We start from the raw sequence: 71,853 nt of genomic DNA, 5'->3' as shown, positions 1-71,853 counted from the left end.
CAGGTTTTGATCTGTGATTCTCAGAGCTGAGCTTCCCATGTAGCTAGGATTTCAGGTGTGAACCACCAGCAATGTGTATGTATTTTAATGGAATACTTTGAGCATAAAATGTACAGCTATGTGTATGGGAGAGGGGAGAGAATTAAGAATGCTAAGTAACCACATCTCTTCCCTGTGTGACCTGAAACAAGAAATATAGAATACAGGGGGCTGGGAAGGTGGCTCAGTGGTAGAGTGCTTGCCTAGCATGCATGAAGCCCTGGGTTCCATTTCTCAGTACCACATAAACAGAATAAGCCAGAAGTGGAGCTGTGGCTCAAGTGATAGAGTGCTAGCCTTGAGCAAAAGAAGCTCAGGGACAGTGTCCAGGCCCTGAGTTCAATCCTCAGGACTGGCAAAAAAAAAAGGAAATACAGAATACATAGTCCCCTTTCTGGAGGCACTCCTCTTAAATCCATTCCTCTTAAATTAGTCATGTCAAAGGAATGTTTTACAACACTTTAGTTGAGGGATTTTTTTTTTTGGGGGTCCGGTCGTGGGGCCTGAACTCTGGGCCTGGGCGCTGTCCCTCAGCTCTTCAGCTCAAGGCTAGCACTCTACCACTTGAGCCACAGCGCTACTTCTGGCTTTTTTCTCATGTGGTGCTGAGGAATGGAACCCAGGTCTCAAGCATGCAAGGCAAGTGCTCTACCACTGAGCCACCTTCCCAGCCCCAGTTCAGGGATTTTTAATTGACTTTGTTTTAATTCTAGAATCAATTAATACTTCATTCCATAAAATAGAGTAAGTATTCTCACAGTCATTTGACCAAAGAAGGTTGGTTTTATAGACAAAGATTTGAAGACGTCTGGTATGATGACAAACCCCTGTAATTCCTGGACCAAGGAGGTAGAGATAGAAAGATCAAGAGTTCAAGGTCAACCAGCTATATAGTAAGACCCAGGACAGTTTGAGCTATATGGAAAGACCCCCCCCCCCCCGCCATGTGTACATACGCATGCACACGCGCGTGCACTCACACACACACACACACACACACACACACAGCCAAAATTAAAATTAATGCAAACTCAAACTCAAAAGGCTTGAGAAAACAGAAACAAAACCAAAATGAGGATCCATCATTTTCAAGTTACTTTCCTTGTGGAGTATGGAGGATAACAGTAGGGAAGTAATTGTCTGTTTAATGTCAGGTCTTCATGTTACTTCTTTGGTGCAAAGATTGCTTTAATCCTCCTGCTTTAGGAGGGAACTATGTTATCACACCTCTTGAAACTGGTACGCTTGGAAAACGCCAGACAATTATCTCTCTACTTCTGAATTTCACAAACATCACATAAATAGCTGCATTTCATCTTGGTGACAGTGGAACTGGAGCATAACTCCATTTTGGATTTTAACCTAGTTTGTTAGGGAGCTTAGTTCAAAATAATGGACACACATAACATTTATATACCAGGCAGAAGTAGTCATCTTGCCAGGTGCCAGTGGCTCACATCTGTAATCTTAGCTACTCAAGCGGCTGAGATCTGAGGATCATGGTTCAAAGCCAGCCTGGGCAGGAAAGTCGATGAGAGTTTTATCTCCAATAAACCCCCAGAAAACCGGAAGTGGCGCTGTGGCTCAAGTGGTAGAGCGCTAGCCTTGAGCTGAAGAGCTGAGGGACAGTGCCAAGGCCCAGAGTTCAAGGCCCATGACTGACAAAAAAAAAAAAAAAGAAGTAGTCATCTTCTCACGTGTAGCAGAAACTTTCAGCTCATCACAGAAGCAGGAAACGGTAGTTGCTACTTGTACAGAAAAACTGAGCAAGAAGATTGGATCAGTAACCTTGACTACATTAATCTGACTGAGAACTGGAATCAATAGAAAGCAGGCCCCAGACATTTTAGTTATTTCTCCTGTGGGGTGAAGCAGGTGAGGGGGAGAGCTGGAGTAGAAATGTTCCTCCTGGGGTACTAAAGTCTCACCCCTCAATGGAAACTTGATATCTCGGGGACTAAGAGTTCCAACAGAAGCAATGAATCTGCTTTAAAGAAAAGTGACAAATCTTAAATAAAATTTAAATTCAGGAAGCGAATGGATTTTCTAGAACAGAGATATTTGATGGGAACCATGATAAGTCATCATTTAAGCATGCTTTGTTTCTTAGCAGGGGGAGTGAAACAGAGGATGAACTTGGCACTGGTGTGTGAGACCCACTGAGGAGGAAATAGACAAAAAGAAGGGTAGTTCCATGACTAAATTGGGTATAGACAAGGGCTAAAGCATTCACCTAGCAGGCACAAGACCTTGCATCCAATCCTAGCAACACACAGACACACCTACACACAGACATACATACACACACAAATAATTATGATTGGAAGATAAATTTACTTCTATATCTCATCTCTCAATGGTTCAGTTCAGATGAGCTCCAACCTTATCATTAATCTAGGAAGAGTTTAGTTTGTACAGTTCTCAGGATGTTCCTTCTCCACAAATAACTATCTTTGGGCACATCTGTAAGTTCATAGAGTGGTCAACACAGCACAAGATGGAGTCCTGTCACAAAATGGAGTCACTGCTGTCAACTTGCGCATGTATTCAAGTATTACAGGAGACGTCACTTGTTTAAGGCAAGATACTCCTTCTCAGTGAGTGGTTGGGGATTTCTTTTGTTTAGTTGATTTTGTCTGTTTTGTTTCTTTGAGACAGGATCTATGTAGCTCAGACTGGCCTTGTACTCAACATCTTCCTCCTTCTGCCTCCTGAGTGCGAGGATTCCAGGTGTATGCCACTAGGCCAGGCTCAGTGAGTGTTTGGTGAATGAATGAGTAACTTGTCAGTAGTTGGAAAAGGCCTTTTAGAAATGGTGATAGTCAAGCACCAAGATGTAACTATGAATGAATGTTTATTATACTGGCACTGGTACCAAGCAATGAGGATTCAGCCTCACTGAACTCTGTGAAGGGTCCACCCCATCACTGGGCCCAGTCTTCTAGTTATTGAGTCTTCTCCTATCTTTAAGGCTTTGCGTATCCTCCTTTTTGTCTGTATTGGGACTTGAACTCAGATACTCATCATGCCTGCCAGGCAGTTACTCATCACTTGAGCCATGCCCCCAGCCTTCATTTATTTATTGCTTGGTCATAGGGTTTGAACTCAGGGCCTGGGTGCTGTCCCTGAGCTTTTCTGCTCAAGCTCTACCAGTTGGAGCCACAGCACCACTTCTGGGGTTCTGGTGGTTTATTGGAGATAAGAGTGTCATGGCGGCTGGGAAGGTGGCTCAGTGGTAGAGTGCTTGCCTTGCGTGCATGAGGCCCTGGGTTTGATTCCTCAGCACCACATAAGCAAAAAGAAAAAAAGCCAGGACAGTGCCCAGGCCCAGAGTTCAGGCCCCACGACCGGACCCCCCCCCCAAAAAAAAAAGAGTGTCATGGACTTTCTACCTGGGCTGGCTTTGAACTTCATCCTCAGATCTCAGCTTCCTAAGTAGCTAGGATGACAGGCATGGGCCCCAGTGCTGGCTCATGGCCTTTATTTTGCTTTGGTTATTTTTTAGATAGGATTTTAAGGTTTTGTTTGGAGCTGAGCTCAGACTGTATTCTTCCAATTTATGCTTTCTTCCTAGTTGGGATTGCATGTTAGTGCTGCATACCTCTCTTATGTTGCATTTTCCATTTTGCTAGGGCCTGGAAAATATGAGAAATGAAGGATGAAAAACAAGTCTTTACCCTTAAGGGTATACAAAGTATAAAGTGCTCAGTGAAAGATAGCACATGACTGGCTCTAAGATGTGCAATCTTTAATCTGACTGATTATGGGAGAAGTTAATAAAAAGGAAGGGAGTTCTTCTTGAGAGGCTGAGGTAGGCTATATAATGAGACTTTGTTTCAACAGAAAAAAAGATCTCTTATTCCCAAGGGTATATAAAAGATCCTTTGGATACCAACCAAACTGATTCATATATATTTCATTAGTCAGATTGTTCTCAAATACTGATTGTTTTTACTCTCTCTCTCTCTCTCTCTCTCTCTCTCTCTCTCTCTCTCTCTCTCTCTCTCTCTCTCTCTCTCTCTCTCTGTGTAGGTATGTTGCATGCTGGTAGTATTGGCCTTGAAGTAAAGACCTGGGCACTGCCCCTGGGCTATTTGGCTCCAGGATAGTGTTTTACCACTTGACCACAACTTGACTTCTGGAGTTTTTGGTACTTAATTTGAGATAAGAGTCATACAAAATTTCCTGCTTTGGCTGATTTGGAACTATGATCCTTCTATCTTACCTTCCCAAGTAGCTAGGATTACAGGTGTAAGCCACAGGCACTTAGCATTTAATTTATGACAGAGGGGTTTACTCTGCAGCCAGAGGTAGACTGGAACTTTTCTTTACACTATCTTCGGGCAGTTAGAAGTCTGCCTGAGCTGCGTAGTAAGACTGAAAACAAAACAAGAACAACAACCTTAAGAGACACATCACTGGGGGCTGGGAAGGTGGCTTAGTGGTAGAGTGCTTGCCTAGCATGCATGAAGCCCTGGGTTCGATTCATTAGTACCACATACACAGAAAAAGCCACAAGTGGCACTGTGGTTCAAGTGGTAGAGTGCTAGTCTTGAGTAAAAGAAGCTCAAGGACATTGTCCAGACACTGAGTTCAAGCCACAGGACTGGCCAAAACAAAAACAAAAGACCCATCATTGATGGGCAATGTTTTTCATGGTTAAAAGTAATAATTAAGGTGTGGTGGTACATTCAAAGGCTAAGGCAAGAAGATCTCAAGTTCAAGGCCAATCTAGGCTATGTATGAGACTCTTATCTCAAAAGAAATGTAGTAATTTTTATCTTATTTAAATAAAAAGTCAGAGGGGGATCTATACAGATGATGATACAAAAGAAGATCAAACTAAGCTGAGCACTAGTGGCTCATGATTATAATCCTAGCTATTTAGGAGGCTGAGATCGGAGGATTGTGGTTTAAAGCCAGTCTGAGCAGGAAAGTCTGTGAGATTCTTTTTTTTAAAATAAGTTTTTTTTATTGTGAAAATACAGTACAGAGGGGATACAATTACATGAGCAAGGTAATAAGTACATTTCCTATCAAGCGTTGTTGCCTCCTCCTTTGTTTTCCCCCTACCATCCCTGCTCTCCCATCTCCACAACTACATTCCCCGTCCACCCCCCACCCCTGACAAAGTTATAAAGTTCGTTTTTCAACATAGCATTTTGTACATCTCATTGTTGCAATGGTTCCACCTGTATCCCTATTTAAACAATTTGTTTTTCTCCCTTCCCCTCCACAAATTATACCAACATCAAATACAGTGAAAACAGGGGTTATACCGTGGGGAAGGGACATACAAAGCAACAAAACAATCACCTTATAACTATGTTAGAAACAATAGCAAGAAAGAAAAAACCACTTGTGTCCTTATCTTGGGGTTCATTTTGCCTAACATCATCTTATCTGACTTTTCCACTTGTCTCAGACATACACTAGTTATTGCAAATAAGGGAAACCATGGGACCTATCTGTGAGACTCTTATCTTCAATTAACCACCAGAAAAAAAAACTGGAAGTGGTGCTTTAGCTCTACTGGTAGAAAGCTAGCCTTGAGCAAAAGGACCTTAGGGACAACACCTAGGCCCAGAGTTCAAGGTCCAGGACCAGCAAAAAAAAAGAAAAAAAAGAAAGAAAGAAAAATGAAAAAGATCTCTTTCTCTCTCTCTCTCTCTCTGTATACATACATATAGATGTATATCAGTTTTAGACACTAGTGATTAAGAGTATAAGCACTGAGATCTGGGAATGTGGCTTAGTGGTAGAGTGCTTGCCTAGCATGCATGAAGCCCTGGGTTCAATTTCTCAGTACCATATAAACAGAAAAAGCCAGAAGTGGCACTGTGGCTAAGTGGTAGAGTGCTAGCCCTGAGCAAAAGAAGTTCAGGGACTGTGTCCCAGCCCTGAGTTCAAGCCCCAGAACTGGCAGGGAAAAAAAAGAGTCAAGACGAATCGTTTTAGAAAAACATAGAACAATTCGGCCCAATGGTTATCAGAGTGGCAAGGAAGCCCTTTTGGTTCTGATCAGGACAGATGTGCTTATTCACAAATGAATATGCTCATTTACCCTTTGCAAATGGCATTCTAGGGCTTTCAGACATAAGTTTCCACAGAGATACTATAACCAGTAAAAGAATCAGTTCTTACCTGGTATTGGTGGCTCAAGACTAGCCCTACCTCCTGTAAGCTCAAGACTAGCCCTACCTCCTGTAAGGTCCGCTCCTGGATGGCGAGCAGACTCCACCCTCCTTCACCCTCCTCGCAGCAAAGTCTCCACCCAGTACCTGTGTTACCTAGGTAAGTGGCACACCTGGAAGAGGTCACATCTGCATCCGCTGAGGTCACATCTGAATTTGATGTGGCCACACCTTTCTCCGCCCATACCCTAGATAAGGCCTAGCCCAGGCCCAGACGCCCTCTTTCCCAGCTCTCTCCCAGGTCTTTTCTCACCCCCGTGGAGGGCTAAGATGGCCTGGTACCAGCCCAACAATGAATAAACCTACCCCTTACCTGAATACCACGTGTGTGGTGGTTCTTACTCGACTACCTCTTTTTAAAAACCTAACACCTTGACTCATCTTTTGTCCTTTGAAACAAAATGGATAAAAGTTTTTTCTAAAAAAAACCAGGCCACTAGACTCCTTTAAATAGTACACCACAGAATTTTAGAGTTGGAAAGGATCCTGAAGATGTTAACCAATGCAATGGAGTTCTAGAAGGAACTACTAGTATAGGCGATTTACCCCTTCTGCATTTCAATATGCTTACAGATAAAATGGGGTTGAGGCCTAGGCTTCCTGCCTCCCTCCCAAGGCTTCTGAGAGGGTTCCATGAGATAGTGATCATTACAATACGAATAATGATGGCTAAGTTATTCAATTAATTCTTATAACAGCCTTAAAGGACATAGTGTCCATAGTTTGCACATCAGTGACAAAGCACTTTGAAAGTTCAAGGAATTGGTATTAAGGACATAGAGGGGCATAAATAGAAATATGACCCTGAGTAAGTCACAGGGACTAACTGGGCCTAGTTATCTGTAAAATGAGAAGATTGAACATTTCCAAAGTACATCCAAAACTTCCAGAGTTGTGCCTGGAATGGTGGTACATGTCTATAATCCTACCATTGAGGAGGCTGGGGCTGGAGGATCAAGAGTATGAGGCCAGCATAGGCTATACCGGAGGACAATCAAACAAATACAACTTTAAGAGACTAAATACAAAAGTTTATAATATGTTCCATTGTTTATACACTAAAAATAAATTCAAGAACAAACCCTAATAAATTTATCAAGCTCTCCATAACAGTCTATGAGGTTCACATGTTGAAGCATGCATGACATTTCACCCATTGCCAATTTGTCTCTTTATTTATGTTTATTTGACAAGCAGAAATTCTTCAAAGTGTTCTGAATATTTTCTCCTTAGAGTGTAATAAAAAGACCAAGGAACATTCCCCACAAAGCCTGCTTAATGCGGATTATAATTTAATAATACATTTATGGCCCCTTTGGTCTGCCTCATGGGAGTATTTAACGTGTACTTTTCTGTAAGGCCAACAGAATGCACTTATTGCTCCATGTTTTAATTGTAAATGCAACATTAACATCTTTCAAGAAGGGAGAACGAGGGGGGGGGGGGAAGGTCATCTATTACCCTCTGCTCTAACCTAATCTAATAGTTTTCATTCCTGGATTTTTCCTTCAGTCCTTGGTCAATTGTGTCTAGATTTTCCCACAGTTCATTAATTCTACAGAACTTTTTTTTTAAATGCTGGTATATCGGGGGTTGAACCCAAGGCCTATCTTTGCTAGACAGACAGACACTCTACTCTTTGAGCCAGGCTCTGGATTTGTGCAGGTATTTTTAAGTCCTACTATGTGCCAGAGGCCACTCATTGTTCTAGAAACTGGATGTGCAGCAGTGAGTTACCAAAGATCCAATCCTTGTTGCAATCCCCTGCTACATCCTATTAATATTTTTTGGGGGGTGGGGAGGTTAGCTAAACACCATTACTTAAGTATTTTCTATATATTTGTTCTGGAAGAACAAAGACAAAAACACTGAAACTCCTCTGTTGTCAGAGGGCATTAGCAAGTCAATAAAACGTTTGTGCAGTAAAGAGATAAAAGATGATGACTAAGCCTGGGGTGGCTCGTGTCTGTAATCTTAGCTACCTAAGAGGCTGAGATCTCATGTTCACAGTTCTAAGCCAGCCTGGGCGGGAAAGTCTTCAAGACTTTTTTTTTTTTTTGCCAGTCCTAGGGCTTGAACTCAGGGCCTGAGCTCTGTCCCTGAGCTTCTTTTGCCCAAGGTTAGCACTCTACCACTTGAGTCACAGCACTACTTCTGGCTTATTCTGTGTATGTGGTACTGAGGAATGGAACCCAGGGTTTTATGCATGCATGGCATGCATGGCAAGCACTCTACCACTGAGCCACCTTCCCAGCCCCTTAAGACTCTTATCTCCAATTAACCACCAAAAGAATGCTGTGGTGGGGCTGGGTTTGCTTCCTCAGCACCACATAAGCAAAAAGAAAAAAGCCGGAAGTGGCACTGTGGCTCAAGTGGTAGAGCGCTAGCCTTGAGCTGAAGAGCTAAGGGACAGCGCCCAGGCCCAGAGTTCAGGCCCCATGACTGGACCCCCCCCCCCGCCAAAAAAAAAAAAGAATGCTGTGGTGAATCTGTGGCTCAAGTCATAGAGTACTAGCTAGCCTTGAGCCAAGAAGCTCAGGGGCAGTGCACAGGTCCTGAGTTCAAGCCCCTGGACTGATACATACACACAAAATGATGATAATGACAACTGGTTTGGGACATCTCTTTTGTGATAGGCGGTGTCTAGAGGATATACTTGAAACTAGGCACTAGTTGTATATCTGAAATCCTAACTACTTGGGACGCTGAGAATTGGAAGTATTAATGTTTGAGGCCAACTCAGGTAGGAAAACTCACAAAGTCTCTCTTTTTTGCATTGGTACTAGGGCTTGAACTTAGGGCCTTGTGCTTTCACTCAACCTTTTCACTTATAGCTGGCACTCTACCATCTGAGCCTTCAGTTCCTGCACATTAAATTCAAAGAAAACAAAAAGAGCCAATTCAATTCAAATTATCAACACAATGCGAAAATTACTATGTGCATTATTAAAAAACTCTGAATGAATTGTATTATATTTGTCTTCTTTTGAAGCAAATATTTCTCTTATGCTTTAGGTTAACCTCCATTCTTTTCTACTTATTATATATATTTATTTATTTATTGTAAAGAGACTGTACAGAGGGGTGACAGTTACATGAGTAAGATAATGAGTCCATTTCCTATCGAGCATTATTACCTCCTCCTTTGTTTTCCCCCTACCTCCCCTTTCCTCCCCAACTCCCCAAGTCCTCCCCCACAAAGTTGTAAAGTTCATTTTCAACATAGTGTCTTGTACATCTTGTTGTTACAATGGGTCAACCTGTATCATTATTTCAGCATTTTGTTATTTCCCTCCCCCTCCCCAACTTAGAAAAATGTATATACTAGATGCAGGACAACCTGTTGTCACCGTATTTGATTCCGGTGTCCTGCATCTTTTCTATTTTTTGAGTGGAAAGCATAGAATTTATTCAAGTAAGCAAAAAAAGAACCCTATCAACCACAGAATTCTCACTGGGCAAGAAGGGTCCCAATAGATTATTGAACTGTTTTATTTTTCCAAAACAATTAAAACAGTTTTTTTGTATTACATAAACCATTTTTTTGTATTACATAAACCTTCTGATGTTGAAATTGCAGGACAGTATTTGGTCTCCCACTTAATATAGTTCTGGGAGACAACTTGAATACAGTTTTAGACAGTATTGATTAAGAGCACAAGCATTGAGGACTGGGAATGTGGCATGTCTAGCATGCATGAAGCCCTGGGTTTGATTCCTCAGTACCACATACACAGAAAAAAAACCAGACGTGGTGTTGTGACTCAAGTGGTAGAGTGTTAGCTTTGAGCAAAAGAAGCTCAAGGACAGTGCCCAAGCCTTGAGTACAAGCCCCAGGACTGGCTCACAAAAAAAGCATAAGCATTGATCAGGGTGCTGGTGGCTCATATCTGTTATCCTAGATACTCAGGAGGCTGAGATGTGGGAATTGCAGTTTGAAGCCAGCCTAGGCAGGAAAGTCTGTGAGACTCTTCAATTAACCAGCAAAAAGCTAGATGTGGAGCTATGGTTCAAGTGGTAGAGCATCCACCTTCAGTGGAAAAAGCTAAAGGACAATGCTCAGTACCAGCACCCCCATGCCCCCCAAAAGAGTATAACTATTGCAATAGCAGGTCTGAATTTGGGTCCTAGCTCTGGCTTTTCTACTTTCTTTGTGTGAGTTTGGCTAAGTTACTTAACATCTCTGTTCCTCAGATTACCTCCTCTATAAAATGGGGATAATAATAGTACTTTGATTTGGCCAGCAGAAATGGGCACTGTGACCCACTTTCTACACACATGTGATGTTTAAACCTGAAACTGTGGAGAAACTGGAAGTCACTCTGTCACTTCACAGCTCCTCTGTAACTTGAGTAACACACAGGACTGAGATGAAAAAAAAAAGTTCCTCCGTTTCCCACATGCTAACCCTTCTCATACCTTCATATGCTGTCCCGGCTTCATGGTTTAGCATAGAACTGCAAAATGTGATTCAGCCAAAAGAGGGAAACAGAAGAAAGGCAATGCCAGTAAATAGACACCTGAGAGGCTGCTGAGCCCAGGCCACAAGACAGTTGTTCGAATCTGAAGCCCACCAATGAGGATTTTTGTTTTGGTTTCCTGGCCTGCTATGACTCCCTTGATTCCTGAGGCCCCCAAGGTTGAAAATAGCCCAACCACCAGCTAATGGTTGGTATATTTTTAGGTCCAGCAGGATTGGAAACAGGGCTCTGTATGCCTGGAACTTGAGCCAGGCTGTTCTGTGGATGTCTCACCTCGATTGGGTACTTAGATCCTGAGCAGCTGGATCAGCTCCAGCAGCCAGTCACAGAGGAGCAAAGAGCTGTGAGAAGAGCAACTAGAAAGGTAGAAGGAGGAGGAGGGAAGGGGAAGAGATGTAAGAAGAATGGGGTGAGTAGAAGGTCATAGCCAGCAGATATTTGCTTAACGGAAAAGAGAAATTGCATAAATGGTAAATAGGGCCTGAGAAGAAGTGGAAATCATAGCAGTAGGTTTTTTGTTTTTGTTTTATTCAGGTAAGGGGTAGGTTTATTCATCGTTTCGGCTGGCACCAGGCCATCTTGGTCCTCCATGCGGTGGGGAAAGGCCTGGGAAAGAGAGCTGGGAGAGCTGGGAAAGAGAAAAGAGCTAGAAAAGAGAGCGTCTGGGAAAGGTGGGAAAGAGAGAGCTAGGAAAGAGAAGGGAAGCTGGGAAAGAGAAGAGAAGGAAAGAGCCGAGAAAGAGCTAGAAAAGAGCAGAGAGAGCAGCAGTAGGTTTTTATTTAAACTACTACATTGCCTGGTGCTGGTGGCTCAGGCCTGTAATCCTAGTTAATCAGGAAGTTGCGATCTGAGGGTCACAGTTCGAAGTGAGCCTAGACAGGAAAGTCCACGAGACTGTTATCTGCAGATAACCACCAAAAAGTCAGAAGCGGAGTTGCAGCTCAAGTGGTAGAGTGCTAGTCTTGAGCACAAAAGCTCAGAAACAGTGTCCAGGCCTTGAGTCCTGCGTGTGTGTGTGTGTGTGTGTGTGTGTGTGTGTGTGTGTGTGTGTGTGTGTGTGTGTGTGTGCATGCACACGTGCGCGCGCGCACACACACACACACACAACATACCCATTCACTACCACTCCCTCCCACAAAACTGCTGTGGACTGGGAGTATAGCTCAGTGGTAGAGTGTTTGCTTCCCTAAAGAAAGTCCCAGGTTTGATACCCAAAGCACAGCAAAAACAATGAATAAAAACTGATCTTGTTATCAGATTCATAAGAGCAAGTCTCTCAAATAAAAAGCACAATCCACTTGAGCCAATAAGTTTTCGTTGTTGTGACTTTGTTGGCTTATTAGTAGTAGGGATTGCACTCATGGCCCTGCAGATGTTAACTTAGTTAATACAAGCCCAACCTAGCACATTTGAAATGGTTTACATATCAGATATTTAGCTGGGTGCTAGTGGTTCATACCTGTAATCCTAGCTACTCAGGAGGCTGAGATCTGAGGATTGCCATTTGAAGCCAGCCTGACGAGGAAAGTCCGTGAGACTTTTATCTACAATTAACTACCATAAAAAGCAAGAAGTGGAGCTGTGGCTCAAGTGGTAGAAAGCTAGCCTTGAGCAAAATAACTCAGGGACAGTGTCCAAGCCCTGAGTTCAAGTCCCAGCACAAAAAATAACAACAGGCATTTGTCAAGCAATAATAGACAAATCCAAATATCATGGTCTCTCTGACCTGTAAGCCCCATCCTACCCCAGAGAAACGGAATTATTCTCCTTGTCTCACTGTGGGTCTTCCTGTCCTAAGTGATTTATCCAAGTCTTTCTTCCAAATCAATACAACATTCCTTCTAAGTGGAACACACACACATCCAACTACAGAAGAGATGAATAGATGAGAGACCAGAACAGGAGGACCTAACCTAATATGGAAGCCAGAAGAGATTTTCTTGAAAAAAAAATAAGACTAAGCCTAATTGTACAAAAATGGTCATAGGCGGGCTGGGAAGTTGGCTCAGTGGTAGAGCACTTGCCTTGCATGCATGAGGCCCTGGGTTCGATTCCTCAGCACCACATAAGCAGAAAAAGCCAGAAGTGGTGCTGTGGCTCAAGTGGTAGAGTGCTAGCCTTGAGCTGAAGAGCTGAGGGACAGTGCGAAGGCCCAGAGTTCAGGCCACACGAAGACCACCACCACCACCAACAACAACAAAATGGTCATGGAAATTTTATTCTTTTTTAAAAATATTTTTTGGGGGTCCGGTCGTGGGGCCTGAACACTGGGCCTGGGCGCTGTCCCTCAGCTCTTCAGCTCAAGGCTAGCGCTCTACCACTTGAGCCACAGAGCCACTTCGGGCTTTTTTTTCTGCTTATGTGGTGCTGAGGAATCGAACCCAGGGCCTCAGGCATGCAAGGCAAGCGCTCTACCACTGAGCCACCTTCCCAGCCCAAAAATATTTTTTTTTTTGGTCGTGGGGCCTGAACTCTGGGCCTGGGCACTGTCCCTCAGCTCTTCAACTCAAGGCTAGTGCTCTACCTCTTGAGCCACAGCGCCACTTCTGGCTTTTTCTGTCTATGTGGTGCTGAGGAATCGAACCCAGGGCCTCATACTTGCAAGGCAAGCACTCTACCACTGAGCCACCTTCCCAGCCCCTCCCAAAATATTTTTAATGTTTCTTTTTTCCTCTTTTTAATTTTATTTCTTTGCTTTTTTTTTTTTTTTTTGTTTATGTGCTCTACCACTAAGCCACATTCCCAGCCAGAGCAATTTTATTCTAATAGCTACAAACTATGAACAGCACAAGTGGCCGTCAACTGCTGAATGGATAAACACATTGTGTGATATAGCTACATAACAGAATACTGCTGAGTAGTTAAAGAGGGTCATTTAGCTAGGCATTCTCTCAGTACTCAAGAGGCTGAAGTAAGAGGATCATGAGTTTGAAGCCAGTGTGAGATGCATAGCCGGATGCCGTCTCCACTAAAGGCTGGATGTATAGCTTCAATGGTAGAGCACTTTCCTAACAGGTGTGTTCAATCCCAACACCAAAGGGGTTGGGGGTAGGGGCGGGAAATAAACTACTACTATACACAACAGAATAGATAAGCCTCAGAGTAACTGTTACACCAATGGCTGACACCTGTAATCCTAGCTACTCCAGAAGCTGAGATCTGAGGATCAAAGTTCCAAAGGCAGCCTGGGAGTAAAGTCTGTGAGACTCTTATCTCCAATTAACCACTCAGAAATGCTGGAAGTGTTGCTGTGGCTCAAGTGGTAGAGCACTAACCTTGTGTAAAAAGAGCTCAGAGACAGTATCTCGGCCCAGAGTTCAAGCCCCAAGACTGGCATCAAACAAAGAAGCCACACCCAAGTTGAAAATATAGATTGTTGGGGCTGGGAAAGTGGCTCAGTGGTAGAGCACTTGCCTTGCATGCATGAGGCCCTGGGTTCGATTCCTCAGCACCACATAAGCAGAAAAAAAAGCTGGAAGTGGTGCTGTGGTTCAAGTGGCAGAGTGCTAGCCTTGAGCTGAAGAGCTGAGGGACAGTGCCCAGGCCCAGAGTTCAGGCCCCACAACTGGACCCCTCCCCAAAAAAAGAAAATATAGATTGTAGCTAGTCACTGGCTCATGCCTGTAATCCTAGCTATTCAGGAGGGTGAGATCTGAGAATTGTGGTTTGAAGCCAGCCTAAGGAGGAAAGTCTATGATACTCTTATTTCCAATTAACCAGTAAAACTCTAGAAGTGGTGCTCTCAAGTAGTTGACCAATAGCCTTGAACAAAAAATATTGAGGGACAGAGCCCTAAGCCTTGAGTTCATCCCCCTCCCATTAACCTCTCAGGTCTCTTCTTTCCCTCCCACTTGTGTCCTTTGACAAAATACTTTAAAAAAATTTAATCTCTCTGCCCCAGGCAGAAAGAACAGAATGCAAAGGTCCTGTCTAGAGAAAGACTGGGACACATTTCAGTTGAGAAATGGTTCAGCTTGAATAGAGTTGAGAGATCAAAAAGGAAAAGGAAGATCAAAAAGGAAGTCAGAGAGGGCAGCAGGATGAAGAACAAGCAGAACTTCACATTCTAACATTTGACATTGCATTCATTTCGAGGTCTGTGGCATACTAAGATCTTATACACTGGGGCCATTTAAACAACAGAACTTTATTTTCTCACCGTTCTGGAACTTGGGATGTCCAAGATAAAGGTGGCTTTCGGGTTGCTTTCTCCTGAGGCTTCTCTCTCTGGTTTGTAGATGGGCACCTTCTTCCCTGTGGCCTCATATGGTCTTGTGTCCTAATCTCGTCTCATAAGCAAAACCCATATGATCTCATATTACCAGAACCATCTCTTTGAAAACACAGTTAGAGCTTCAACATATACATTTGGGGAGGAGCACAACCCACCCCACAACAGGGATATAATTATGAAAAAAAATCTGGAAGGGGGATACAGGCCAAACAATAATCAAAGTAAGTGACATAGACTTTTAGAAGGTGATAAGTGCTTTGGAAAAAAGAAAAAGAATAGGGAAGGATGGGGAAGATTAAGAATGTGAGCTGTATGGGAGAATGTGGGAATGGGATAGACGGAAAGAGGAAAATCTGCATAGTTTCTTCCTCCATTTTGTGTGTGAATATACTAGAGATAGAACGCAGGGCTTCAGGCTTGCTACCACTTGAGCCATAACTCTTATCTATATTTTTCCCTGGGTTAATTTCAAGGGAGGGTCTCACTTTCTGGCCAGACAGGGCTGTGATCTTCTTTGTGCTGCCCCACATTGCTATTGGTAACAGGTATGCATCACTACAGGCAGCCATTTTGCTTTTTTTGTAGCTGGGAGTCAGGAATGTGTGTGTGTGTCTGTGTGTCTGTGTGTGTGAGTGTGTGTGTGTTTATAAGTCAGAGGAAAGGCATAGAGCACAGGGACATATGTGGAACCAGTAACTTACAGATGGCAGGAGCAATGGGAAGGAGTGAGGTCAATACTGCCTAGTAAGCCTTCTTCGTTTCTCTCTCTCTCTCTTTTTTTTTTTTTTCCTGTCTGGTCATGGGCCTGAACTCTGGGCCTGGGCGCTGTCCCTCAGCTCTTCAGCTCAAGGCTAGTGCTCTACCACTTGAGCTAAAGCACCACTTCCGGCATTTTTCTTTTTGCTTATGTGGTGCTGAGGAATCGAACCCAGGGCCTCAGGCATGCAAGGCAAGCGCTCTACCACTGAGCCACCTTCCCAGCCCCTTCTTCGTTTCTCTAGTCTATGTCATCTCCCATTTTCTACATGGCCAGTTTCACACTTTTTCCTCCCTATTCACAATTTCTACCACCCTTAAGAAACATGAACACATACTACTATCACCTATACCACCATCACCATCATCAATTGAGCACCAGATCTCAACTTATTTTGAATCTTGCCCCCACCCCTGGTCAGCTTAGCAGCTTCAAACATTTCTTTTCTTTCTTCTTTCCATCATCATTTATATATGCTCAGACTCTCATATGTTCATAACAATTATCCTTGACCCCACTCTTTTCTCCAGCTATCATTCCTTTTGTCTTCATTAGTAAACATCTCCAACAAGGTGTTGATTTCTACTGCCTCAGTTTCCCCATTCATTTCTCAATCCACTTTTAATCTATGTTGTGGGCTGGGAAGGTGGCTCAGTGTAAAGTGCTTGCTTTGCATGCCTGAGGTCTTGGATTCGATTCCTCAGAACCACATTAGCAGAAAAACCCAGAAGTGGCCCTGTGGCTCAAGTGGTAGAGTGCTAGCCTTGAGCTGAAGAGCTCAGGGACAGCGCTCAGGCCCAGAGTTCAGGCCCCATGATCAACAACAAAAAAAGAAAAGAAAAAAAAATCTATATTGAATACCACTAGTCTCGCTAGTAGGACAATTGCTTAAGCCTGGAAGTTTGAGACCTGGGCAACATAGCAAGACTGACTTTTTTGTTTTGAGACTGCATCTTGCTATGTATCTTGGGCTGGCTAAAAGTCACTATGAAGCCCAGATTGTCTCAAACTCTCAATCTTCCTGCCTGTGCCTCTGGTACTAGGACAACAGGCTTGTGCCAGACACTGGTGACTCATGCCCATCACCCTAGCTATTTAGAGGCTGAAATCTGAGGATCATAGTTCAAAGCCAGCCTAGTCAGGAAAGTCCATGGGACTATCTCCAATTAACCACCAAAAAACCTGAAAATGGAGCTGTGGCTCAAGTGGTAGAGCACTAGCCTTGAAGAAAAAAGCTCAGGGACAGTATCTAGGCCATGAGTTCAAGACCTGGTATTCACACACACACACACACACACACACAGAATAGCAAATTAATAAAAATTTCAAAGGGAAAACAATGACTACTTAATACAAATAGTTTTGATTTTGGAAAGGGACTCCACAGATTACTATTTGACAATCACTGTAGATGAATCTGACTACACTCATAAACTTGTGAAATAGAGCCACATTCTCTGAAGGATGAATAGTAAGCAAAAAAAGTGGGGTTCTGTTAACAGAGAAAAGGAACAGAATCAGTGATGATAGCCAAGCAAATGTAGTCATTGAGGAAGAAAAAAAACCCGAATCATTGGGTGTAATTAAGAAGAAAATAGCAGTGGCTGGGAAGGTGGCTCAGTTGTAGAGCGCTTGTCTTGTATGCATGAGGCCCTGGGTTCGATTCCTCAGCACCACATAAGCAAAAACAAAAAAGCCGGAAGTGGCACTGTGGCTCAAGTGGTAGAGCGCTAGCCTTGAGCTGAAGAGCTGAGGGACAGTGCCCAGGCCCAGAGTTCAGGCCCCACAACTGGACCCAAAAAAAATAAAAACAAAAAGAAGAAGAAAATAGCATAATGGGATATTCAACCATGATGTAAATTTTTTTGTGTCAGCCCTGGGACTTGAACTCAGGGCCTAGGCACTGTCCCTGAGCTTTGTAACTCAAGGCTAGTGTTCTACCACAGGAGCCACAACTCCACTTCTGGTTTCTTTTAGTAATTAATTGGAGATAAGAGTCTGGGGAACTTTCCTGCCAGGCGAGTTTCATACTCCAATCCTCAGATCTCAGACTCCTGAGTAGCTAGGATTACAGGTATTAGCTACCAGCACCCGTCTAGAATTTTGAATTCTACATTCAAAATGATTACAAGGCATAAGATGTAACTCAGTGGGTGGCTGTGTGGAGATAAAGGTCTCTGGAAGTAAGAGATTTAGGGATAGAATGTCTAGGGTGATGGGTGAATTAACCATATGGATACCATAGTCCTCCAGAATGGTGGCAGCAGGGCTTTCCAAAGAGAACGAGACTATGTAAGGGCCAGTTGTTAGCCAAATAAGTTCAACTGGTGTTAGATTAAATTAGACTTTGCCAGAAAACCACGCAGACATGCAGGTACAGAGAACAAAGAAAGGTTTATTGCCAGGAAAGGGGCCGGCAAGACCCCTTCTCTCAAGGGAGAAGTGAGAAGAAGCACTGGCTATTGTCTGAGGTGACCTATATAACATAGGAAGTTTAGGAGGGGCTAGAAGGGGCTAGGAGGCAGAGACCCTGGTCTGGATGTACGGGCCAAGGGCTTCATCATGGTGGACTAGGTTTTATGGTTGCTGTCCAAATAGTAGATAAAGGTCCTGCAACTGCCCAGACCTGAAGGTCACTCTAAGGGGCTCTTGCTGCCTTATATGGTGGTAGCTGCCCAGAGAAGTGCCATCCTAAGGTAAAGGGGGTTGGAAGTTGATTATTTCCTGCCTTTACTACATGGGTCTAGTGTTGCCTAGGAGGGCAGCATGCTAAGCTGTGGAGAAGGGAAGGAGTGGACTAAGCTATGAGGCGGATCAAGCTAATTTGGTGGCACACATCTCTACTCTCATCAGTTAGTATGTGGAGGCAGGAGGATTGTTTGAGACCAGCTTGAGTTGCATTACATAGAAAGACCTGTCTCAAAGAAAAAGGAAAAATTAGATTTCCAATAAAATAAAGAGGTAGTAAAAATACTTCAAAAGGGTATTGGGATGCAATGATGGTTGATAGCTATGGAAGGGCCATTCCACAAAAGTCCGAATGAAAACATTTTGGTTGCTGAGAGAAGAGTGGAACTTTGAGTAACAAGAGAAGCAGAACGTTAGAAAAAACATACAAGTCAGGCACCAGTGATTCATGTCTTATAATTTTTGCTCCTCAGGCAGCTGAGATCTGAGGATTGACGTTCAAAGATAACCCTGGCAGAAAAGTCCATGAGACTATCTCCAAGAAACCAGCACGAAGACAAGACAAACAAACAAAACACACTGGAAGTAGAAATGTGGCTCCTGTCAAGAGTATCAGCCTTGAGCAGAAAAGTCAAGAGAGAACACAAAGTGTTTTGAGTTCAAGCCTCAGTACCAGAATAAAAATAAAATAGATACTTGGGAGGTGGGAGAGCAGGTAATATACAACTAAAGGTTTGTACTCCCCTGCAATGAGTCCTGACAACCTTTGAGAGGAACAGATTTGGGCTCAAGAATTCACAGAAGGTCTGTAAAAAACAAAAGGCCAAGGAATTATGTCCTGTGAATAGTGGGGATAGAATGGGATGAAGGTGAGTTGCCGGTCTTGTTCTTTGTAGGACAATAGGACACTTCACACAGCTATTTCAGTGGGAACTGAACCATGGTTCATGTGCAAATCCAGACCTTAATAAAACTGGTACTCAGAAATGGAGCTATGACTCAAGTGGTTGAGCACCAGCATTAAGTGGAAAAATCAAGTGAAGGTGCTAGGCCCTGAGTTTAAGGCCCAGTACTGGCACACCAAAATAATGAGTTACAAAAAACCTGGACTCAAGACTCACTTTCTCTCCCTCTCCCTCTTCCTCTCCCCATACTCCCCCTCCCCCACTCCATTTGAGACAGTCTAGAGCCATAGCTCAGGCTATGAAATGAGACAGCTCTAGTTTGTAGCAGGCTCATCTAATTATTTAAAAAAATAGAGGCTCTTTTTGAACCCCAGTACTGCAAATAACAGAAATTCTGTAGTGGCTTCTTCCAGAGTATTCAGTTAGTACAAATTACATTTTTTCTTTTTAGCCACTGACACCCGGCTAACAAATTACTCTTAAGGGTTATAGACACACACAAAAAATTTAGTTTATAAGCTGGAAATCTGGCTTAGTGGTAGAGTGCTTGCCTACCTTGCATAAAGCCCTGGGTTTGATTCCTCATGGCTCAAGTGGTACAGTGCTAGTCTTGAGCAAAAGAAGCCAAGAGACAGTGCCCAGAGCCTAAATTCAAGTCCCAGGACTGGCAAAAAAATTAAGTAATTTTTTTTATAAACTTAAAAGACAGCCAACAAGGATTTGCTACTTATACCTAAATAATCTTTAAAGGTGAAATCTGAAGAAAGTCTCTTTTTTTTGGGGGGGGGGCAGTTGTGGGGCCTGAACTCTGGGCCTGGGCGCTGTCCCTCAGCTCTTCAGCTCAAGGCTAGCACTCTACCACTTGAGCCACAGCGCCACTTCCGACTTTTTCCTTTTTGCTTATGTGGTACTGAGGAATTGAACCCAGGGCCTCAGGCATGCAGGGCAAGCGCTCTACCACTGAGCCACCTTCCCAGCCCCAGGTCTCATTTTTTTAAGGCAATATGGCTGTTGGGGCCAGCCTTGTCTAAAATTATACAGGCTGGCAGACTAGAGGTAATAGCATGGTTTGGGTGGCTAGTGGTTACATTGTTAAAGAAGTCTTGTCTTCCTATTTGCAAAGCCTTGCTAATATTGTAGCCACAAAAGAGTGAAACTCAAGCCGGGTGCAGGAGGCTCATGCCTGTAAGCCTAGCTACCCAGGAGGCTGAGATCTGAGGATCACAGTTCAAAGCCAACCTGGGCAGGAAAGTCTGTGAGTTTCTTATCTCCAATAAAAGCCACTAGAAAACCAGAAGTGGTGCTCTGGCTCAAGCGGTAGAGTGCTCACCTTGAGCTGAAGAGACAGCACTCAAGCCCAAAGTTCAAGCCCCACGACTGACCAAAAAAAAGGAGTGAAACTCATTGGTTCTTTTTGTGTGCATGTGTTCTGCTACTGACACTTGAACTTTGGGCCTCATGCATTTGCTCAGGTTTTGTGCTCATAGTTTGCATCTACCATTTGAGCCAGGGCCTCCAGTCTGGCATTTCACTGGTTAACTAGAGATGAGACTTCCTTGGACTTTTCTGCTTGGCTGGCTTCAAACTGCCATCCTCAGATCTCAGGTACTTGAGTGGCTGGGATTACAGGTGTGAGCCACCAGCATTATAATCACAAGGGGATAGGCAATCATGAGTGCTACATCCCTGCTGAAAATATACCATTCAGCCAGCTCGAGCACTCAACTTACATGTACCACCACTTGCCATATGTATTTTGGTGACATAATCACTTATAACTTAGTTTTACAAGTTAATTATGTTTTATTTGTGAATTAAATACAAAGTCTTGTTTGGGTACATATAACCAGATTAAGTTAGAATTAGCATCTTAAAACATAGTAGCTTCTGTATTTTGTTGTTTGTTTTGCTGCTAAGGAATGAACCTAGAGCCCTGCTCGTGCTAAGCACATACTCTACCACTGAACTATACTATCAACCTGTAGTTTAAGTGGTTTTCTTTTTTTTTGGGGGGGGGGGAGGTCTGGTCATGGGGCCTGAACTCTGGGCCTGGGCGCTGTCCTTCAGCTCTTCAGCTCAAGGCTAGCGCTCTACCACTTGAGCTACAGCGCCACTTCTGGCTTTTTTTTTCTTCGTATGTGGTGCTGAGGAATCAAACCCAGAGCCTCATGCATGCAAGGCAAGCACTCTACCACTGAGCCACCTTCCCAGCCCAGTTTAAGTGGTTTAAGGGTTGGATTCCATTTCTTTTATAAAGCTATTGAATATACATATTATAATATATATATATATACATATTTTATATTGCCTAAATGCCAATATTTAAAATGTGTTTTAGCTAGGTGCCTGTGGCTCAAATCTATAACCCTAGCTACTGAGGATCTAAGATCTGGAAGTACAGTTCAAAGCCAGCCTGGGCAGGAAAGGCTGTAAGACTCTTACCTCTAATTAACCAGCAAAAAAGCTAGAAGTGGAGCAGTGGCTCAAGTGGTAAAGTGCTAGCCTAGAGAAAAAGTTCACGGGCTGGGAAGGTGGCTCAGTGGTAGAGCGCTTACCTTGCATGCCTGAGGCCCTGGGTTCGATTCCTCAGCACCACATAAGCGAAAAGAAAAAAGCTGGAAGTGGCGCTGTGGCTCAAGTGGTAGAGCGCTAGCCTTGAGCTGAAGAGCTGAGGGACAGTGCCCAGGCCCAGAGTTCAAGCCCCACGACCGGACCCAAAAAAAATAAAAAAAGAGAGAGAGAGAAAAAGTTCAGGGACAGTGCTCAGGCCCTGAGTTCAAACCTCAGGACCAGCACCAAAAAATGTGTTTTAGCTGGTTACTGGTGGCTCAAACTGCCATGTTATGATGATGGTAGTTTGTAGCCAGCCTGGGCAGACTCTTATCTCTAACAGCAAAATGCTAGACTGGAAGCACCAGCCATGATCAAAAAAGCCAAGTGAGAATATGAGGCACTGAGTTCAAGCCACAGTACCAGCACACACACACACACACACACACACACACACACACACACACACACACACACACACACACGAGTTGGGTGTGGTGGAGCACACCTTTAATCTCAATACTTGGAAGTCTGAGGCAGAAGGATTTCAACTTCAAGCCAAGCATGAACTATACAATGAGACTCTGTCCTTGAAAATGTGTGTTTCAGGGCTGGGAAGGTGGCTTAGTGGTAGAGCGCTTGCCTTGCATGCCTGAGGCCCTGGGTTTGATTCCTCAGCACCACATTAGCAAAAAGAAAAGAAGCCAGAAGTGGCACTGTGGCTCAAGTGGTAGAGCGCTAGCCTTGAGCTGAAGAGCTGAGGGACAGCGCCCAGGCCCAGAGTTCAGGCCCCACGACTGGACCCTCCCCCCACCCCAAAAAAAGTGTGTTTCATGGAGTTATACATAAAACTTCAATGTTTACATAATCACCTGTATATAAACAATACGGAGGCTACAAAAGATAATATTGCCCAGTGTCACACACAGCTAAGAAGTGTCAACTCACATCTAAATGCCTCTCATCCACGGTCTTATCCACCACACTGCGTCCTGCCATGCACATTTACAAAACAATACTTACAACTGGATTATAGGGCCTGTCACTTTTGAAGTATAAAATCACATAGGCTGAAGTGGAGTATAATTATATGCAAGCTACCTCTTAAGTATGTGTTACTGCAGGATCTCCCTGCCAGGGCTTACTCATCCCTGTCAGTGAACTTGTCTGTGCTTTTCTGAAACATTTCCAGGTGTGCTGTGGTACCCATGCTGACTTTGAAAACATGGTCTTTTCAAGTATATTAGTTCAGTCTGATTGCTATGTTGGCCCATGAGGAAAATACATAAGTAGGTAAGTGTCATTTGTCCTATATCTCCCATGCTTACTGAAATTTTAGTGTTCTTCTGCATGCTTCATTCATGGGATGTCCCCAAAGTCTTAGTGCTGTTTGTTTTTTGGTGACAGTCCTGAAGTTTGAACTCAGAGCCTAGGCACTGTCCACGAGTTTTCTGCTCAAGACTGGTGTTCTACTACTTGAGCCACAGCTTTTTTGGTGGTCAAATTGCGATAAAAGTCTCATGCAGGGCTGGGAAGGTAGTTTAGTGGTAGAGTGCTTGCCTTGCATGCATGAAGCCCTGGGTTCAATTCCTCAATACCACATAAGCAGAAAAAGCCAGAAGTGGCATTGTGGCTCAAGTGGTAGAGTGCTAGCCTTGAGCAAAAGAAGCTCAGGAACAGTGCCCAGGCCCTGAATTCAAGCCTCAGGACTGGCAAAAGAAATATGTATTGTATCAAGCACCTATCAGATTACTAGATCAAAAATTCCCGATTAGCCTGTGGGCCTAGCATTTATGAGAGGAGTCAAGGAGCATAACATGAAGGGCAGGACCATAGGGAGTAAAGACTCTGGAAAGAACAAAGTGAAAAAGGAAGATAGTACATGACTACTCAGGCCATAAGGTGGGACCTCCTTAAATAACCACTTAGAGATTGCCTTGTTACATTTAGTAAATGCTGAGAATGTAGATAATGGCAAAAGTCATTGGGATTTGACGTATGACAAAATGAGAGTGATGTGCACAAATGCATGTGACAATAGAGCGAGGTCCCAGAACATGAATTCAGATGTACAGCCTAGAAACCCTCTACAGAGGGCTGAGTAAGATATAAGTTGAAATTGAGAGGTTGCCTCAGCCACCATTTGGTTACAGAGTCATTAGATAATATAGGCTACCCTTGATTTGTTCCCTTTGGTATGTTGAGACAAGTTTTGCTATACAGTCTAGGCTGGCCTGGAACCCATGATCTTACTGCTTCAGTTCCCTCTATCCAAAGTGCTGGGATTACAGGCTTGTGCCACTATATCTAGCTGGCTTTCTCCCCCCCCCCTCCCCGGCTTCTCTGGTACTGGGGATTGAACCTAGGATGTTGCACTTGCTAGGCAAGCACTTGCTCTGGAACTACATTCCAGCCCTGGCTTTATTTTCTTACAGCAGTTTGAGGTTTATGGCAAAACTGAGGTGAAGATATAAAGATAGCTAGGCCCACACACACACACACACACACACACACACATGTGCACGCATGCACCAGTACTGGGATTTTGAACTCTGGACCTCACAGTCTCACTTGTCTTTTTCTGCTCAAGGCTGGCAAACTACCACCTGAGCTACAAGTCCATTTCTGGCTTTTTTCTGGTTAATTGGAGATAAGAGTCTGGGATTTGTCTGTTCAAGATGGCTTCAAATTGTAATCCTCAGATCTCAGTCTCCTGAGAAGCTAGGATTACAGGCATGAAACACCAAATGCTCAGCAAGTCTCACATTCTTCACATTATATACTAAAGGACATCTATATTCTGGTAAGTTTACACACATGTATTGTTTCTTCTATTCAGGCCACCCTATGAATGAAGGTTTTTCCAGATGAAGGAGCTGAGCTCAGAGAAGTTACACAACTTAGCCTAGTTTTCATAGGTTATAACTCTACTTCCTCCAGAATCCACACTGACTGCTTCACAGGTTTCATTACATAGTCATTTTATAAGGTCACAAAGAATTCCTGGGTTTTCTTTCTTTTCACTGAATAGAACACTTAAGACCCTCTTTCTTGCCTTGGTCTACTTTCTCTATCATGGTGACTAGAAAGACTTGTGTTACAGTGTTGAAAGCTAACAGGTGCAAAAGAGTGCAGGTGTCCTGGTTGCCACAGAGTAAATGACAACCATTCTTGGCTCTACTCACAAGCTTACAAAGTCATAGGCCCCTATTGGCCACCCCCAGGCCACCCTTTAAATAATAAAACAGAATCACTCATGTAGTGGTGACACCTGACAGGCAATGTAGTAAGTGTTCTTGCCTAAGTGACAATTTTGTAATTTTGCTTAATTAATGGGGGTCACAATATGGAAAAGCTGAAGAAAATACTGGAATATTTCCACTGTGATGGCAGGAGAATATCTAGTCCTAAGGCCTTAAACAGGAATTTCTGGCCAGGCCTGCAATGGATTCATTCAAGTCCAGCAACCACATTATACACATGAGTGCATTTCAAGGTCCAGGAAAAAGAAAGGATTTGCCTGAGGTCATGCCAGCTAACTAGTGCGGCGAAGGAAATGGGTTCCTATTTTTACAAAAAGTACTCCAGGTCATTCAAAATAGTCTATTCTCTGCTCTGCCACCAAATGACTTCAATAATGATTCCTGTTCCTCATTTTCCCCCCAAAATAAGCTGTGGCAAGAAAGAGCAAGAAAAGAGCTCTGGGGAAAGGCTACCAGTTAAATACCAGCAATGTGACATGTGTGCAACGTGAGGGGTCCAGCGTTTCATAACCTTTCTGACTGGATTGAACATGTGTCTGGATATAAGTGAAAGAGAATACAGACTACATCTCATTCTTCTTTTTTTTTTTTTTTTGGTCCGGTCGTGGGCCTGAACTCTGGGCCTGGGCGCTGTTCCTCAGCTCCTCAGCTCAAGGCTAGCGCTCTACCACTTGAGCCACAGCGCCACTTCTGGCTTTTTTCTTTTTGCTTATGTGGTGCTGAGGGATTGAACCCAGGGTCTCAGGCATGCAAGGCAAGCACTCTACCACTGAGCCACCTTCCCAGCCCATATTTCTTTTTTTTTTGTAGGTGGTGGGGCCTGAACTCTGGGCCTGGGCGCTGTCCCTCAGCTCTTCAGCTCAAGGCTAGCACTCTACCACTTGAGCCACAGCGCCACTTCCAGCTTTTTTCTTTTTGCTTATGTGGTGCTGAGGGATTGAACCCAGGGCCTCATGCATGCAAGGCAAGCGCTCTACCACTGAGCCACCTTCCCAGCCCCATCTCATTATTCTTCAACAGGGTTTGTGCTACATCTGCCAGTGCCTAGTCCTTGTTTCAAGGTAACAGGAGAACCAGGCATCATTCCTCACTGAAACTAACCTCTGATCATAGATGGGATTCTTATATACAAATGCTATGAGCAATTGGCTCTCATTGGGTCTTTTTTTTGCCAGTCCTGGGGCTTGAACTCAGGGCTTGGGCTCTGTCCCTGAGCTTCTCTGTGCTCAAGGCCAGTGCTGTACCACTTGAGCCACCATGCTAATTCTAAGCTTTTTTCTGTTTATATGCTACTGAGGAATAGGACCCAGGGTTTCATGAGTGCTAGGCAAGCACTCTACTACTAAGCCACATTCCCAGCCCTCTCACTGGATCTGAACCTTAGGATTGTCATTGTCAGTGCCTAGGTGGGCTGTATCTTTCCTGGGTAGTGAACGTAGGCTTTCCACAAATGATACTATTCACTGCTCAATGATTACTTCTGAATGTTGGATTAGTGCATGGCACCAGGCACATTGGACATGTGCTGTCTTCTAACAAGTTGCCAGTCAAGTATGTGAAGCAGATAGTGGGTATTTTAAAGGTCAGTTCCAAGCATTCACATACAGTACCATAGCGATGGTTCAAAGGCTATGGATAATAAGGTGGATGAGAACAAACCTACCCTCTCCACCGAGAAAAGAACAGGCCAACAATGACAGATTATAACTGCTTCTGAAGAGCTGGAGGAGTGGTGGAATAGGAACTCTTAATGGGAGGATTGGGTTACTAAAGGCCATTATGACAGCAAGAATTTTCTGGAGGGGCTGGGAAGGTGGCTCAGTGGTAGAGCACTTGCCTTGCATGCTCGAGGCCCTGGGTTCGATTCCTCAGCACCACATAAGAAAAAAGCCGGAAGTGGCGCTGTGGCTCAAGTGGTAGAGTGCTAGCCTTGAGCTGAAGAGCTGAGGGACAGCGCCCAGGCCCCAGGACCGGACCCCCCCCCCCCCAAAAAAAAAGAATTTTCTGGAATGTCACCAATTAGGTTGAAGCAGTAAAAACCTCTTATAAACACACTTGCCTTCAGCTGGTAAATTAGATTAGCAGCCATCTATATATTTTCGGAGCTGTTTTTTTTTTTTTTTGGTCCTGGGGCTTGAACTCTGGGCCTGAACTCTTCAGCTTAAGGTAAGCACTCTTCTACTTGTGCCACAGTGCATCTTCCAGTTTTCTGGTGGTTAATTGAAGATAAGAGTTTCATAGCTTTTCCTGCCTGGGCTGGCTTTGAACCACGATCCTCAGATCTCAGCCTCCTGAGTAGCTAGGATTACAGGCGTGAGCCACTGGCACTCGGCTTAAGTTTTTTTTTTTTTTCTTGTAGTTAAAAAAAATTGTTATTATAGAAGTGATGCACAAGCTGGACTGGGGATCGTGGTTCAAAGTCAGCCTGGGCAGGAAAGTATGTGACACTCTTATCCCCAATTAACCAACACAAAACCAGAAGTGGCGCTGTGGCTCCAGTGGTAGAGCGCTTGCCTTGAGCTGAAGAGCACAGGGACAGTGCCCAAGCCCAGAGTTCAAGTCCCACGACTGACCAAAAAAAAAAAAAGGTTATGCACAGAGGGGTTAGAGTTACATAAGCCATTTCTTTTTGGACATGTCACCTCTTTTATTGTTCTCTCCCAATTTTTCTCCCCCACCCCCCAAGTTGTATAATTTATACCACTGCTACATTTGTTCACCCTTAGTCCCTCCATTTTTGTGGATTTAAACCCTCCCTCGCCCTCCAAAGAAAGATAATCAAGCAAACAAGATAAAAAGAAAAGAAAACAGCCCAGAGTTGGTGGCTCATGCCTGCAATCCTAGAAACTAGGAGGCTGAGATTTGAGGATTCTGGTTCGAAGCCTACTTGGTTAGGAAAGTCCATGAGACTCTTATCTCCAATAAATGACCCAAAACCAGAAAGTGGAGCTATGGCTAAAGTGGTATAGAATGCTAGCCTTGAGCAGAAAAACCCAGGAACATCACCCAGACCCTGAGTTCAAGCCCCATGACTGACCAAAAAAAAAAAAATCTCAAAACAGCAAGAAAGAAACCTCTTGTTTCCATTTCCTGGAGTTCATTTCCATTAATATTATTTTATACTATCAGATGCACATAGGCATTGTGACTTTGTATTCTTCTCTTAAGAGTGTCCTTGGGGCTGGGAAGATGGCTCAGTGGTAGAGTGCTTGTCATGCGTGAATGAGGCCCTGGGTTCAATTCCTCAGCACAACATAAATAAAAAACGCCAGAAGTGGCGCTGTGGCTCAAGTGGTAGAGCACTAGCCTTGAGCTGAAGAGCTGAGGGACAGTGCCCAGACCTAGAGTTCAAGCCCCACAACCAACCAAAAAAAAAAAAAAAAAGAGTATTCTGCTGGTAAAGCCAGGTCCTAAGGGTTGGATTAAGGACAAAGCAATTCCAGGAGGTTTACAATCACAATGTTTACCAAAGTTTTCCAGTGGTGCTGAAGCTTCCTTCCAAGTTAGTCTGCACTGTTGTCATTTCTTCTTACTTAAAAGACCTTCCTCAGAATCCTAAATAAACCCATCTTGATATTCAAAGACTTGAGATAGCGGAGTTTCCACGCCTCGCCTGAGGGTAAACTTTACCTGAAACCTTAACTGTATGGTTAATCCTATCTTTCTTTTAGTAATTTGTATTAAGTACCTCTGGGATAGACTTTGGGAATCTGTTTTCTGTAGTGTAGACTCCAAGTCATTCTTATCCTTAGGTAAATTTGGGGAGCTAATCCAGGCTTGGGCAATTCCTGTGAGTGCATTATCCCTAGGAGTTTGCAAGAAAGCCTACTGGTGCCTAAGGTGGAATCTGAAACACATATGACTATCTAGTACACAAGCAAGAATTTGAGGTCTAACAAAACAGATCTTTGAAAAAAGTACCCTATACTTTGCAATATTGCACATACTATTTACATAGCGACATTTAGGACTCCTAAGAGTGTAGGCCAAGGATTCTTGTCCTAGTTTTAGGGATGAGGAAATCCTGTCATAGCACAGCTTGTAATATTGTCAGACAGCAAGCAAATGGAAACACAACACAAAGGAAGATGACTACTTTTGCAAAAGTATATTTTCTTTCTTTTTTTTTTTTTTTAATCGGTCATGGGGCCTGAACTCTGGGCCTGGGCCTGTCCCTCAGCTCTTCAGCTCAAGGCTAGCACTCTACCACTTGAGCCACAGTGCAAATTCTGTTTTTCTGGTGATTCATTGGAAATAAGAGTCTCTTGGTCTTTCTTGCCTAGCTTTGAACCTTGATCCTCGGATCTCAGCCTCCTAGGTAGCTAGGAGTACAGGTGTGAGCCACCAGCGCCCAGCCAAAAGTATACTTTCTAACACAGATATTATACAAGGTTTGAAGGAATTTGGAGCCCAAATTAGATACACTCTAAAGAAAAAAGGAGTCAAAAGCTTCTCCAAGCTAGGAAATATGTATGCATTTAGAAAATTATTTTCTACAGGGCTATATACTTTTTTTTTTTACACTGGGTCATCATGTGAGCTGTGCAAGTTACCTTTTCCACAACCATATACTGTACCACAAACCAGTCTGACCTGCAAGGGAAGTGCAAGGTTTGGTCATTTTGCAATACTCTGCTGCTTAACCAGTTTGTCTTTGCAAAAGCAACACATGGCTAGGTCAAGATGGAGATATCCTAATGAAGGGAGGGAGCTTATTAGGTGAGGTCTTGCCTTCCATCCAATCTGGGCCTATGTAGGGCTTATGATGCAATAGATATGAAAGATTCCATTTTATCAAATTGTATTAATGGCCTTTCTGGATCAGGCATTGTACTGGTAGCTGTGGGCTAGTTCTGAGGTATTCAGAGTTTAGGGAGGAGAGAAAGGAAGACATATAAACTAGTGATTACATAAGTAAGGAAGGATTAGAAAGCAGTTGAAGCAATGATCTACTGTAGTGTAATAGAGCAAGAATTAAAAGTTGTTCTGGAAGATTCTGAAGATTAATGTTTTAGGAAAGTAGCATTTGGTTAGAAAGTTGATTCCAAATTTTCTCACCACAAATATCTCCTTGTATGTGGAGTAATACATATACATGTTAATTAATTGAGATAGCCATTCCTCAATGTAGACATATTTCAAAACATCACGGTATATAACATAAACTCATTCCATTTTTCATTTGCCAATTAAAAATTAATTTTTAATCATCTCATAAAACATTCAAAACAAGTTTAGCCTTATACAATAAGGAAGTTGTTTGACTAAAAAAGGTAGCATGTGAGCTGGGAATGTAGCTTAGTAGTAGAGTGCTTACCTGGCATGCATGAAGCCCTGGGTTCGATTCCTCAGTACCACATACACAGAAAACCTCAGAAGTGGCACTGTGGCTCAACTGGTAGAGTGAGAGCCTTCAGAAAAAGAAGCTTAGGGACAGTGCCCAGGCCCTGAGTTCAAGCCCCAGGACTGGCAAAATAAAGGAGAATTTCCACTGAACCTTGAAAGGTATGTAGGTATTCCAAAGATAAATAAAGATTATATAGCGAAAAAATCTGTGAGGAAAGGTCTCAGAGGTCTAAGATTAAAAGATATCTAGTGGATTATTGCTTGGGGCAGGGCTGCTAGGGAGAATTCTTTGAGCCTTTTTATCTGTGGAGCAGGGACTTGTAACAATCACACCCAGTTCTCTGCACATCATTAAAATTAAATTTGTAGACTGTGTAATAATTTTTCAAGAGCTTTATGAAAATTATTGATTATATAGCTTTCTTGGTGTATACAATTCAGGCTGGCCTGGACCACTCAATCTTCCTTTGTCAACTTCGTGAGTGCTGGAATTGTAGGGGTGTATCATCTTCCCTTTCCTTCCCAGGAGTATTTCGAGCAACCTATCCTGGGTAAGCTTTGCTGGGCTCTACTAGCATGTACAGATTGCTAGTTTATTTGGATCAGAGTTTTGGATACATCGGAAGATTATTGCAGAGATCGCATGCTGAGGGGTTGTAGAGTCAAGTGGGACTGAACCTTGTTTAGTTTCATTTTGAGATAAGGTTTTTCTATGTAGCTCAAGCTGGCCTCCAATTCAGGATCTTCCTACCTCTGCCTCCTAAAGAAGTACAAGCATAAACCAATATACTTGACTTGAAAAGTTTTCAGTAGAACAACACAGTCATATATACATCTTAGACTGACCCCTCTGGCTGTTGTGAGGGGCTTTGTTCAGTTAGAGCAAAAAGTCATGGGCTTAAACCGAGTCCGTAGGGCTGGAACAGGATGGATGATCCTAAGTCAGGTCTTAGAAGCAGAAGCAACTAGAGTTGGGTGCTCACTGGGTGCCTGTGAGGTAGGGAAAGGGCTTGAGACATTTCAGGCAACAAGGGTAACTGCCAAACAAGTGCAGTGAGAGATGAATGATGTGTGACCGTATCCAATCCCCTCAAAGTGGTGGTGGCTGGGGAGGAGCATATCAGAAGACAGAGATGAAAGAAGTTTGGAGAGTGGAAGAAATCCCAAGAGGCCAGGTGGCAACTCTGAAGCCCCGCCCCCGCCCTGGGCACGCCCTCGGCCCCGCCTTCTCTCCTCTTCCCGCCCTCTAACCCCTCTTAGCCAGTTGCGACTCATCCTCGAGGGCGGGGAGAAGTGGCATTTGAGTCCTCCCGTATCCCAGCAGGCAGTGCAGTCTGGAGAAGCTGACAAAGGAGCGGGGGAGCAGTCGCAGCTGCTATCCGAGAAGCCAGTGTTGCCGAGGTGAGAGTCCCCCACTGTCCCGTCACCCACTTCCTCTGACTTGTACAAAACGTGGAAGTTACGTGGCGGAGAGCCCCCGCGGAGGGAATGACCCATGCCCAAAGCCGGAGCTTGGCTCGATGATTGACAGCGGGGGCTCCGCGACGCGGGGATGCGGGTGGGCGCTCGGGAGCAGGCACGGGGAGGGGGAGGGAGGTCATTTGTGCCGTCTCTGGCTGGCGATGGCCCGGCCGGTAGTACGGGCTCGGCTAGCTGTTGTGTGCTTTGCTCTTGCCAGGCGAAGGCAGACTCCGGAACGTCACGGTGTCTGCCTGGCGGAGTTCGGTGTTGCCCCGGGGACACGGCTCCCAGGGACAACTCTCGGGCGGACGTTGCGAGGAGGGCTGGGGTGGGAGGGAGATTGATTCCCTGCCCCGGGTGTCACTGTTCTCACCCTTTGTCCAATCCAGCCGGTCCCCTCGAGTGAGCAACTGGAAGGAAATGGGGTGTGTGTGTGTGTCGATGGGGGGGGGGGGGAGGGAGCTGCAGCCAGGAGTCCCGGGATAGCTTAGCTCAGCTCACTTTGCCTGGAGGGAGATGAAAGAGAGGGGGTGAGAGGCTGGGGAGAAGGGTGATCGCCTTTTTGGAATAAAAGGGGGACACAGGGGGAACATGACCTGTATCCTTCCCTCCTTCCCTGGACCTCCACTCGGATTCTGATGGTTGCACCAGCTGCTAGGCTGTAAACAGGCTCACATGACCGGTTTCACACGGAGCCCGCCGGGGTGGTAACTGGGCTCGCTACGCTGGGCCTCAATCAGGTGGGGCTGATGTCTCAGTAAAGAAGCCTTTAATATTCCTTCCTGAAACATCAACCCTTCAGGTTCGGTGGTTTCCCCTTTGGGGACATAAACTGACATCTGTCCTCTTCAATTGAAGTAGCATTTCTGCCCCAGTACAATCGACCACTTTACTTTGGGGAACAAGGGAACAAATAGTAAGTGAAAACAGTCCCAGCCTTTTGACCTTTCAGGGAAATAAAAGGTCACAAAACCTGGCAATTTGGATTCTTCACATTCTGCCTAAAAAGTAGTCCTGTTCTTTCACAACTCGTTGTGTTCTTAAATGTGAATAACAGGCACAGGGGAAAGTCTACTTCTTCAGGCAAGGCAACACATGCGATTTAATACACAGTTGATGATGAAAATCTTGTCCACATACTTCCTGTAAGTATTGGGAAATCTCTTTGCCTATGAAATACCACATTCAGGAAATTGAGTAAGGGGTGAACACCAACTTCTAGATTACACATATATTTGATATAAAGCAGTGGGAAATTTGAAAAACAGGAAACAGGGCCAAATGTGTCTTTCTTTGTTCACATCTATATAACCAAACAGGATGTGAAATTAATCTGCTTTCTAAAGGTTTATAGAACTCTCAAAGCAACATTTACTGAAATACCAACATATTTGAAAGTTTAGAATTTCCCAAATCTGTGAGAGCTAATTGTGATACATGCCTATACATGTAATATGGCGCTAAATATAAAAGACAGAAAGTATAAAGTAACCTTTTTTTGTTATGGGGCTTGAACTCAGGGCCTGGGCATTCTCCCTAAAACCACTTTGATCTCAAGGCTAGCACTCTAACTTTTGAGCCACGGTTCCACTTCTGGTTTTCTGGTGGTTTATTGGAGATAAGAGTCTCACAGACTTTTCCTGCCCAGGCAGACTTTGAACCACAATCCTTAGATCTCAATCTCCTGAGTAGCTAGGATTATAGGTGTGAGCCACTGGTGCCTGCTTAAAGTAACCTTGTATAGTCACACGTAAAGAACTTTTATTTTCTTTAGAAAATACAACAAATTGTACAGAAAACAATACGTTTTTCTTCCTTAAATTATTCCTGTATATTTTTCATCAATTTTATACTGTTTTCCCCAGAGTACATATATGTATTTAATTTATTTTAATTAATTAATTAATTTTTGTCGGTTGTGGGGCCTGAACTCTGGGCCTGGCACTGTCCCTCAGCTCTTCAGCTCAAGGCTGGGGCTCTACCATTTGAGCTATAGCGTCCGCTTCAGTCTTTCTCTGCTTATGTGGTGCTGAGGAATTGAACCCAGGGCCTCATGCATGCAAGGCAAGCGCTCTACCACTGAGCCACCTTCCCAGCCGCAGTACTTTTATATTTAACTCCATTTTCAGTAAATTTTTGGGGGAGAGGGGAATATTGGAATCTGAACTCAGGGCTTCACACTTCCAGGCAGACACTTTCCCTCAAGTCATGCCTCCAGCCTATAAACCTAAAATAAAAAGCTACCCCAGAAGTGGCGCGGTGGCTCAAGTGGTAGAGCAATAGCCTTGAGCTGAAGAGCTGAGGGAAAAGTGCCTAGGCCCAGAGTTCAAGCCCCGTGACCAACCAAAAATAAAAAATAAAAATAAAGCTACCCCATTCCTTACTAAACGTAATATTCTATTTTTTCTCTTATTTTTTATAAAAACATTTAAGATGGAAAATACAGATAAAATCTTTCCAAAAGGTAACAAACTTGATTGCTAGTGTTCCTGTGAATCTTATTTTGCCACCTTAGAGCATTTGGAAGACTCTTGCCCTACAAGAAATAGATTTAGGTGATTTACTCTTTGAAGCCTTCTATTTCCTCATCTGTACTATAAAGTTTTTTGTTTCTATCTCTAAGGGTTCCTGTACCTCTCAAATTCCCCAAAGGAGTGCAGTTTTTGATAGGATACTATTTTTGGACAAATACTAACTTGGTCAAATAAGCTAAGACATTGCTAACAACTAAAGAACATGCAGTAACAAGAGGTATCCAAGGTCACTATAGAAATAGGAATTGCATCCTGAAAAATTCTCATTAGATGAATTTGACCTACCGGTTGACCTGTACCTCTGTCTTCATCAGGAAATTGAAGATGGCCTCGGCTAAATCATACCTCCCAAATTAGAAATAACAGCTCCACTTGACTTTCTTGACCTTCAGGGCATAGTATAAACTCTACTTTCTTTCACTCATTCTGGCAAAGCAGGCTCTGTGATTTTTTAGTGATGAAGTTAGAACAAAAGGATGAGGTTTCTAGAAGGATCTCTCTTTGATGGTTCCTTGGTTAGACTACCAGAACCATTGTCTGCTGTTTAGCTCTTCAAGGTTCAAACTTTAGTTTTTGTCATACCCAAATAAATAGTGAGAAATGAAACTACCAAACAGACCAAGAGGCTCCTATGCAAGCCAAGACATCCTTTGCTCTTGGTTATATGGACACACTTAGAAAATTGCTCTCCAGGAGCTGGAGACCTTTTTCTAGGGTCCACATGGAATTACTTCTTCCAAACCTTGCAGTTGATTCAGCAAAATCACATGCTTAGTTTTTCATAAAACCACTTCCTTGATACCTTTGTACAACTATATTCTAGTCACCTGACTGAACTTTGGTCACCTCTAAAACATCTCAAATCTGTTTCTTCTCCATTCCATCTCCCTTAGACTAAGCTTTCATCATCTCTTCATTGTCAAAGTCATCCAACAGAGATGTTGCTGGTGGTTCTACAGTTTGAACTCTGGGTTGTCGGGCTTAACTCATCTGTCCCTGAGGTATTTTGCTTAAGGGTAGTGCTCTATCACTTTGAGCCACAACTCTTTGAGTGGCTAAATGGAGATAAGAGTCTCACAGGGACTTTTTTACCAGGGCCAAGTGATTGATCACACATATATATATATAAAATGTATGCTATATATAGTATATACATACATATATATACATACATACATACACACACACACACACACACACATATACATAAACAATAAACTGTAACTAGCCTCAGGTCAGATGTTGTGCTTGGGTCAATGGCCAGAATGCCTGCTTCCCATCTCTCCAGGTAGTTTCCTGTTTAAAACCATTCAGAAGTTACACACTGTAGCAGCAGCTCTCAAAGACTGTTGTACCTGAAAGTCACCAAGAGGGCTCATTAAAAACACAGATGGCTGGGCCCCAGTCCCAGAATTTCCGATTCAGTTGGTCTAGTGTGAAAACCAAAAATTGCCACTTGTAACAAGTTCCCAGGTGAAGCAGCTCCTGCTGCCCCCTTGAGAGCCATCCTCACAGGGACTCCAGCTGAAACCTCCAAATCAGGTTCTCTTTCCCATTGTGCTTTCAACTCCCTTCTTGCCACTCCTCCATACATGATGATAATTTCTAACCAAGTACAGTGCCAGCGCTCTCTGTATGTGTCCTTTCTATGCCTCAACACAAATTCTTTCTGGAATCTACCCCTCTGCTCCTGTCACAGAATCCTGTTTGATAGCGCACCCTGTCATGTTCCCAGAGTACTTTGTGTCTACTGGCATTTGAACACAGCATCTCATATCCTGCTAGGCTGAGGTATTGGAAGGGTGATATCTCATTGCCATCTTTTTTTTTTTTTTTTTTTTGTCGGTTGTGGGGCCTGAACTCTGGGCCTGGGCGCTGTCCCTCAGCTCTTCAACTCAAGGCTAGCGCTCTACCACTTGAGCTACAGCGCCACTTCCATCATTGTCATCTTTTTATCTTTATGTTGTCTACTAGCATGGAGCCTGGTACACATAATATACATATATAAAGAGCTGAATAAATGTTGACCAAGTTTGAGATTTTTTTTAAACTTCTGAGACTGGCATATGTACAAAATATGTATTTCATGTAATGAATATAGATGCTATTTTCAGAATTGCACCTATATCTTGAAATGACTGAAGGTTTCAAATCCTAGAAGTAGCATATGACAGGGTAGTATTTTTTAAAATGTATTTCTCTAGGGCATTTTATTTGTTTTGCAGTACTAGAGATTGACCCCAAGCAATGCCACTAAGCTATGCCCTCAGTCCTACGATGATGATTTTAATTAGTTAATATTATTGTTGTTTTTGATACCAGGTCTCACCATCTAGCCAAGGCTGGCATAGAACTCACAGTCCTCCTGATTTCACCTCTTGAGCACTAGTATTAGGTATGTAGCACTCATTTTTTTCTAATTTATTTTATTGTTGTTTTAGAGGTGATACACAGTGGGGTTACATTTACATACGTCAGGTAAAAAGTACATTTTCCTTCACATAGTGTCATATGTTCTCTCATTCCCTCCCATTCCCTCCCTCCCTTCCCTCCCTCCCTTCCCTCCCTCCACAAGTTGTATAGTTTCAGTGCATTCCACCGCTGCACTTTCCCACCCTTTCTCCTCTGATTTGAGCCCTTCTCCCACCTTCCCACAGATGTGTAGATGCAGATGAATAGGTCTGTAGCACTAATTTTTTTTTGCCAGTCCTGGGGCTTCAATGCCTGGGCACTTTCAAGGCTAGCACTCTACCACTTGAGCCACAGAGCCACTTCCGGCTTTTTCTGTTTATGTGGTACTGAAGAATCAAGTCTAGGACTTCATGCATGCTAGGCAAGCACTCTACCACTGAGCTACATTCCCAGCCTGTAGCACTAATTTTTGTTTTTTGGTCAGTCATGGGACTTGAAGTCTGGGCTTGGGTGCGGTCCTTGTGCTCTTCAGCTCAAGGCGAGCACTCTACCACTTGAGCCACAGTGCCACTTCTGGTTTTCTAGTGGTTTATTGGAGATAAGAGTCTCACAGACTTTCCTGCCCTGGCTGGCTTTGAACCATGATCCTCAGATCTCAGCCTCCTGAGTAGCTAGGATTACAGGCGTGAGCCACCGTCACCTGGCTTGTAGCACTAATTTTTTTCAAAGGGTCTGGCAAACTGGCCATAGTGGCCTTGAACTTGAAATTCTCCTATGTCAAGCTCCCAAGAAGTTGAGATTACAAGTGTAAACCACAGCACCTGGCTATTGTTTTTTTTGGGGGGGGGTTCACAGCACCTGACTATTGTTTTTTTTGGGGGGGTCCGGTCGTGGGGTCTGAACTCTGGGTATGGGCGCTGTCCCTCAGCTCTTCAGCTCAAGGCTAGCACTCTACCACCTGAGCCACAGCGCCACTTCCGGCTTTTTTCTTTTTGCCTATGTGGTGCTGAGGAATGGAACCCAAGGCCTCATGCATGCAAGGCAAGCACTCTACCACTGAGCCACCTTCCTAGCCCCATTGTTTTTAAAATTTAAAAAGAATATTACTCAAGTTTTACATCTTGAACATGGAATAGCCTACAACTTCATATCATTAATAGCTGTGAAAGCCCTGACTTTAGTAGCACACCAGCCATTTTAAAAGGATTAATAAGTAATAATAAAAAATCAAAGAAGAAGGGAGCCGAGTTTTGTGTGTGTGTGTGTGTGTGTGTGTGTGTGTGTGTGTGTGTGTGTGTGTTGGGGCTTGAACTCAGGGCCTAAGTGTGTGTGTGTGTGTGTGTGTGTGTGTGTGTGTGTGTGTGTGTGTGTGTGTGTGTTGGGGCTTGAACTCAGGGCATAAGTGCTGTCCCTGAGCTTTTTGGTGATTAATTGGAGGTAAGAGTCTCTTGGACTTTTCGTCCCTGGGCTGCCTTTATACCAGGATTCTCAGATCTCAGCCTCCAAAGTAGCTAGGATTACAGATGTAAGCCACTTGTGCCCAGTGAGAGCTGAATTTTAAAAGAGGTTTTAACAGTAGGAAGACCCAAGCTACAGAGTTGTTATTTACTTGGCTTTGACAAGGACCATTCTGAGAATGGAGGACAGAGATAGCTCTTCTGGCCAGATAAAAAGGCTAGTTTGAAGGTGGGGCTGGGAATCCTAATCAGAGTAAATGGTTCGAGCCTGGGGGGTGTAGTTTATAGTAGCTGGGAAACTGTGGTAAAGCAGATAGATGGCCCCCTCATTTCTGGAGAAGACTTTACTTTGAGTCATTAACTTTTCAGATTTTGCACCATATTGGTACAAGAATCCTCAAGAATCACTTTTGGTCCTTCTTGAAGCCTATGTTTTCTCCAACACAGAGGGGGAAGAAAACAGGTGGAGGATGTGGGGAGCAAGTGAGAATATGCTTTTAAAGTGGTTTCTGTGTTCTTTAATAATCTGTTTTGAATCTATGATAGTAGTCTAGAGAAGCCTCCTGTTTATCTAAGACTCTTATTTATTTATTTCTTTTGTTGGTTGTGAGGCTTGAACTCTGGGCCTGGGCGCTGTCCCTCAGCTTAGCTCAAGGCTAGCGCTCTACCACTTGAGCTCTACCACTTGAGCCACGGCGCCACTTCCGGGTTTCTGGTGGTTTATTGGAGATAAGAGTCTCACAAACATTCTTGCCTGGGCTGCCTTCGAACTACCATCCTCAGATCTCAGTCTCCTGAGTAGCTAGAATTATAGGTGTGAGCCACAAGTGCCCGGCTAAGAGTCTTATTTTTTCCCTTCTTCTGTTCAATACCAAGTGAAGGAAACAGTCACATTTGGGGCACGGTATGTGAACAATTCAGTGTTGCCAGGTGTGGTGGTACATACCTGGAATCTCAGCACTGGGGAGGCTGAGGCAAGAGTTTGGCAAGTTTGAGACCTAGCTGGGTCACATAGCAAGACCTTGTGTGAAAACATTAAAAAAAAAAAAAGGTTTCAGTGTTTATGCTGCTGCTTTGTGGGAGAGTAGTTTGCAAATTGGTCACAAGGTGGTGTGCATACATCAAGTTGTCTTTCCAATTGTATTTAAGATTGCTTCTCTGTGGTTTGCACAGGGACCAGGCCAACGCAGTTTCTGGTATCACACCTTTGCAGCTGCATAGTCTGCCTTTATAAGGTTGAGAGCCTCAAGTTCCAAAGCGCTGCTGGCCCAGTTTGGGGATGGGAGAAGGAAGCAGAAGCAAACAAGGGAAGGGGAGAGGAGAGGTAGCTTGGAGTGCTGGTTCTCTCTGATCATCTCTTGCCCTAGCCTATGTCCACAGCCTCCTGAAGCCACTTGCCACCCTTTGTCCTCCCTGTTTTATTTATTTATTTGCTTGTTTGCTTATTTATTTATTTATTTGTCAGGTGTAGGGCATGAACTCAGGGCCTGGGTGCTGTCCCCGAACCTTTTTGTGCTAAAGGCTAGCACGCTACCACTTCAGCCACAGTGCCACTTCCATTTTTTGAATGGTTAATTGGAGATAAAAGTCTCCAGGGAACTTCTCTGCCCTGGCTAGCTTCAAACTGTAATCCTCAGATCTCAGCCTCTTGAGTAGCTAGGATTATAGGTGTGAGCCACCAGTGTTTGGCCTTGTCTTCCCTTTAGACAAGAAGTGTATTCAGTTTGGGGGAGGGAACATATTCCCCAATAGAGGAGATAGTTGTTAGTAGGTACCTGGAGAATAACCAACAAACTCAGTATCTGCTAAGTGTCAAGTCCAAATTGGAGATATAGAAACACGCACAAAAATCATTATGGCATTAGGACTGAAATCTAATGAAAACATTCACAATTAAGCCACATAGAGCAAATGCGAAAACATTCGATACATAGAGCGAGTGCGTGAAAAATATAAATTGATGCGTTCCCTGGAGATCAGAGTAGTAAGTGTGTGCTGTAGGAGGGGGAATTTGAACTGGTCTTTAAAAATGCACACAAAGTGAGGTGCTGGTGGCTCATACTTGTAATTCTAGCTACTCATGGGCCTGAGATCTGAGGATTGTGGTTCAATGCCAGATGGGCAGGAAAGTCTGTGAGACTCTTCTCTCTAATTAAATCACAGAAAAAGCCAGAAGTGGTGCCATGGCTCAAAGTGGTAGAGCAGTAGCCTTGAGCAAGGAGCTCAGAACAGCACTCAGGCCCTGAGTTCAAGCCTCAGGACCAGGTGGAAAAAAGCATACATTTTTTTACTGCCAGGCAGAAAGAATTAGGCAAACCTTGGATATTAATGTCATCATCAAAAGTTAGCATTAGCCACTGTTACAATTTCCTAATCAGGAAAACAAAGTACAACTCAGTAAGTGAATTTGTTCCTCTTTTTAAAATAAAACTGAAAAGGAAACAGATCAAGATAATGTATGGAAGTGGAGGGCTGGCTCAAGTGATTAAAGCGTCAGCCTTCAGCAAAAAAGCTAAGCAGGAATCGAGGATCTGAGTTGAATCTCCAGTACCAAAAAAAAAAAAAAAGATAATACAGTCTTGGTGGTGACTTGAATTTTTGATCAAGTCTGACAATTCTGATCTTGGAAAGCAGGATCTTTATCTAAAGATGGAAGTATATTTTACCACTACCAAAGAGGCAGGGATTTTGGATTGAGACAACAGATGAGAACTATAGAAGGAAGTATGAATCTAGAGACCACAATTTTTCCTTCAATATCCTATGCAGTTCTGGTAAGTATCTTAATCCTGGGCTTGCTTTCCTCATTTGCCAAAGGAAAAAAACTGGGGCAAAAATACTGACTTGGCACTTGATTTTTGAAAAACAGCATCATAAACCAATTAGAATATAAAAATTATATGCTGATTTTTACCAGTTTAGTATATAATCTCTCTCAAGTTCTTGTGCTTTATTGCTTTGCAATATGGACTAAAGCCCAGATAAAGTGCCAGTCTCCCAGAAACCCATAAATTAATGGTGAGTGTTATGGTTCATTATATCCATTGGCAGTCACCTAATTCTGCTCTGGTGACCTGATGTAATTCTTTCCTAGTTTTTCTTGCCTGGAGTTTATTAGCCAACTTATAGCCAAGAGAAGTGATAAAAGGAAGGGTATAAAAAATAGTAGATTGCTCACACATGATTAAACACTTTAATGGTGACAAGGAGATGGCTTCATTATGATTCACAGAAATGTATGTATATATATACACATTATAATATATATGTTCAACTTTCAAAGTGTTAATGTCACAGGCAAAGAATTGCTTCTAAGCCTTTATTCTGAGCTGGTAAACTTCTACTCTGCTCAGGGCCAACTAACTTCTTAAAGTTAGGACCAAGAGTTTTAACACTGGTCTGCATGTTATTTTTGACTTCATAGTCAGATTTGTGAACCATCTCATACTCTTGTTTTTATCTTTTCTTTTTTGGTTGGTCCTGGGGCTTGAACTTTGGGCCTGGGCACTGTCCATCAGCTCTTCAGCTCAAGGCTAGCGCTGTACCACTTGAGCCACAGCGCAATTCCGTTTTTTTTGGTGAATTATTGGAGATAAGAATCTCACCGAGGGCTGGGCAGGTGGCTCAGTGGTAGAGTGCTTGCCTTGCATGCATGAGGCCCTGGGTTTGATTCCTAAGCACCACATAAGCAGAAAAAGCTGGAAGTGGCACTGTGGCTCAGGTGATAGAGTGCTAGCCTTGAGATGAAGAGCTGAGGGACAGTGTTCAGGGTCCACAACCGACAAAAAAAAAAAAAAAAAAAAATCCTAGTCAGACTTCAACATGAGAGTTGAAGACAGGAGGATAGGCCAGCCCAGGAAAAAAAATGTTAGCAAGATTGTATTTCAGCAACCAAGCTGAGCTTAGAGGTACAAATCTGTAGTCTTAGGTGGAGGATTGCAGTCTGGGGCCTGGCTCAAGTGGTAGAGCACTTGGCATAAGGCCTTCAGTTAAAGCTCCTGTACCACAAGGGGGAAAAAAGAACCAATTAATCAGTCTATTCTATTACAAATTATAGAAACCTTAGATATTAGGCTCTATCAGCTAGTCAGAAAAACCTAGAAACAAATCCAACATTATTATGAACTACATTCATGCTTAGAACTGGTCTGTGTTCCTTCCTCCCAACACTTATATGTGTATTCTTTTTTAAAAACAGGCTCTCACTATATAGCCCAAGTTGCCCTCAAATTCACTGCCTCCAGCCTTATCCTCCCAAGTACTGGGATTATAGGCATGTGCCTCCATGCCCAGCAAGTCAGATTTTTACCAACTATGTATTGAAGAACTGCAGAAGGAATTCAGATAGGCCTCAGGAGTGGGAAGAAAATAGCACTCACAAGGCTTGTGTACTTGACATAGGAGGGAAGGAACCACGTGCACTTATTGACTTTGGATATTCATAGGAAACTCAAATTTGAATGCTGAGCAAGTATGGCCACTTGGGTTCCTTTCAAGATTTCAGAAACTGTTCCTGACTGTCAGTGGAAAAAAAAATACATTGTTGATGAGAGTAAAAAGGATTCTCTTGGGTTTTCCCATAAACCAGGGAAACTTAGTGTGTGCTTTAATTTTCAGCTTTTAAGAATTCTAATCAGCTCACATAGACTCAGTTGGGACAATACTATAATACTAGTCTCCTTTAAAAAAAGTTTACAGAGAATGCTGTCTCTTTGATTTCATCACTTCAAAAGGAGATAATTCATTTGAGAAAGATTTACTTGTATAGTCTTCCTATGTTCTGTATTTGTGTATTTATGCAATTTATCACAGGTTGAAAGTCTATGAAAGGAGCACATGTGCCTTTCTTTGTGCAAGTTGGTAAAAAGCTATGTAAATCAGCCAGGAGGAAAGGTCAAAAGGCATGTTTCAGCAATTTGGGGACCTATTTGAATGCATGTTATATGCTTTTTGGGTGTGTGGAGAGGCTGGATTAATGAAAATCAGTATTATGATTTTCTTTCTCTCGTTCTCCTTCTATTTCTAGATTGCCAAAATGCTTTGGACTTTTTAACTGAATCTAACAAAGTCCAAAATAAACTTGAGACTGTAAAAACAGAAGCTGCAGAAGGGAGATTCAGTGCCAATGCATCAACAAAAAAGACAACCAGAGTTAGTGGAAGGAAATCTTCCCGTTTTTGTGTTTCCCACAGAGCTAATATTTTATGCAGATGATCAGTCAACACATAAGCAAGTGTTGACTCTGTACAATCCCTATGAGTTTGCCTTAAAGTTCAAAGGTGAGTCTCTCAGGTCTAACTTATGAATTTTTAACTAGTCCCTACTAATCTTTTCCTTGCTGAGATAAATTGATTTAAACTCATTAAAGGCCATTGTGATTTTCTCTTGCAGTTTTGTGTACTACTCCGAATAAGTATGTTGTTGTGGATGCTGCAGGTGCAGTTAAACCTCAGTGCTGTGTGGATATGTAAGTCCAAATCACTTCCTGCTCACGTACTTGACAGTGTATGAATATTTTGTGTTTTAACTTGAAAAAGATCTTCCTTACAAGTTACTCCCACATAGGTGGGTATAATCTTTCTAAAATTTTTCTATCAAAAGCTAAGACATTTCTGGAATATTTCAAAACAGGCCAACCAGATGCTTCTCGCTGTATGTACCGTATTTCTTTGAATATCCATTTCCTTCTGGGGGTTTTAAGTTGAGGCCGAGATGTTCATAAAGTCAAGTTTTGACTTATCCTTTCAATTCTTCCAGCTCTCAGTAATAGTGACTTTAGTTTTCTTTGGAACATCCTGCTCTTAAAATGACAGTTGGGAAGCTAATAATACTATAGTGTAAGAACAATGGTAATACAAGTTCACCTGCGATGATTCAGGTAATAGGCCTGCAAGTTATGCTACATAAACAGGAAGCAAGTATATTAGTAGTCATCTAGAAAAGGTTATCCAGGTGCTTCCACTTAATTTCATTTTAGGAATATCAGATAAATGGCTATTGGTTCAAGTTGTTCATATTTAATTTTCTCTTTAGAACTGGTGGTGACCAGATGGATCCTTTGGCCATCCCTTAAACTATCAAGTAAATTATATTGGTTTAATTCTTCTGTGACAATGAGAAGCAGAGCTCTTATGGATACAATTTCATTATTTCAAAGCCATAAGATGATGTTTGGCACATTTCTTTGGCATAGTCTTGCCAAACAAAAAGTATTACCCTTGACCTAATTGTTTTACATTCCCTAGGAAGAAAGAAGCACATTAAACAGACTTGTAGAAAACTTCTAAAAATCACATTGCCTTATACACTTTTTCTCTTTAGAAAAAAATACAGAAGTCTACTGTTAGTCTGCTGGCACTTTGGTCAGACTGGATTACTTATTCAGTTGCATATTTTATGTGTATGTGTATATAAATCAGTTTAAGTGGTGAGTTTTGTTACTTGAACGACATGATACAGTATGTATGTAGGAACAAACTATTTCCTATATTCCTAATTAGGGAATATTACTTTAGACAGATATTTAGAAAGAAATACCATTGTTAAAGGTAATTTTTTTTTTTTTTTACCTCTTAACTGTTTTAGATTTACCCATTTCTTTTGCAGTGTACTCTGAATTTTCTTTGACATCATTAAGAACTCTATGTTCTTGAGGATTGGTAGGAGTCAGTTAACAGAATTTCACCTATTGAAATCATGAATGCGGCTTAGTGGAAGAGTGCTTGCCTAGCATGCATGAAGCCCTGGGTTCGATTCCTCAGTACCACAAACAGAAAAAGCCAGAAGTGGAGCTGTGGCTCAAGTGGTAGATTGCTAGCCTTGAGCAAAAGAAGCTCAGAGACAGTGAGTAGGCCCTGAGTTCAAGCCCCAGGACTAGCAAAAAGAAAAGAAAAAAAGAGAAATTTCTTTGCTCTACTGTGTCTGACAGGCCTCAAAATTTAAACAGCTTTTGTTATTTTTTTGCTGTTTTCAGTGTGATACGTCACAGAGATGTTCGATCCTGCCACTATGGTGTAGTAGACAAATTCCGCCTTCAAGTTTCTGAGCAAAGCCAGAGGAAGGCTTTAGGAAGGAAGGAGGTTGTTGCTACTCTTCTCCCATCTGCAAAAGAACAACAGAAGGAAGAAGAGGAAAAAAGAATAAAGGATCATTTAACTGAGAGTTTGTTTTTTGAGCCATCGTTTCAACCAGGTACTTTGGATTGTTTTAAAGTCTTTTTGAGATCTTACACATTTCTAAGTTCAGTCAGGGAACTAAGAATAGTTATTGGAAAGAATCTGCCACTTTAAACCTATTCAACTACTTCAAAATGAAGCATAGAATCTACAATGACTGAACTAGAACTAGAGGCTGAGAGATGGACACTTGAGCTTTCACTAGACCTGGTTCTAAGGGGAAAGTGTTCCCTTAGGCTTTTAAATAAACATTTATTTATTGTATGTATATGGAAGATTATAGATGTCATGTCTATATGTATATATGTACACATTTGTGCACACACATATGATTGGAGACTTCAGGCACTGTACTTTATGATATTAGCACAATCTGACAATCATGTACTGTTGTTTCTTTGACTTTCCTATATCCTTTCCCATTTAATTAGTTTGAAGGAGGAGAGAGATTGTGTTTGGCAATAGGCCAAGTTTAGCTCACTGTTCATATTATTTTGGAAGAAAAAAATCTCATTAAAGTTGAAGTTAATTAAACTAAGTAGATTATAATATCCCCTGTGGGCTATTAATTGAATCCCTCTCCATTCCTCATTTCCTTCCAGCTTAGATATTCAAAAGTGTTATGATATATTCTTTCAACATTGACATCCTCATTCAGCTCTTCCGACGTCATTCCCCCTCCCTCCTAACTTCTCATTATCTCTCCCCCCCCCAAATCAATTATCAGACAAGGGAGAGGAAATTTTCCATAGAAAAATAGAGACTTTTTGATAGTGATATATGAGTGTGAGACCAGCTGTCCTTGAAATTACAACAATATGTGTATGTGACTTAATTTGTCATTACATCGATTTGTAGAACTATAATCAGTTTGATATTCAGACTTTTTTTTTTTTGTCGGTCATGGGGCCTGAACTCTGGGCCTGGGTGCTGTCCCTCAGCTCTTCAGCTTAAGGCGAGCTCTCTACCACTTGAGCCACAATGCCACTTCCGGCTTTTTCTGCTTATGTGGTGCTGAGGAATCAAACCCAGGGCCTCATGCATGCGATGCAAGCACTCTACCACTGAGCCACCTTCCCAGCCCTGTATTCAGATTTTTATTTCAGTAAGGCAAGGAGTGGTACCTCTTTCCTTTATTGTACCCAAAGTTTTTCTCAATCAATGCAGGGAGTGCCCAGACTTCTGATGGGGCCAAGATTAAGAACTGGATAGTAGATTAATAATGGACCAGGTAGTAGCTTGTAAATTTCTCTCAGCAGTCATTTATTATCTATCTATCTATTTATTTATTTATTGTCAGTTGTGAGTTTTGAACTCTGGGCCTGGGTGGTGTCCCTCTGCTCTTCTGCTCATCAGCTTAAGACTAGCACTCTACCACTGGAGCCACAATGCCTCTTCCAGTTTTCTGGTATTTAATTGGAGATAAGAGTCTGATGGACTTTCTTGCCCGGGCTGTCTTTGAACCTCAATCCTCAGATCTCAGCCTCCTGAATAGATAGGATGACAGCCATGAGCAACTGGGTGGCACCTGATAGTCATTTATTTTAGTTGGTTGTGGGGCTTGAACTCTGGGCGTGGGCATTGTCCCTGAGTTCTTCAGCTCAAGGCTAGCAGTGGACCACTTTTTTGTTTTTTGTTTTCTTTTTTATTGTGAAAATACTATACAGAGGGGTTACAATTACATGGGCATTGTTTTTTGTTGTTGTTGTTTTTTGTTTTTTTTTTGGGTGTGGTCGTGGGGCCTGAACTCTGGGCCTAGGCTCTGTCCCTGAGCTCTTCACCTCAAGGCTAACGCTCTACCACTTGAGTCACAGCGCCACTTCCGGCTTTTTTCTTTTTGCTTATGTGGTGCTGAGGAATCGAACCTAGGGCCTCTGGCATACAAGGCAAGCGCTCTACCACTGAGCCACCTTCCCAACCCCAGCACTGTACCACTTCAGCCACAGCACCACCTCTGGTTTTCTGGTGGTTTATTGGAGATAAGAATCTCCTGGACTTTCCTGCCTGGGTTGGCTTTGAACTGTGATCCTCAGATCTCAGCCTCCTAAATAGCTAGGATTATAGGTGTGAGCCACTGGTATCCGGCTTCAGCAGTCATTATTCACTGGCAAGATCATCTTTTCGATTTTAGACAAAAGAGAACCATTTTCAAATGATGCTTTTTGCAATGCTGGGAATAGAAGAACCTGGGACCTTGCCATACCTACTTAAATGCCCTAGCACTGAGCTACATCCCCAGCCAAGCTGGTTTTTTCTTTTGAGACAGGGTTTTACTATGTAGCCCCAGTTGTCCCTCAGGCTCAAGATTCTTCTGACTCAGCCTCCCTAATGCTGGTATTATGGCATTAGCCACCACATTGGGCTATTTTTCTTAGTATAACTAAGAAAAACTTAGTCTATGTTTAAGAAATGATATTTTTAACTTCCTCTGTCTACTAAATGGTGTCTACTTCCTCTGTCTACTAAATCTGTGGTTTCTAGTGTGTGAAATTTTGTTTTTCATTAAGTTCACCTGAGCTAACATGCCATAATAAATTGAGATTGTATTATTTTTTTTTTTTTTTGTCGGTCATGGGGCTTGAACTCTGGGCCTGGGCTCTGTCCCTCAGCTCTTCAGCTCAAAGCGAGCGCTCTACCACTTGACCTACAGCGCCACTTCCGGTTTTCTGGTGGTTTATTGGAGATAGGAGTCTCACGGTCTCTCCGGGCTGGCTTTGAACCGCGATCCTCAGATCTCAGCCTCCTGAGTAGCTAGGATTACAGGTGTGAGCCACCAGCGCCCGGCCGAGATTGTATTTTTGAAGTTTTTTTTTTTCCTCTAGAATTTTTTTTTTCTTGGCAATAATTGGGGTTTGAACTCTGTTCAGATTTGCTTTGGCATGCTACCACTTGAGACATACCACCAGCCCTGAATTTTGTTGTTTATTTTGGAGATGAGGTTTCATAGATGTTTTCTGATTGGGCTGACTTCAAACCATGATCCTCCAGATCATAGTCTTCTGAGTAGCTAGGAATACAGGCGTGAGCTACTGGCACCCAATCTTAGAAGGTTTTTAAGATGTCATTTTTTCAGGTTTTTACTTTAGAAGAGATTTCAACAAAAGTATATTGTTAGAAGTATTAGGAGGGGCTGGGAATGTAGCTTAGTGGTAGAATGCTTGCATAGCATGCATAAAGCCCTGGGTTCAATTCCTCAGTACCACATAAACAGAAAAAACCAGAAGTGGCGCTGTGGCTTAAGTGGTAGAGTGTTAGCCTTGAACAAAATAAGCTCAGGGACAGTGCCCAGGCTCCTGAGTTCAAGCCCTAGGATTGACAAAAAAAAAAGTAGGATTAGAAGGGCAACAATGTTGACACTCACTGTTAGCAGAAAAATGTTGTTAAAGGCTTCATCATGAAAAACTGGATTTTCAAATATACTAAGAACTGACTGTAGTAGAGTATGTCCATAAATCCCAGGACTGCAAAGGCTAAAATAAGAAAATTTAGAGTTCAAGGTCAACCCTAGGGTAAACAGTAAGTTGAGCTATATAGTGACCCTATCTCAAAAAAAAAGGAAAATGAAAGATCGTGTGTGTGTGTGTGTGTGTGTGTGTGTGTGTGTGTGTGTGTGTGTGTGTGTGTGTGTGTGTGTATGTGTGTGTGTGTGTGTGTTCGTTCGTGTGTGTTCGTTGATTCATTCCTTAGTAGTAGGGCTTGAACTGAAAACCTTGAGCTCTTGCTTAGCTTTTGCACCCAAGACTGGAGGCTCTACCATTTGAGCCACACTTCAACTTCCAGCTTTTTTTTCCTGGTTAATTAGAAATAAGCGTCTCTCAAATTTGATTGCCTGAGTTGCCTTTGCACTGATCCTCAGATCTTAGCCTTTTAAGAAGCTAGGATTATAGATGCAAACCACTGGTGCTGGCTTGAGGAAATTAAGTTAAGTATATATAAAGATATATTAGCTGGGCACCAGTAGCTCACACCTGTAATCCTAGCTACACAGGAGGCTGAGACCTAAGGATCAAGGTTCGAAGCCAGCCTGGGCAGGAAAATCTGAGACTCTTATTTCTAGTTCATCACAGAAAAGCCAGAAGTGGCACTGTGGCTCAAGTGGTAGAGCACTCACCTTGAGCAAAAAAGAGCTCAGGGTTAGTACCCAAGTCCAGAGTTCAAGCCCCAAGACTGGCAAAAAAAGAGATATAACAATAATAAATTTAAAAAGATAAAAAAGTATCCATAATAAACATAATAATATGTAACTTCTCAAATCTCCTTATATAAGTGTTCAATATTACTTTTTAGGACTTTTATATGTACATACAGTTTTAGAGTTCTGAGTTTTTTATTTAATGGATTTAACTAAAATAAAGAGAATCTTGGAACTGGAGTTACAGCTCAGTAGTAGATCACCCACTTAGCAAGCCCAGGGCTCTGAGTTTAAGCCCAAGTACACTAATATTTAAATAAATAAATAAATAAATGGAAGATGTTTTTAAAAGATATAGCTAACGCTTGGAGGGGGTTGTCTTAATTATATTATCAATGTACTGCTATATCTTTGTTCTGTTTGAGTCTATGCCCTCTTTAATATTGTTATAATAAAAAACTGAAAATGACCTAAAAGTGAGAACTGATTAAATTATAAGTGTTGATATAATGGTATGCCAGGCAGGCATTTACAATCATCGATTATTTCATAGAATAATAGATGTTTATATACTGACATAGAGAAAGCTTAAAACATATTTGTCAGTGAATAGAGGAAAACTGTTATGTAAGAATGCATAAAATTATCACATATAAAATAACTTTACATGCTTGGGTGGCCATTTGTAAAATCTGAAAGAATATATGCCCAGTCATTGACAATATTATTTCTAGGATGAGATTATGAAGGAGACTTTGTTTTGTATATTTTTATAACATGTTTTATGTTAACTACATAGTACCAGAAAAAGGATATATTTCCATTTTGAAAATTTACAAGTATTTATAAAAATGGTTTTTGGAACTAGGTATCAGTGGCTCGTACTCATAATCCTAGCTACTCAGGAGGCTGAGATCTGAGGATTGCAGCTTGAAGCCAGCCAGGGCAGAAAAGTCTGTGAGACTCTTACCTCCCATTAACCATAAAAAAGCCAGAAGTGGAGGTATGACTTAAGTGGTAGACTGCCAGCTTTGAGTGAGAAAGCTGAGTTAGAGTAGAAAGCACTGAGTTTTGTCACAAAAAGGTTTTTTTGGGGTAATTTCTCTAAATACTAAAAATTCTTTGAAGTTCTCTTTTCTGTAGGTTTGTAGTTAATGGTGTAGTTATCACAATAAATATTTCCCTTGAAAATTCATCCATGTGAGGGGCTGGGAAGGTGGCTCAGTGGTAGAGCGCTTGCCTTGCATGCCTGAGACCCTGGGTTCAATTCCTCAGCACCACATAAACAAAAAGAAAAAAGCTGGAAGTGGTGCTGTGGCTCAAGTGGTAGAGTGCTAGCCTTGAGCTGAAGAGCTGAGGGACAGCGCCCAGGCCCAGAGTTCAAGCCCCACGACCTGACCCAAAAACAAAACAAAACAAAAAAAGAAAATTCATCCATGTGGACTGGAGATATGGCTGGAGTAGTACAGTATTTGCCCTGCAAACATGAGGCCCTGAATTCAAACTCTAGTACCACCAAAAAATAAAAAGATTATGGATGTAGTCTAGCTCAGTGGTAGAATGTGCAATTTACAAGGACCTGAATTCAATCCCTAGTACTGCTAAAAAGAAAATTCTTTCTTTTTACAAATGTAATTAAAGTAAGAGGAGGATTTTTAGGTATTTATTTATTTATTTATTTTTATTTATTTATTTTTGGGTCTGGTCGTGGGGCCTGAACTCTGGGCCTGGGCACTGTCCCTTAGCTCTTCAGCTCAAGGCTAGCACTTTACTACTTGAACCACAGCGCCACTTCCGGCTTTTTTCTTTTTGCTTATGTGTGGTGAGGAATCGAACTCAGGGCCTCATGCATGCAAGGCAAGCGCTCTACCACTGAGCCACCTTCCCAGCCCCTATATATCATCCCAGCAATTTTTAGGTATTTATGTTCTTGTTTCATCCTAAGCAAGAATCACTATAAAATTTGAGCTTGTTTTCAACTATCTGGTTGGTAAGGTTCAATTCAATTGTGTACAGCTAAGATATTAATAATTTAGAAAAGTTATATTTGATAATAAAATGAGCAGCATTATTTCATCAATTGAACATCAATATTGTGTGGCTGTTGACTAGTCATTTTAATTAAAGGAAGATGAGTGGGAAAAGCCATATAACAGAAAATGCTGTTATTTGATTTCTTAAAGATGGGCATATATATTATATACATACAGCTAGAACTATGTAATAGTGGGCTTGACAACAGATCTTTTTATTTATTTATTTATTTATTTTTGGGTCTGGTCATGAGGCCTGAACTCTGGGCCTGGGCGCTGTCCCTCAGCTCTTCAGCTCAAGGCTAGCGCTCTACCACTTGAGCCACAGCGCCACTTCCGGCTTTTTTCTTTTTGCTTATGTGGTGCTGAGGAATCGATCCCAGGGCCTCAGGCATGCAAGGCAAGCGCTCTACCACTGAGCTACCTTCCCAGCCCCTGCCTTAACATTTTTAAAGATGCATCTTGCTGTACTTGTTAGAATCCAACCTATCTGGAGATCTTGTAAGGATAACCTTGGAAGATAGTACAGGACAAGTGGAGTGGGCCTTCATCAGAATACACATGGTCCTTGACCTTGAAAATATCATCAGATGAAAATGCATTGAATACATTAGAGACATCATAGCTGAGCTCCACAGAATACCATGGTTTCGGTTGTTTCTTCTTCTGGTGATTGTGTGGCTGACTTAGCTGCAGCTCCAAAGTATCATACCACACGCACTTGTCTAGAAAAGATCAAAACGTGGGCTGTAGCTTCTGTTGACTGTGTATTGAATTTGTATCACCATAAAACCAAAGTATCTGGGCAGGGAATGTGGTTCACTGGTAGAGTACTTGCCTAGCATGCATGAAGCCCTGGGTTCGATTCCTCAGCCTTGAGCTGAAGAACTCAGGGACAGCACCCAGGCCCAGAGTTCAAGCCCTACAACCAGCAAAATAAACAAAACAAGCTGTTTCAAGTTGGAAATCATCTGTACAGAGAAGCAGTCTACAAGCATAGAAAAAGAAAATGTTGAACATCTATTTTTAGTGCATTCTAACCCCAAGATAAGTATTCAAATGTTTTTTCTTTCATGTGATTGTTTCTAACATATTTATAAGATGATTTCTTTGTTGCTTTGTATGTCCCTCCCCCACAGTATAACCCCTGCTTTCTCTGTATTTGATGTCGGTATAATTTGTGGAGGGGAAGGGGAAAAACAAATCGTTTAAATAGGGATACAGGTGGACCCATTGCAACAATGAGATGTACAAGTTGTTATGTCGAAAAACAAACTTTACAACTTTGGCGGGGGGTGAGGGGAAGAGGGGGAGAGGGGGGAGATAGAGGGGAGATGGGAAGGGGAAACAAAGGAGGAGGCAACAATGCTTGATAAGAAATGTACTCATTATCTAGCCCATGTAATTGTAACCCCTGTATACGGTATTTTCACAATAAAAATGAGAGATTGGAAAAAAAAATAGTTGAAGGGATGACACAGATCACGATGCATTGTATACATGAACTGCTTTGTGAAGTGGCAAAGAAACCAATACATATCCTAAAAAATTAAAAGTAAGGTAATGGTGAGTTGGGAGGCATGGGTGAGAAGGTTGAAAGGTGTGATATTGATCGAGATGCACTGTGTTCATAAGCTTCTTTGTTGAATGGCAACTGCTTTGTACAACTACTTAAATATTTTTTTTAAATCGGCAATGAAGTTTGAACTTGGCCTGGGCGCTGTCCTTCAGCTCTTCAGCTCAAGGCTTGTGCTCTATCACTTTTTTTTTTTTTGGTCATGGGGCTTGAACTCTGGGCTTGGGCGCTGTCCCTCAGCTCTTCAGCTCAAGGTGAGCGCTCTACTGCTTGAGCCACAGTGCCACTTTTGGTTTTCTAGTGGTTTATCGGAGATAAGAGTCTCACGGACTTTCCTGCTTGGGCTGGCTTTGAACCGTGATCCTCAGATCTCAGCGTCCTGAGTAGCTAGGATTACAGGCGTGAGCCACCAGCACCTGGCGCTCTACCACTTTGAGCCAGTGCTACTTCTGGTTTTCTGGTGGCTAGTGGGAAATAAGAGTCTCACAGAGTTTCCTGCCTGGGCTGGCTTTGAACTGCATTCTCAGATCTCAGCCTCCTGAGTAGCTTGGATTATAGGTGTGAGCCATTGGCATCTGGCTTAAATAAAAACAGTTTTTAAAAAGAATACTAACACATGCTGGGTGTTAGTGGCTTACACTTGTAATCCTGGATATTCAGAAGGCTGAGCTCTGATGATCACAATTCAAAGCTAGTTGGGGTAGGAAAGACTGTGAGACTCTTTTTTTTTTTTTTTTGTCGGTCATGGGGCTTGAACTCTGGGCCTGGGTGCTGTCCCTCAGCTCTTCAGCTCAAGGCGAGCACTCTACCACCTGAGCCACAGCGCCACTTCCGGGTTTCTGGTGGTTTATTGGAGATAGGAGTCTCACGGTCTCTCCTGCCCCGGCTGGCTTTGAACCTCGATCCTCAGATCTCAGCCTCCTGAGTAGCTAGGATTACAGGCGTGAGCCACCAGCGCCCGGCTGTGAGACTCTTTTTTGGGGTCCGGTCGTGGGGCCTGAACTCTGGAGTTGGGTGCTGTCCCTCAGCTCTTCAGCTCAAGGCTAGCGCTCTACCACTTGAGCCACTTCCGGCTTTTTTCTTTTTGCTTATGTGGTGCTGAAGAGTCTTCCAGCTTTTTTCTTTTTGCTTATGTGGTGCTGAGGAATCAAACCCAGGGCCTCAGGCATGCAAGGCAAGCACTCTACCACTGAGCCACCTTCCCAGCCCGAGTGTAAGGCTCTTATGTCCAGTTAGGCAACAAAAAAGAGAAAAGAAAAAAGATCTGGAAGTGGAGCTGTGTATCAAAATCTAGAGAGCTAACCTTGAGCGAAAAAGCTAAGTGACAGTGCCTCAGGACCTGAGTTCATGCCCTAGGACTAGAGCGCACGCGCGCGCGCGCGCGCACACACACACACAGACACACACACACACACACACACACACACACACACACACACACTACTAGCACAGAGTTTAGGCATATAATTTAGAAATATACATTTATCAAAGATACATGCTTGACTAGTTGCTCCTACCTAGTATAAGATGTATGTAGGGGAGAGAGGGAAGAGTTCTTCTTTTCAGCAAGGACTCACTATGTCCCAGTGCAATTTCATTATAACTTCGTGTAATGACTCAGAATGAAGTGATAAGGCTTTAGAAAGTGCAACACAAAAATCCCCACTGAGGGCTGGGAAGGTGGCTCAGTGGTTGAGCACTGGCCTTGCATGCATGAGCCTCTGGGTTCGATTCCTCAGCACCACATAAACAGAAAAAGCTGGAAGTGGTGCTGTGGCTCAAGTGGTAGAGCGCTAGTCTTGAGCTGAAGAGATGAGGGACAGCGCCCAGACCCAGAGTTCAGGCCCCACGACCGGACCCAAAAAAAAACCCAAACCAAACAAACAAAAAAACCCCATGGAATGGGAATGACCGGTGGAGGGAATGAGAGAAGTTAGCCCAAACACAAATCTCCTCCTCTCCCCCACCCATGCAAAACAGTCCTGGTGAGTGGCAGCCAATGTTTATGAAGGAATTTTCATCTACAGTTGTTTTCAGAAGCGAACTCAGGGATTTTTTTCTTGTTTGTTTACAGAAAGCAGAAGTGTGTCGTCAGGCCCTAGTTTACTGACTGTCTTCCTGGGAGTGGTGTGCATTGCAGCTCTGATGCTGCCTACGCTGGGGGATATGGAATCGCTTGTGCCTCTCTACCTCCACTTAAGCGTGAATCAAAAATTAGTAGCTGCTTACATCTTAGGTAAGGGTTTTCAAGATGGTTTGGGATGTATGCAGGGTTTTATGGGGGGGAGGTCTTCCTGGAAAACAGATGAAAGCTAGCAAGCATGAGGTACTGAGTTCAAAATAACACACACAGGGCCGGGAAGGTGGCTCATTGGTAGAGCGCTTGCCTTGCATGCAGGAGGCCCTGGGTTCGATTCCTCAGCACCACATAAACAAAAAGAAAAAAGCCGGAAGTGGCGCTGTGGCTCAAGTGGTAGAGCACTAGCCTTGAGCTTAAGAGCTGAGGGACAGCACCCAGGCCCAGAGTTCAGGCCCCATGACTGGACCCCCCCCCCCAAAAAAAAAATCACACACACACACACACACACACACACACACACGAGCTAGGCATGGTGACTTATGTCTAGCTTCTTGGGAGGATGAGATCCAGACCAAGCAAAGCTTGAATGACTTCTGTCAACCAGTAAAATGCTGGGCAAGACAAGAACTTGTTATCTCAGCTACTTGGGAAGCATAAACAGGAGGTTTGTAGCTAGCCTGGGAATAAATGTGACATCCTACTTGATAAATAATGAAAGTAATAAATAATGAAAGCAAAGGATTTGAGGGCATGGCTCAAGTATTGGAACATCTTCCTGTCCAGCACAAGGCCAAACACCATTATTGGCAAAAAGAGAAACAGATTAAGGATTGCTTCAAAAGCTTCTTCAACAACAGGCTCAGTGGCTTATAACTATAATCCTAGCTACTTAGGTGGAGATCAAGAAGACTACTGTTTGAAGCTATCCCAGGCCACCCCCCCCCCCACAAAGTGTGTGAGACCCCCTATCTCAGCCAACAGAAAAGCTAGGCATGGTGATTTGTGCCTATCATCCCAACTGTGTGAGAAGGATAAATAGGGTATTGGTGCAGGTCAACATAGTTTATTATTTTAAAAAAATGCACAAACAACTGAGGAATGGCTCAAGTGGTAAAGTCCCTTCCTCATAAGCACAAGAGCCTCAGTTTAGTACTTCAGGAAAAAAAAAAGCATGTTGAGATCGAGTGCATTTGAAGATTTAATCTTTGGTTTACATTTAGTTCTCTTCAATGTATTTACCTAGTAGCAAAGCCTGTATTTAACCAATTATTTTCCTTGTGCTGAATTAAATTGGAATATGACACGTATAAAATGCATATGTCTCAAGATCTAGCATTTCTGCTTGTGGAAATAAGACAGATGCTTACAGCCGGGCACTGGTGGCTCACGCCTGTAATCCTAGCTACTCAGGAGGCTGAGATCTGAGGATCGCGGTTCAAAGCCAGCCCGGGCAGGAAAGTCCGTGAGACTCTTATCTCCAATAAACCACTAGAAAACCGGAAGTGGTGCTGTGGCTCAAGCGGTAGAGCGCTCGCCTTGAGCTGAAGAGCACAAGGACAGCGCCCAAGCCCAGAGTTCAAGCCCCACGACAAAAAAAAAAAAAAAGACAAATGCTTACAATAGTGAAGATGGACAATGCAGCTTGTTTATTTATTATGAACCTTTCTCCTTAAGCCAGTTCCCTCCTCTTTTTTTTCATTGTTTTGATTATGTTGGTTTGAAATACTTTAGTTAATTATTTCAGTTGGACAAACATTTATTCAGTATTGTCCATGTATCCAGGGTGGTGGTTCTGGTGATGAATGATTCTTAGCTCTATTCTCTTGTCACTTCTATTTACTATTGACTCTCCATATTCCTTGCTGTACTCTTTTTTATTTACTTTGAAATTGTCTTCTAAATTGTCTCCTCATGATCTGGCTGTGCTTCTTCTCTCCCTTTTCCTTTATCTTGGATTCTTTTCTCCCTAGAACCGTCCATCACATGACTGTCAGGTTGACTTTCATTCTTTTTTAAAATTCAATGACCACATCATACTCTCAAACCCTTCAGTATAATGACAGTTTTGCATTGAACACAATCCCTGTATCTGTTTGAGTCCTAAATGAGTCAATATTATCTAACTGCTTCCTATATAAATCCACAACTAAAGCCTGTTGGATGATATATTGATTCAAAAAAGAAACATCTAAACTGGATGCTGGTGGATCACAGTTATAATCGTAGGGAACTCAGGAAGCTGAGATCTGAGGATCACCGTTTCTGCCCAGGTAGACAAATTCTTGAGACTCAACTCCAGTTAACCAAAAAGCTGGAAGTGAAGGTGTGCCTCAAGTGGTAGGGCATCAGTAATGAGCAGAAAAAGCCAAGCAAGGTCCTAAGTTCAAGCCTCAGTACTACCTGCGTCTTAAGTCCTACCTTCTTTCTAGGCCCTTGCTTTTGCCTTGACCTCATCTGAAGTGCTTGCCTGGCCATCTCATTGCTGCTTCCTGTCCATGTTTTTAAAGCTTTTAGTTATAAAGGGGAGGATCTCATGGTTACATCTCTTTTCCTCATGTTTACACTGTTTTCCAACTGATATTACTCTATCACACTTCCTGCTCCTCTCCTTTCCCCAAAAAGCATCTCCAACAAGTTTCCATTTTCTTTTTCTTTTTTTTTTTTTTTTTTTATTGTGAAAATACTGTACAGAGGGGTTACAATTACATGGGCAAGATAATGAGTACATTTCTTATCAAGCATTGTAGCCTCCTCCTTTGTTTCCCCTTCCCATCCCTTCCCATCCTCCCTCCTGCCCCCCACCCAATCCTCCCCGCCCCCCCACCAAAGTTGTAAAGTTCGTTTTCGACATGACAACTTGTACTTCTCATTGTTGCAGCGGGTGCACCTGTATCTTTATTTAAACGACTTGTTTTTCCCCTTCCCCTCCAAATTATACCCACATCAAATACAGTGAATTGCAAATCTATTTCAATCAAATTCAATCTCCTTCACCCTCCCTACCACTCCACTAGTTTCTACCTACAGGACAATCTCCCTCTCCCACCCCATGTTCTGTCTTTTAAGGCTTATCTCAGCTTCTCTCTCTCTCTCTCTCTCTCTCTCTCTCTCTCTCTCTCTCTCTCTCTCTCTCTCTCTCTGTGTTTTGGTCATGGGGCTTGAACTCACGTGGGGCTTGAACTCAGGGCCTAGACACTGGCCCTGAGCTCTTTTGCTCAAGGCTGGTTAGTGCTCCACCACTTTGAGTCATAGCTCCACTTCTGGTTTTCTGTGTGTGGTTAATTGGAGATAAGAGTCTCATGGGCTTTCCTGTATGGGCTGGCTTTGAGCCACGATCCTCAGGTCTCATTCTCCTCAGTGGCTAGTATTATAGGCATGACCCATTGGCACTTGGCTTCAGCTTTTATCTTTGAGAACAATCTTTCTTACAGCCCCGTCCTCCTGATAATTTCCCTTCCCTGTACTTTTTTATTTTTTGTCAGTTGTGGAGCCTGAACTGTGGGCCTGGTTGCTGTCCCTCAGCTCTTCACGTCAAGGCTTCTGCTCTACCACTTGAGCCATAGTACCACTTCTGGCTTTTTCTGCTTATGTGGTGCTGAGGAATGGCACCCAGGGTCTCATGCATGCTAGGAAAGCACTCTATCACTGAGCCACCTTCCCAACAACTCCCTGTAATTTTTTTTGTCTGGTGCTGGGATGGGACCTAGGGCTTCATGCATGCTAGGCAAGTGCTCTACTACTGCACTTCATTCTAGCCTTGTAATTAAAAAAAGTTCTAGGTACCTGTTGCTCACACCTCTAATCCTAGCTAATGAGGAGGCTGAGATCTGAGGATTGAACTTTAAAGCTAACCTGAGCAAGAGAGCCTAGAAACACTCATCTTCAATTAATCATCAAAAAGCCGGAAATGGAGCTGTAGCTTAAGTGGCAGAGTAGTAGCCTTGAGTAAATAAATACTTAGGAATAGCAGCACCCAGGCCTTGAGTTCAAGCCCTAGTATTGGGGAAAAACACAAATGTCACTTAGTTCCTTACTTACCATTCATTTAGGATTGAGCATGTCCACAACTGCTTATGGATTTTTTTCGGACAGGGTCTGTCTTATGTAGCCAGGATGGCCTCTAACTCTCCATCCTTTGGCCTCACTTCTTCTGTGCCAACCTGCCTGGCATGTTTGTGGCTTCCTATGTGGATTCTCTCAAGCAAACCAGTGTGTCTTTGTACCCCTAAAGTCCTAATGTATCAGGTACTTAATATTTCTGTTCCTGAAGTCAGCTGATTTACCATCCCTTGAAAATGGTATGTCTGCTATTGTTATAGCCAATGTGACTAGATAAAGTAGTAGTTATTGGATGGTGAAATTAGCTATGACTAGACATTAGTGATTTAATTAAATCTATCCAGTGAGTGCCCATTGCTGTAAATTTCTTCTGTATAATATCAACTAAATTCAAATTGACTTGAGTTCTTCATAGAGTGCCTGCCTATGGTGCTATATTTCATTTGCTTGTTGAGGTCCAAATAATTTCTTGTAGAAGGAAAGATTTTGTAAAATGCCATGTCTTTAACTGTTGCCTTTTTATTCTCCAATCAGGTCTTATCACAATGGCTATACTACGGACATGAGAGAAGATTTAAACTGACTTCCGGAGTAAATTTATATTGAAAATATATTGAATGTGGACTGCCTTTTATCCCTATTTCACTCCATTAACACTACAAACTGTTGAATGATTTCAAATAATTGAAAACGTATAATATATATATATATATATATATATATATATATATATATAATTACTCAGTAATTTTATTTGCGGGATTCCAGCACTTTATGTTACAGACAGTAAAGATGATTCTAAATGATAGAGGAATTATTTGAAGAGAGTCTTTTAAGTTCTGTATCTATTGTGCAAAGACTTTAATGAAAACATTTGTTATTTTCTCATCTTCTCTTCTAAATTCACTTTAATTGATAAGGTCCATATGTCCTTCAACATTAAAGGCCTAAATGAACAAACTGACTAGCTTAAAAATAAAATTGTATTTATTTGCTAGCTATGATCAATGCTACTATGTAACTTTATACCTTGCCCTCTATGGTTACAAACAGTTGTTAGAGTGTTTGTAAGAATAAGAGTTTTACAGGCACTGTGTGGAGAATTAAACACAAGTATAAGGTATTAAGGGATCATGATTATTGTAGGATCTCACAAAAAACAGGACATGTTTAATTCATCTTGTGAACTACCAAATAGAGTTGTAGTCCAGACACAAAGCATATATATAAATATATATTTATATATATATCTTACAAAAGTAGGCTGATGGCTCTGTTTGGTCTAAGAGTTCTAAAGGAAGGCAAGCATTTGTTAAATTAGTTGGCTTCGCCTGGCTTTACCTCTGGTTAATGCTTTACGTTAATGGGGGGAAATCACTAACTTTTCTTCCAAGCTCTTTGTCTGCCTGCCTCTTAAGTGACATGCCCAGATTTGGAGGATCATATGCCAGGTGGTTTGTGTGGAGATGATTTTTCACCTTAAACTCTAAGCCAAGTTTGGAAACCCCTTGATACCTGTGTCTATTTTATATCAGTCACTGATACATTTTTTAAGGTTTTATTTATTAAAACAACTTTACCAAAAAAGTCCCCTAAGCACAACTATTTACATTTCTTTATAGCTTGTTCCAATCTCTAACATACAAATATATATATATATATATATATATATATATATATATATATATGCGCAGTTTTAACTGTTTTGTCATAGCAACTGCTCTTTTGTCTTAGGATTTTTATCTGAAAGCACAATGCATTGAGTCTCTTGTAAATCAACTTTCAGATCTTTTTACAGAATGAACTTAAACCCTGCTACTGTAGCATTCTCAAGGAATAAATGTAAACACAAATGGATGCCTGAAGTTGTTTTCTGCAAGCAGCAATTCTGCTTCTAGAAGCTTTTATGTCTAGTCTTTCATAGTCATTGTTTAACCATTTGGGGGAGCATAAATCATTCAGTGGATCATGTCTGTATATTGTATAATAACTGAAAAGCACATAAATGTAATCTACTTTAACTTTGTTAAAAACCTCTGGGAGGGTCTCCCTCTTGTTTCTCTACCCATTTATTAAATCCTCTGTGTGTGAGTGTGCACGTGCAAGCGCATGCACGTGTATGTATGTGATAACACATTGTAAAGAAAATAAATTACGTTAAAACGTCAAAGAAAATGGAGACCCAAGTTTCATCAGAATTTGAACATTGTGTTCAGTTAAAACTCTGAGTTCCTCAGAGGTTAACCCACTTTAAAAACTGAAATCTCTAAGAAGGTATACCGTTGAAGACGATAACCCTGTCTACTCAATTCCCACAAGTGACCATTTTACTAGTTTGAATATACTTCTGATGTTTCAACTTTCTTTTTGCCCATCCTGGCACTTGAATTCAGGGAGTGGGCACTGTCCCTGAGCCACTTTGTGCTCAAGACTAGTGCTCTACCACCTGGGCCACAGCATCACTGCTGGTCTTTCTGAGTATTTTTATTGGAAATAAGAGTCTCAGACTTGTCTGCCTGGGCTGGCTTTGAGCCACAATCCTTAGATCTCAACTTCCCGAACAGCTAATTTTTGCAAGTGTGAGCCACCAGCACCTGACCCAATGTTTCTTCCTGGAACTATAGTCTTTATTTCTTTTGTAGTTAAGTGAGAATTGTGAATCCTCAGGGAAGTGGGGCTTGAATTGGCTTTGGATGGGTGAATTTGGTTCATATACAGAGCTGCTGAGTTCGCAAGAAAAGGCAAGGCTGAGTAGGCCACGAAGCAAGGAGAGTTGTCTTAAAGCAGTGACAAGGGACATATTGGAGACTGGTGTGTATGTGCACCTTTATTTCCATTCCACCATGAAGAAAATGTTTCACTGCCAGCAATTCAAGGAGATGAACCTAGGCTAGCGGGGAAAGAACCAAGCTAGCCAGGTATTAAAAAGTTCAGTCCAAGAAGAGGTAATGAAGTGTTGTCATGGTGAAAACAAATATGATTCATCCTAAAAGCAGCTACCAAACAGGAAACACAGCAAGAGACACAGCAATGGTTGTAATTATCTGTCACTGCAGGTGTTTCTGCCGCCTCAAAATCGTTAGACCAGCTCCATTCTTCCACCTGAGTTCACTTCAAAACGAATGGTACAAGGTCTGCATGTGATGTTTCAAATTTCTAGAAGAGATTCTGGAAGCAAGTGTCTCTTAGATATTTTCTTTTATTAACTGAGGGATTAAGTAGGAAAACTTAACAACTGCTCAGGAGATAGCTAACTGCAAGGTTCATATGGAAGTCGATACTAAGGTTTTAAAACTTGCTGTTATGAAAGAAACAGAAGATTTCAAATGCATGTAATGCCCTGACATTTAGAAAGAGCATGCTTAAAAGGAATACTTTAGAATGACAGCAAGTCAGGGGTGAAACTGGGACCCTGTGGCTTCAACAAGACATTCAAAATGGAGGAATCCAACAGAGTCGAGCTGTATTAGCCCAGCAATAGAATGTCAAGTTAGTTATTATTGCATTAGGAAAATATTTGCTACACCTATAATCTGGAAGTGATAAACAACATATCAGAGCCGAACAGGATTAAATGCCAAACTGAATAACCGAGCTGACCTAGCAAAAGGACATGAGGATGAGGCCTTCTCCAGTTACTGCATCAAAGACCCTTTCAGTAAGCCATAGGCAGAGAAAGAAGTGAACTAGAATACAGGATTGGAGAGGCTTTGTATGACCAAGGTAACAAAATGGTAACTGGACTGAAACCCAATCTGGCTGTTTTCCTTATGTTGTACTTCTAGTTATTCTTTAACTTCTCATTTGCCCACTTGGTTTATCAAAAAATCTTCAGCAAATTAAAGAAATACCTAGTCTGGACTATGGAAGCATCAGTGCCAATAAAAGTTGGGCCTAGTTCAAGGAAGATTATTGTAGGGAATTCCCAGCTCACTAAATGTATTTTCCAATTAGCTAGGAGATTGCTTTATGAGTCACTGAGCTCAACAACAGCCAAGGTGGAAATTCAGGATGTGATCCAGGTAAGCAAAGGACAGGCTATTCTAGTAAAATGGAAATAAATGATTTCATAAGAATATAGGCAAATTTTAGTCCAACAATATGGAGAAACACCAAATCTGTTTTGAAGCCTGAGCTGTGCTAATGTTAAGAAAAAAAATGTTCCAGGAAATGGAAACAAGAGGGTTTTTTTGTTGCTGTTTTTGCTTTCTTATATTTTTTTCTTGTTTGTTCATTTATCTGTCTTTGGGAGTGTAAGGGAGAGCACAGAAATGCAGGGACAAATGATGAACAAATGTAGCAGTGATACTTCGACCTTATGTTGAAAATGAACTATACGACTTGTCTGTGGAGATGGGGGCTGAGGGGAGGGGACTGGGAAAGAGCAAGGGGAAGGGTGACAATGTCCAAATAGAAATGTATTCTTTACCTGACTTATGTAACTGTAATGCCTCTGTACATTACCTTTACAATAACAATAAAAAATATTTACAAGAAAAGAAGAAAATGTGCTACACCCTGGGATGGATGGCAGAATGCAAACTTGGCATGCACATGCAGATACAACCCACAAGGAAATTGCTTTTGCCCAATCGTAAGTCACAGGAAGAGAAGAAAGGAATGGATTTGGGAATTTAAACAAAAAATCTCTTCTAAAGAACAAGTTTTGGAGGCCAATCACTGTACGAGCTAACCTGTGCTTTCTGTGGTTCTCAAACTGTAAGGAGACAGGTGTTTTCTGTTTACGGGTCTTGTTTTAAATAGATTAATTTGTAATGAACTTTTGGGTTCACAGCAAAATTGTGTGGAAAGTACAGAGAGTTCCCATCACTCACACAGCCAGCCTTTCCCACTATCAGCATCTTGTTCCACTGTGATACAATTGTTACCATCCAAGGAGCTACAAAGACACATCGTGATCTCCTAAGTCCAGTGCATAGGAGACTTTCCCTATTGGTGTAGCAATGCTCTATGGAGTTTGGACAAGTGTCTAATGCTATTTCTTCCTGCATCATACATAGCCATTTCACTACCCTAAAAACCCTCAGTTGGGCTGGAGGGGGAGGGGCGGTGGCTCACACCTGTCATCCTAGCTAACTCAGGAAGCTGAGATCTTGAGTATCGCAGTTCAAAGCCAGCTCAAGCAGAAAAATCTGAGAGACTCTTATCTCTAATGCACCAGCAAAAATGCAGAAGTGGATATAACTGTTTTATCTATTTTTTATTTTTATTGGAAAGGTGATGTACAGAAGGGTAAGTCAGGTAATGAGTATGTTTGTTTTTGAACAGTGCCACCTCTTCCCTCATTTTCTCCCAGCGTTTTTCCCTCCTGGTCCTCTTCCCCCACAAGTTGTAGAGCTCATTTTCAAAATAGTGTCTAGTGAGTATCACTGCTGAATTACTTCACCCTTTGTCCCACCATATCTGTGCTCCCCTTACCCTCCCCAAACCAGAGAAACTTACATATGAGACGAAGGGTACAGAACTAAAAACAGCAACGAAAGGGGAAAAACAGAAGAAAAAATACAAAAAGTAAAATACAAGACCTCTTGTTTCCATTTCTTGGAGTTCATCATTTTATATGAGCCTATGCACATAGCTGGCTCAGTCATTTTTAAGTGAATGACTGAATTATTCCATGGGTGACCATGTATTAAGCTCCAATTGTGCTAGGCACTTGGCAAATGATATTAAGACCCTTGCCTACTCCAAGTGTGGTCTCAGAAGCACAGGCATTACTTGTGAGCTTGAAGTAGACAAAGTTACTCCTCCGGGCAAAGGGGCTTCAGCATCCAGTTGCTGGAAAGTGCCCTCATTGGGCTGTTGCTGGAATGTGAGCTGGGGGCAGGCTAGGTGAGGCTAGCTGAATCGCTAGTGGGAAGCCCGCAAGGCATTATTATTTTTTGGCCAGTCCTGGGGCTTGAACCCAGGGCCTGGGCACTGTCCCTCAGCTCTTCAGCTCAAAGTGAGAGTTCTACCACTTGAGCCACAGAGCCACTTCTGGATGTGATGATTTCTAAACAACTGGAAAGGAATCACGCACATGGCCAGAAGTTGATGCCAGTTGTCTGACCTTTTGTATATCTGATGAGTGCCTATTTTGTATGCAACCAACCTGTATAAAACCCAGGATTTCCCCTCCCTTGGCATCTGAACTTCTTTCTCGCACTAGTCTGATTTGGATCGCCAGGAATAAACTTCATTATAAACCATTTTAATAAGTCTTGATGTTTGCTGGTGTGTGTTGCTGTAACAAGCTTACTAGGAGTGGTGTGCAGCCCAGCATCTTCACAAGATCCCCAGGTAGTTTAGGTATGTATTAAAACTTGAGAAACACTGTCTGCTGAGCACAGATACTGAAGGACTTTCTAGAAATCTCTTTTCTTTTCCCTTCCTTCCCTTTCCTTTCCCCTTTCCTTTCCCCTTTCCTTTCCCCTTTCCTTTCCCCTTTCTTTTCCTTTCCCCTTTCCTTTCTTTTCCCCTTTCCTTACCTTTCCTTTCCCCTCCTTTCCTTTCCTTTCCTTTTTTTGTCGGTTGTGGGGCTTGAACTCTGGGCCTGGGTGCTGTCCCTCAGCTCTTCAGCTCAAGGTGAACATTCTACCACTTGAGCCACAGCGCCACTTCTGATTTTCTGGTGGTTAATTGGAGATAAGAACCCCACGGACTTTCCTTGCCCAGGCTGGCTTTGAACCATGATCCTCAGATCCCAGCCTCCTGAGTAGCTAGGATTACAGGCATGATCCAATGGCGCCCAGCTCCTTCTAACAAACTTGCAAACAGTAGTCCAAGGCAGGTAATGTTATGCCCACATTTACAGATGTAATGCCTAAAGTTGAGAGAGGTAATTTGCCATTTCTAAGATTCCACAGCAAATAAATTTAGGTCTGACTGGCTTAATAGTCTATGATTTATAGCTTTCTTCCTTTCAGTTAAAGAATTCACTTATGTGGCATCTCCATAAAAAAGAAATGATGATATGTGTACAAATAACACAAAGCAACCAGTCATTCTAGCCACCACAATGGCAGAAAAATCAAACTGTATACTGTTGTGCTACTAATCATTGCCCTATTATTATGGTATCATAATAACTGACTACATGGTATAATGCAGTCAGCTAAATATTTCTGAATTGTCAGGGAAAGAAATCCTGGAGCAATTATCAATGTTATTCCCTTTTTTTTTTTTTTTTTGTCGGTCATGGGGCCTGAACTCTGGGCCTGGGCGCTGTCCCTCAGCTCTTCAGCTCAAGGCTAGCACTCTACCACTTGAGCCACAGAGCTACTTCTGGCTTTTTTCTTTTTGCTTATGTGGTGCTGAGGAATGGAACCCATGGCCTCATGCATGCAAGGCAAGCGCTCTACCACTGAGCCACATTCCCAGCCCTGTTATCCCCTCTTGAGAGTGACTGTTGACCCAAATATGACTCAAGCTGCAAACAACAGGTTCTCTCAGACAAAAAGAGAAGTTTTTCTTGTAGACTCAAACAACTTGGTAAATGCATTTTCAAAAACTGTTAGGCCAGTTTGACATCATTGAGGCAGGAAGGGCAGGTGTTATTTGACTTTTTCACCAGTTCCGTGGCCTTTGCTGAATTGTGTATAGGAGTAGATGTGTACAGAAGCAAGTGTAATACAATAGCTTTAAATTTTGTTTTCTGGGTAACTTTTGTCAAAGGAATATTACTGGAAAAGTTTAAAAAGTGTAATGCTGGGAGCACATCCCGCGTTTTGCAAGAGCTCATTAGGTCTCAGCAACTTCTCTCCTTTAATCCTTGGAGAAGATTAGGCCATTTCCTTCTTTTTCACTTCCCTAATGACTCCAGAGACCTGAATTAATGGATCAGCACGGCTACTTGGTTTTGCAATGGTCTGATGTGATGATTAATTAGCCTCTAGTAGGAACCTGATGAAGTTTTCAGCATTGCTCCAAGTATGGGGCAATCTGCCCTCACACACATGCACACGTTCAGCACAGGAAAGGCCAGGTGAAAAACACTGACAAGTGACCGGCTGATAGGCCACCACGGGGCTTCTGATTGACTTTCTCCAACCAAATGACCTGTATGCAACTTGCTGTTATGAAACATTAATCCTACTCAGAAGTAATCAAGGTTTGGGTTCCACAGCTAGTTGTCTTTATACATGATACTAAATTCTCAACACACCATTCAAATAATGATTTAGATCATTTCACCACACATCCTAATGAATTTGATAATATGTTAGGGCCAATGTTGCCTTCATACTAAAAACTGTAGTGAACAATACTAAGAATCGAGTCCAAAGAAGCAAAAGCCACCTAAGATAAAACAAATGAAGACTTTAACCAGTTATTTTAAGAATAGCTTTTCTAACCATCAAGGAACACATTTTAAAGCAGTATTTTAATACTGCATTTTAATCATGGATTCATCATTGTGTTTTCCCCTTCAAAACCTTCACAAAGACTTTCCTAAGCTTCCCCCCCAACCCCTTTTTTATCTCAATGTATAAGAGGCAACTTAAGAATGCTTTTGCGGGGCCTTCCTTGTGAATTAAGAATTAACTAAAAGCTGGGCACTCAGCCTCCCCCAACCCTTTGAATCTGTGCTCTTTGATCTGAGCCATTCCCTGCTTCAGTCACTTTACAATCACCTTGAGCTCCAGGAAGAACAGAATTAACCGATAAGCATCTTGTGACAAAAGGCAAACTGGCCCCCAGACAGGCAATGCCTTCTTATGATCTTGAGGAGAACAGCCAAAAGCTATAGACCACCCAGCAGGCTTCTGGAGTAGAAAAAAAAAATCAAAACAAAACAAAAAACAAAACCTGAGCTAATGGTCAACCAGGCCAATCTGTGACTTGAGACTCTTAATGATGTATCCCTGCCTCACTCTTTGCTCTTATTTCTCCTTATTTTTTTTGGGGGGGGGGGGCCCGGTCGTGGGGCCTGCACTCTGGGCCTGGGCGTTGTCCTCAGCTCTTCAGCTCAAGCTAGAGCTCTACCACTTGAGCCACAGCACCACTTCCGGCTTTTTTCTTTTTGCTTATGTGGTGCTGAGGAATCGAACCCAGGGTCTCAGGCACGCAAGGCAAGCGCTCTACCACTGAGCCACCTTCCCAGCCCCCCTTATTTCTCCTTATTTAAGCTAAGGCCAATGTCTCTAGCCCTGAAGACAGATGAAGATGTATGGAAGTGGCTGCATTTCCATGGATGTCATATAATCCATCTCTTTTCTCTGTCTTCTACCATGTCTCTCTATTTGGCATATGGGGGTGAGTGGCTAGATCTAATGAGGTCTGGGGGCTAAAAACCCATTGGCAAAGGAGCATCTGTATAAGGTTGGAAGGAGAGTTGTCATTTCTTCCTCTTTTGTAAATGAGAACACACTATGAGAGACAATGTTACCTGCCCTCCACAAGAGGGCCTCCCAGCAAGTAAGAGGCAGAGCCAGCAATGGCATCCAGACCAGGCACTGGCCCCGTGTTCTTTCTTGCTTGCCTTTACAAAATGAAGGCAAAAGATAACATAAGGGTAGTCACCAAAAATTACCCCTAACAAAGCTATGTCACTATTAGTAAATTAGTTACAGATACAATTTCACATTGGGTTATCTGATGAAGGGGGATAAAAAGGCATAAAAGCAGTGCACTAATTATGCGTACTGAAGGCCTTGGGTACTTGGCGTGGGGCACAGAACAAAGCGAATTCTCTTTTTCCCTCCATCACCGCTTCACCTTAAGGGGAAGTAAAGAGTGTTCTAGAAGGCAAAGGGCTCCTACTCAGAAAGGAGGGAACTGAGGCTAGTTGCCACCACTTCAGGGTCTGCTGACTGAGAAGCAAATGCAAACCTTTCCCTCTGGGACTGCCGGTGGAAGAAGCTGCTGGTTTGAAGTCATTTCTTGTATGCACTGCTGTTAAGGCTAGGAAAGCTTGATGCTCCATGTGAAGAACAAGGTTAAGTTCATACCATATGGAAACAAGTCAAACTAATGCAGAAGAGAGTGAAGAGGGGTTTCAAACCCATCCTAACCACGGAATCTGCAGGCCTTCCATGCTAGTCTCCTTCCTGTAGGACTGACTCATTTTCTGATATTACTGCAATGGGCTGTTACAGAATACCCTGTAAAGCTCTCCTGTTTATGTGAGTAGGAGTCCTGAGGGATTGAGCTGAATTCAAATGATGTCAGGGAAGTAGCTTTGGGGGATCCCTTAGAGATAACCAGGAACAGATAAGTTACTCAAAAGTCAGCCAGGGAATTACATTCCTCCGAGGACTCACTTTCATTTGAAGGGCCCCAATGGCTGGAGGGCAGATTGTTCAAGCTGTACTTGCAGAGCTTTCTGGAATTTTCTGTGAGTTTTCCAGGCTTCCTGTATCTTGTTCTTTACACTAGCTATGAGGAATAGGAAAAGAAGATGCTTGTTTGGGACAGGGCACTGTGTGACGGAGGCATCCGCACATAAGAGGGGATTTTTGTACCAGTAAAGGTAAGAGTTTTACTCATGATTGAGTATGTTTATGGAAGGAAACAATGGCCTTACTTGAAATGTTTAAACCGAAGTCTTCAAAACTCTAAAAATACTAGAAAAGGTTTGGTTTATGTGGTACGGGGCTGAATGCATGTTGAGCAGGAACACTGTAGAGGAAATTTGAGTCTGGGCTAGAGAAGCCATAACCTCAAACCTGAGAATCTCTGAAAGGTAGAGTTGCCAGTCCCATTTTCCTTTTTTTTATAATTGAAATTTTAATTTTATTGTCAAGGTGATGTACACAGGGGTTACATTTACATAAGTAAGGTAGTGAGTACATTTCTTGTGGAACTTGTTACCCCCTTCCTCATTTTTCTCCCACTTTCCCTTTCCCCCAACCCCCCCACCCCCGGGGCAAGTTGTGCAGATCATTTCCAACATATTGTCTTGTGTATATCACTGTTGCATTGGTTTGCCCTTTATCCTTTGTCTCATCATTTTGCTGTTCCCCTTCCCTTTTCTAATTCAGGTAAACATATATACAATACCCAGGATACCAAAATCAAATACAGTGACGAAGGGGATAAACCATAGGGAGAAAACACAAAAGAAAAAAGAAATCATGTAGTACATTAAAAATATCAACAAAGAAAAACCTCTTGTGTTTATGTCTTGGAATTCATTTCTCTTGGCATCATCTAATATGGTCATATGTACATAGCTATTGAGCTGTTCTGCTCATCTGCTAAGATTATCCTAGATATATACTATTTATTACAAATAAGGGAAACCATGGGACCTATGTTTCTTTGGGTTTGGCTTACCACTTAATGCTGTAGTTTTTATTGTTTTCTTTGGGGAGGGGGAAGATTTTGTTTGCCTTTGAAACAGGGTCTTGCTATTCAGTCCAGGTTGGACTGGAATTTGAAATCATCCTGCCTCAGCCTCCTGAGAACTCTAGGATTACAGTACAGGCAAGTGTCATCATGGCTAATACTGGACTTGGAAGTCAGGGCCTCAAATTAGTTAGGCAGTGCTTATCACTGAGCTATGCCTCCAGATCTGGAAAGGAGGTGGTGGGTGTGAGTATAAAGGGGTTCATGGGGCAGAAAGGAAGAAGTTTGTGGTGACGAATAGCTTTGTACCTTGATTGTTCTGGTAAGTCCATAAATCTGTATGTGTCATAAGATGACAAAGAACTAGGCACACATTACAATGTCAAAATTTCTAGCCTTTCTGTTGTGCTATCACGTGTGAGATATGCTCATTGGGAGACTGAGTGAAGGGCATCTTCCTTTGAATCTATAATTTATTTCAAGATAAAAAGTTTAGGTGTGAGCCAGGCACCAGAGGCTTGTACCTGTAATATAAGTTACTTAGGAGGCTGAGATCTGAGGATCGTGGTTTGAAACCAACCCAGGTAGAAAAGTCTGTGAAACTCTTATCTCCAATTAACCACCAAAAAGCCAGAAGTGAAGCTCTGGCTCAAGTGGCAGAATTCTAGCCTTGAGCACAAAAGCTCAGGGTCAGTGCCCAAGCCCTAACTTCAAGCCCCAGGACCAGTACCAAAACCAAAATAAAAAAATGTTTATGTGTGGAAGTATGGCTCAAGTGGCAGAGCACTTGCCAGGGAAGTGTGAGGCCCTGAGTTGAAACTCCAGTACCACCAAAAAGAAAAAAAAAATGCCAGGTGCATTACATGTTAGTAATCCTTGCTACTAAGGAGGCTGAGATGTAATGATCCTGGTTCAAAGCCAGAAGTTTATGAGGCTCTTTTCTCCAATAAGCCAACAAAAAGCTGGAAGTAGATTCAGGTTTGTGGATCATAGGCCTTGATTTCTAAAAAAAAAAAAAAGCCAACTGGGGCTGGGAAGGTGGCTGAGTGTCTTGCATGCATGAGGCCCTGGGTTCGATTCCTCAGCACCACATAAGCAGAAAAAGCTGGAAGTGGTGATGTGGCTCAAGTGGTAGAGCACTAGCCTTGAGCTGAAGAGCTCAGGGACAGTGTTCAGGCCCAGAGT

General features: G+C 42.5%; 1 protein-coding gene across 2 annotated transcripts; it reads left to right on the top strand.

Annotated features, from left to right (window-relative positions):
- The first annotated feature begins 31,740 nt into the window (after positions 1-31,740).
- On the top strand, positions 31,741-61,033 carry Mospd1 (motile sperm domain containing 1). Of its 2 annotated transcripts, XM_042697527.1 has the most exons (7): positions 31,741-31,858; positions 36,775-36,847; positions 43,348-43,600; positions 43,713-43,788; positions 45,295-45,512; positions 55,312-55,473; positions 59,911-61,033. In XM_042697527.1, the coding sequence occupies exons 3-7, from the start codon at positions 43,447-43,449 to the stop codon at positions 59,940-59,942; spliced, it is 642 nt and encodes a 213-aa protein (XP_042553461.1). In that variant the 5' UTR covers positions 31,741-31,858; positions 36,775-36,847; positions 43,348-43,446; the 3' UTR covers positions 59,943-61,033. The 2 variants fall into 2 exon arrangements, with proteins under 2 accessions (XP_042553461.1, XP_042553460.1); XM_042697526.1 differs by lacking the exon at positions 36,775-36,847.
- The last annotated feature ends 10,820 nt before the right edge of the window (positions 61,034-71,853 follow it).

This window comes from Dipodomys spectabilis, unplaced genomic scaffold (genome assembly GCF_019054845.1).
Source record: "Dipodomys spectabilis isolate Male_0828 unplaced genomic scaffold, ASM1905484v1 ptg000221l, whole genome shotgun sequence".
In the NCBI taxonomy this organism is placed as follows: domain Eukaryota; kingdom Metazoa; phylum Chordata; class Mammalia; order Rodentia; family Heteromyidae; genus Dipodomys; species Dipodomys spectabilis.
Note: the sequence above shows the minus strand (reverse complement) of the source record. Positions and strands in the feature narration are given on the sequence as shown.

Bases quoted from the DNA above. Each gene is read 5' to 3' on its own strand.
- Mospd1 (XM_042697526.1), top strand. From the start codon at position 43,447: ATGCATCAACAAAAAAGACAACCAGAGTTAGTGGAAGGAAATCTTCCC. The intron at 43,789-45,294 runs GTAAGTCCAAAT...TGCTGTTTTCAG, and splicing joins CCTCAGTGCTGTGTGGATAT to TGTGATACGTCACAGAGATG. The intron at 55,474-59,910 runs GTAAGGGTTTTC...TTCTCCAATCAG, and splicing joins AGTAGCTGCTTACATCTTAG to GTCTTATCACAATGGCTATA.